The sequence below is a fragment of the Magnolia sinica genome, chromosome 14 (genome assembly GCF_029962835.1).
Source record: "Magnolia sinica isolate HGM2019 chromosome 14, MsV1, whole genome shotgun sequence".
NCBI classification, from domain to species: Eukaryota; Viridiplantae; Streptophyta; class Magnoliopsida; order Magnoliales; family Magnoliaceae; genus Magnolia; species Magnolia sinica.
The window spans coordinates 17,998,924-18,071,012 of NC_080586.1; the positions used below are offsets into that span (position 1 = coordinate 17,998,924).

General features: G+C 40.3%; 2 protein-coding genes across 3 annotated transcripts; both read right to left on the reverse strand.

The window, feature by feature from the left end:
* Positions 1–17,029: 17,029 nt before the first annotated feature.
* On the reverse strand, positions 17,030–39,561 carry LOC131224807 (bifunctional protein FolD 2). 2 transcript variants are annotated; one of them, XM_058220208.1, is made up of 5 exons: positions 39,366–39,561; positions 36,689–36,872; positions 20,598–20,755; positions 19,373–19,585; positions 17,030–17,463 (listed from the first exon to the last, which is right to left on the reverse strand). In XM_058220208.1, exons 1-5 carry the CDS (start codon positions 39,477–39,479, stop codon positions 17,233–17,235), a joined length of 900 nt encoding a protein of 299 aa, XP_058076191.1. In that variant the 5' UTR covers positions 39,480–39,561; the 3' UTR covers positions 17,030–17,232. The 2 variants fall into 2 exon arrangements, with proteins under 2 accessions (XP_058076191.1, XP_058076190.1); XM_058220207.1 differs by lacking the exons at positions 36,689–36,872; positions 39,366–39,561 and adding an exon at positions 28,330–28,525.
* An 18,800-nt stretch (positions 39,562–58,361) lies between these two features.
* Positions 58,362–58,949, reverse strand: LOC131224905 (uncharacterized). The gene has a single exon (XM_058220348.1). The coding sequence runs from the start codon at positions 58,947–58,949 to the stop codon at positions 58,362–58,364; it is 588 nt and encodes a 195-aa protein (XP_058076331.1).
* Positions 58,950–72,089: the final 13,140 nt, after the last annotated feature.

Sequence of the window (72,089 nt, forward strand, 5' to 3'; positions counted from 1 at the left end):
AATTCTTGTTTAAACAAACACCCTGAAATGATAGTGATAGCTCTTTTTCTTTGCATCATACAAGTAATTAGAAAACCAAACACTCTCTAATTGAGCCACACCAACAAAAACCATAAGATAGGTTGGATGTGATACATACTTACTAGTGAGCCCCACAAACATTATAGATTAGCTTACTTAGCAGAACAACTTCTCCATTGCTGACAGGAATCCTCTACACCACCTCCTGTTGTATGCAAGTAGTAAAACACATGATCTCACATGGCCCGCCATACTATATGTGGGGCATGTACATCGTACATTAGGTGCAGCCCTGGATGCTATCTTGGTGATAAAAATAAAATAAAATCAACCCACTTCCAACACAGGTGCCATATAGCATTGAACAAAAGGAGAATAACAACGGAGCTTTTAAGGAAAAAGTACAATTATTGATGGCAGTCTTATGATGGAACCACATCATCGAACGAATTAAATGCCTTGCAAACACCATAGTAAACTCCACACATGTGAACTAGTTGGACATAAGTAGTTATCTGCCAGAGCATTCTTTCATTTTGAAATATTACTTAATATGATAGCTAACCAAATGCTTTTAATGGCTGAAGTGGTTTTGAAAATCAAAATATAAAACAAGGAATCCTGGTACTTTCAAACATGCATCATAATTAGGATACTTGATACTTTAGACCCCACACTAATTGTACTGTGAATAAGAGCTTGTGGTTAGAGAGGGAGCGTATGGGTCTACTAAACATATCTGAATTTGTCACATGAGTTGTGTAGTTCATTGTTTCGATCAAGTTCACCATATATCGGTAAAAGAGTGTGTGGTTAAAGAGGGTGTGTATGGGTCTACTAAACCTTATATGAATTTGTCACACAAGTTGGGTAGTTCATTGTTTCGTGCTAATGGTGACTAGGCTATCCAATAGAGTTCACCAAATGCGTGTAAAAGAGCATGTGGTTAGAGAGGGTGTGAATGGGTCTTTCGAACTTTTTCCGAATTTATCACACAAGTTGAATAGTTGATTGTTTCGTCTCCTAGGTAACCAGGCTATCCAATGGGGTTCATTATGTGTGTGTAAAAGAGTATGTGGTTAGGGAGGGTGTGTATAGGCCTACCAAACCTTATCTGAATTTTTCATGTAAGTTGGGTAGTTGAATGTTTCATGTTAATGGTGACTAGGCTATCTGATAGGGTTCTTCATTAATATGTAAAAGAGTGTGGTTAAAGAGGGTACATATGGGTCTATCAAACCTTGTCTGAAATTGTCACACAAGTTGGGTAGTTCACTGTTTCATGTTGTAGGTGTTGAGAAATATGATACTCTTAAATTACATGTTTATAATTTCTGTAAAAATAAGGAAAGAAACCAAAAATATTAAGGACAGGCTAAAGCACATGCTTATGCTGTCCATAGAGCGTTATTTGCCCCTTCTTAAATTAATTAAGACTGCTGACAGGTTGCAGGCAAATAGCTTCTAGGATACAATGAGCTTGTGTGGTTCTGCGTTCAGTAAGCACGAAGAAACTACTATTTTGTGAACCCATTTTGTTGGGAGATGAAAATTAATTTTAAACAAAATTTTCCAAATCAGAGAGAAAGTAGGAAAATAAATTGCTCACCTAGAGCACTACACTGGTCTATTTCTTGAGAACTTGTTGTCTTAAGTTCATATTGAACCTAGATAGCTTGATCAAAGTATTCCCGGAGCTTTACTGGTTCATATGAGAGAGTGAGTCGAATGGTTTGTGTTAATGAAATGAATCACCCAAGGTCAGTTTATATTAGCTAGGGTGGCTAGACGTTTTAGTCGTAGGTCATACCTCCAAATAATTGTTTCTGCCTATTGCTGAGAAATTAGCCATTATTTGGTAATTTCTAAATATTTTGCATGTGCAAAAACCAGCTACATGCTAGCCGTTTAGACTCATTGGCTAGCCATTTATGATTGTAGGACTAACTACATGTAGCAGTTTCTATATGGTGTAATTTATTATCACTTGAGTAGTTACACCAGGCTTCTTAAATGATTAGTTTTAGCCCCTATATAAGGTAGATAGGTCTCTCTCAGACCTCTTACTCATAACACTCCAGCCACCTAACCCATATCTCATAGCCACTGTTGCACTGTGACTCATGCCGGTTCATGTAAGGTCATGAGGAAGCGACCTATCTGCGACACGATGTGCATGTGTAAAGGACAAAGTGTACCACTGGCACTTCTATATCCACACTGCCTCGCATGCCCACACCTTCACACCGAGCTCGAGCCCAAGACCATGCACGTGTGTATATGTTCCAGTGCTTCGTATTGGAACACGCAAGTCTTGGTACTCCTTGGATTCACCAAGAAAATAGTAAGATACTCAATACCCTACTTATTAAGATAGAATTTTCTTCTCTCCTTTCCGATATGGGACTATTCCTAAAACACAAAAAATTGAGTTTTTGTAATCCTTTTATATATATATATATATATTTATATATGATTTTTATTAAAAATATTTTTAATCAAAACATTTTCCATAACAATCATGTCCTTAATATTTTTGATTTCTTTTCTTATTTTTACAGAAATTATAAATCTGTAATTTGAGAATATCAAATTTCTCAACAGTAGGTAATTAGGTTTTTCAATGGTGCCACGCCCCAAAATTCAGGTATAGAGTGCGCACCTTCATACCCGAGTTTTAATTAATAACTCGTACGTATTGAAAGTATAGTTAACTTTATCAGTTGGACAGTTCAATCAAATATGAGGAATTCATTCATTCTAAGTTTCACTCATGTCCATCATTTGTTAATCATACATATATAACACTTAGCACCAATTAACCATGTACATATACATACATATATATATACATATATACATACATATATATATATATACATACATACATACATATATATGTGTGTGTGTGTACATAAATCTTATAAGCTTGTAAGTACACCCCACTGTCAGTTCACACTTCACTGTTAGCCACCCCCACAAGGGATCGATACCAAGACCTCAGTGTTGAAACGAGGTATCTTTCACTCAGTCTACTACTTTACTGTTAACCATGCACATATAAATCTTCCCAACCATTTGGATAATATCATTCATTAGTTATAACATACTACCAAAATAAAATATGCTTATTTCAGACTTTAAAATGTCAAATCGAATGGAACCAAAGCAAGTTCTTAAAATTCATAAACAATACTAATGTGCATTGTACGTTAACCAAATTATCCTATTAAATGACGCAGGGATGGGCGTGATGAGGTTGATCACCATCTTCCTCAAGAGGATAACTACTCCGTATCCATGAAGCTTCTCTAACTCCTCATAGAGACTTCTCGAATCCATGAGGAAAAAGCAAGAAAATAGAAATAATATTCATGAAAATTCGTAAATTGATTGGTGATTGAAATCCATGAGTGTACAACCCTTTAAATAGGGATACCAAGCCTTGAAAGAAGTTTCAGAATTAAACTACAACTAAACTCCCTAAAATTCGTAACTTACTATGAATAGTAAATTTATTCTTTATAGTAAGTATCCTATATGGCATAACCACATTATTCTCATAATTTTTTAAAACACTTTTCATGTTGGACACAACTCTTAAAGCTCGAAGGATAATGAGTTATAATCAAACTAAAACTTACTATAAATACTAAAGGCGGAAATAAACAAGGAATTCGACCGTCGATCTGATGGAATATCGCAAATTTGGCGTGGGCAATCCGGTATATCTAGGTTGGTTAGCTAAAGTAGCTTGTCCTACCCCAAAATCATATATGGTAAGTTGAGTAACTCATTTCGATTTGCGAGATATGCTTGTTTTAAGGTTCCGACAATCTTGATGACTTCTGCCTCCGATCGGGCCTTCTCTCATCTATCTTGGACATGAAAGTTTTCGCGACCTACTCTACATCATTAAATAAAATCAAATATTTAGAAATGATCCAATGCTGCCAATTCATTTTCGAATAAATACGTTCATGTTTCACATGAGTTGTGTTCAGGTTTGATAACCCCTTTTGATTCCTGCACTACATCATCTGCTAACAATTCATCTATATAGTCTTTTCATCATTGAAAATGTAAGTTGATCAGGCTCAATGAAATAACCTACTATGGTTTATAAACATAGCAATTAAAATATGACCAAACACGGAATGCATAATGCTATAAATGCACATGATATATGAATGCTTCAGATGGGGTGATCGTTCATTTGCTTAGATTGGATAATAATCAACCCACATCCACCATTTGTGTAGAATGCCACCTTTCAGTAGGCATGGGCATGGCCCGCATCTGGTAATAATTCTATCAGTATCAACATTTCTTTCATGTAAAGTATCTAGGATCGACAATGTAATATGCTTGTGCAATGTATGATGTATGATTTCATCATTTCATAGATATTCATAATACTCATCATAGATAGAATATATACATGTGAATTCATTGTACTGATTGTTATAATTCCATAAATGAAAGCATAAGTTAGCATGTGACATATGGTGTAATTAGTTAAAGTTGACAAACAATACGACATCCAATCAACACACAAGTCAAACAATACATCAAATCAAACAACCATTCAGCCAATTCTTATTTCAATTTTTATGAATATGAGACATATTGGGATTACTTACATGAGTCTAGTGATGTAGATTTCACAATATATTTAGATTGATTTGTATTCAGAAATCTTAACAATTAAATCCATAACATTACTATTGATCGAGTTATTACACAGTAGGCCCCACTTTTGATTAAACACCCAAGGTGGCTAATCACTATTAAATAAACCCTAAATAATTAAGTAGTATATAATATATTCATTAAATTTCAATTGTTAAATTTTTGCTTTCAAAAAAATTCTATTTAGATACCTGTCAATCGATGCAGTTTATCGATGAACATTGATCGATGATATCTCAATTCATCGAGCTTCGAATCAAGAAATTTTTTATTTAGGAAGATAGGTCGCTGGACAAAATTTAGCACATTCAATCGACCAACTATACGCAAATAAATGCAATTAAAGTCGAATATTTGAGGGTATTCTTTGATTAGGAGTTTTGGGTCCATTTAATTAATTTGGACTAATTTACACCCATCATTGACCCCTCGGTCAATCACCCGAGAAATCTCATTGATTTGTTAATTTGAACCATTCATGTGCTTGTTTACATATAAATTTCAAAATTGAATGACAAAAAAATTGATCGAATTAATGCGGTCCATAAATTTATTTAAGTAATCAGGGATATTGACATACTTTGATCCCAATGATTGATTAGACCAATCTAATCCGGCCGATCTCATGAATTTAAGTGTTCTAACATAATTCAAGATAATAATAAATCTATCATATTAATTTGATCAGGATAGCCCACTAGATAATTGGATCATTTAGATTCTTGAGGTTTTGATATATTTTACCTCTACAATTTAGATGAACAGTATGAATATAACCACACATATATTGATAACCCATTTTGACCTCCTGCACCAAGTGATACCAACACTTGCGGAGAAATTTGAACTTTATTTAGTAAATGCTTCAAATCTGGCAACATAATGGTTGTATAGCCGATCAAGCTTATTCATTGTATTGTCTAAATAAGTTTTACCTTAATTATCAACATTCATTATAACTCATTCACCTTTAAAACTATAAATTGAAGTACTTATTACTGTATGAGAAAAGAAATTCTGGCTAAATTATGCAGAAAATAGATCCTTCCCATCCAGACATGTACGATGGTCGTGAGGACAATCTAGACCGTCCACCGCACTGCTTTGGTCACTAACATAAAAGAAATTAAGTAAGGATTCGGTGTACTAACCGTAATAAGCTCTCCCACGTTACATCTCTCTCTCTCTCTCTCTCTCTCTCTCTCTCTCTCTCTCTACGTAAGGTTCATTCAATTTCAGTTTTAATAGGAATGAAACTCCTCTAGTGACTTTTTTCCTTAAAAGGAAAATTTCACTGGGAAGTTCAGAGATATGGGGAAAAGTTAAAGAGATAAAGGGAAGAGAGGTTAGGAATAAGGGAGAGATACAAGAAGCAGTTTTTTAAAGAAAATCTATCTCCCAATCCAAATTTTAAATTTTTTATTTAAAAAAATATTTTTTAAAAAAAAAATCTTCAAATGTTACAGATGGGGTTCACCACAGGTGTAAAAAGAGTATATGGTTAGGAGGATGCATGTGGGTCTACCAAACCTTATCCGAATTTGTCACAAATGGGGTTCACCACATGTGTAAAAAGAGTGTGTGGCTAGGAGGATCTATCGAACCTTATTCGAATTTGTCACAGATGGGGTTCACCACATGTGTAAAAAAAAGTGTGTGGCTAGGAGGATGCATGTGGGTCTACCGAACCTTGTCCGAATTTGTCACAGATGGGGTTCACCACATGTATAAAAAGAGTGTGTGGCTAGGAGGATGCATGTGGGTCTACCGAACCTTGTCTGAATTTGTCACAGATGGGGTTCACCACATGTGTAAAAAGAGTGTGTCTAGGAGGATGCATGTGGGTCTACCGAACCTTGTCCGAATTTATCACAGATGGAGTTCACCACATGTGTAAAAAAAAGTGTGTGGCTAGGAGGATGCATGTGGGTCTACTAAACCTTATCCGTATTTATTACAGATGGGGTTCACCACATGTGTAAAAAGGGTGTGTGGCTAGGAGGATTCATGTGGGTCTACCGAACCTTGCCTGAATTTGTCACAAATGGTATTCATCACGTGTAAAAAATAGCGTGTGACTAGGAGGATGCATGTGGGTCTACCGAATCTTGCCTGAATTTGTCACAGATGTGGGGTTCACCACATGTGTAAAAAGAGTGTGTGGCTAGGAGGATGCATGTGGGTCTACCAAATTTGTCACATAAGTTGGGTAGTTCGTTTTTTCGTGTTTTAGTTACCTGACTATCCGATAAGACTCACCATGTGCATATAAAAGAGCGTGTGATTGAGAGGATGCATATATGGGTCTACCAAACCTCTGAATTTGTCACGACAAACCTATAACCTCAGTGTGAAACTCCTATGAGTCTATCACTGAGCCATAAGGGTGTATGTGGTTAGAGAGGGTGCATATGATCTGCCAAACTCTTATCAGGCAAGTTATGTAGTTCATTATTTCGTGCTATAGGTGACCAAGATATCCAATGGGGTTCACCACTTGTTTGTGTAAAAGAGTGTATGATTTCTACTATATCATTCTGTTGCGGTGTGTATGGTGCAGTACATTGGTGTATTAGTCCATGTTCTTCACAGAAGTTAGCAAATTCATTAGAAAAGTATTATCCTCATCTATTGCTGCGGAGAATCTTAATCTTCTTATTTAATTAATTTTCAACTTCCACTTTATATACTTTAAACATATTTAATGCTTCATTTTTGCTCTTTAATAGGTATACATACACGTATCTAGAGCAATCATCAATAAAGGTTATAAAATATATTTTTTCTCTATGAGTAAGAATGTCGTTTAACTCACAAATATCATTGTGCACAAGATTTAATACTTGAGATGATCTCTTGACACATGAAAAAGGTTTCTTTGTCATTTTGGATCGTATGCACACTTCACATTTATCATTTTCATTATCTGTATATGAGATTAAATCATTCTTAGCCATGAATTTTAAGGTACTATATCCTTTATTGGCTAGTCTATCATGCAATCGTCCAACAGATTCAACCATATACGTATAAGTGTTACTTTCATTCAGAAAAAACTTGATCATACCGTTACGAGCATATCCCTTTCCGAGAAAGATCTCATTCTTGGATAGAATCAGTTTTCCTGACTCGTACACAACCCTTATTCCAATTTTTCCTATAAGATCCGCAGAAACAAGGTTTCGCCTCATGTCTGGGACGTGCAATACATTTGTCAGAATCACTTTCTTCTCAAAAATAAACATCAGTTCAACAGTTCCTTTGCCAACAACCTTCGATCGGACTTCATTATCTATTTGGACATCTTGACTAATGGTCAATTCCTCATATATTTTGAAGGCTGATCTATCGTAGCAGACATGTACGGTATCAACAGTATCGTACCACCACCTGGAAACTTTTCCTTGGATCGTGTTCACCTCAGTGATCATTACCATAATATCGCTCTCTACTGCACTAGCTTCCTTTTTATATTTGCGATATCTGCAAACTCAAGCATAATGCCCGGTTTTTTCACAAACATAACAAGAGCCTTTGAACTTTCCATTCTTCTTCTGAGTTTTCTTAAATTTTTCTTTATTGAGTTTTAGGAAATCATCCTTCTTGAGATTCTTGTGATTCTATTCTCTATTACGTACACTTTAGACGAAGAATTCCCATTTTCATCCTTTTTATCTCGGTTTTAGGATTCTTCCTTAATTCTTAGATGTTTCTAGATTATTATAGTGTGTAGTCCTTAGTCTTATGCGGCAACTTCTTTCTATAGTCTTTCCTCATCGGGGGCAACTTTGCAATAATGGCCCCGACTTGGAATGACTCAGGAAGATCAATCTTAATGGCTTTGATTTTGTTTACTATTAGCTGCAATTCTTGGATTTGAGGCAGTAGCGGTTTGTTATCTACCATGTTATAGTCAAAGTACCTAACAATCAGGAATTTGTTGGTACCTTCTTCTTCAACTTTAAATTTGAACTCCAGGGCAGTCTAGATTTCTTTTGCAGATGATGTTTGTGCGTACAGATCATACAGACGGTCGAGAACACAGTCAGAATGTGTCCACAACACGGGAGTTCATCTTCAGCGCGTTTGTTGCAGGCAGCGATCTGTTTAGGTGTTTCTTCATCAGTTGCTTCAAGCAACGGCTGCAGATTCGAATCTAGAATGTAAAAGATCTTTAGGTTGTTAGAAGGAACTTGATCTTGTTTTCCCACCTAATGAAATGGGTTCCATCGAACTGATCAAGACGAACCAAGCACTGATTCATTAGTTTGATGGATGATACGCTTTCGGTTTCCATCTTAAATAATGCTTTAAGATTGTTAAAAAATAATACAAAAATAATATTTTCTGTAAAATATATAAACCAAAAATAATCAGAAATCAGGACGAGCTGAAGCACGTATGAGAACGCTGTCCTTAAAGCATTATTTGCCCCTACCCAAATAGATTGAGTATGCTGAAAGGTTACAGGCAAATTGATTCTATGATATAACAAGCCTGGTGTGTATCTGCATTTAGCAAATATGAGGATCCACCAATGGAACTCTTATACACAAATATCTGGCAGAAATGATTTAAAAATAATAATCTCAAAATCAATTAAGAAGAAAGGTATGTTAGACCACTACACTGGTCTATTCTTCAGCTATTGGATCAGATGAACCGTTCAAGACCACAACATTGGTCTGTTCTTCAGGCAATGGTTCGGATGAACCTTACTGTCTTGCTGGAGTATCTGTTTGTAAGAAAGGTTTTGATTCGTATGAGTATGCTTGGAGTGTATTTGTGATGGATTGTAAACCCATCCAGACCCTGTTTATATAGGCTAGGATTGATGACAGTTTCAGTCCAGGGCCTTAAATCCAAATGACCGTTTTCTAGCTGTTGGGAGAAGCTAGCCATTATTGGCAGTTTCTGACTGTTGTGCATGTGGTGTAATAGTTGCTACATGTTACAATTTCTGACCGTTTAGACTCAAATGGCTAGCCGTTTTTAACTGTTAGGTTAGCCACTTGCAATAGTTTCTACATTGTCAACTATAAATTGCATAAGGAGTTACACCTCACTCAACGGTTACATTTCCAGCCTCTATATAAGTCAAAAGTGCAAAGTGTGCCTCTACAGCCACACTGTCTCACATACCCACGCCCTCGCACCGAGCCTGAGCGCGCGCGGGGGTGTTCCAGTGCTTCTCACTAGAACACGCAAGCTCGATACACCTTGGACTAAGTGAGTAAATATTATAGTACTTCACCTTTCTCATATAACCATAAAATTTCCTTTCATCCTTTCCAATGTAGGACTATTCCTAAAACACCAAAAAAGTGGGTTTTTACAAAAATAACTTTTTATAATATATAATTTTTTATTTTATAAATATATTTAAATTAATATTTCACAACAATATCTGCTTGATTTTTTAGCGTCCAATCCTACAAGATAGGTTGGATGTGAAACATACTCCCCGATGAGCCCCACACCATTAATAGACTCACTCAAATGGAGAAACAACCTCTCCATTGTTAACAGGAATCCTCTACACCACCTGTTAGGTGCAATTAATAAGATATATGATCTTGAAGGGCCCACAATATTATATGTGGGACTCACACATCTATTGTATGCAATTAATAAAACACATGATCTTATAGGGGCCACCATACTATATGTGGGGCACGCACGTCATACATCAGGTGCGGCCCTAGCTGCTAGGCCCATAATAGAAAAATCAGCTCAATTTACAACATGGGTGCCACACAGCATGGAACAAATTAAGGATAATTGTTGTCTCTGAATGCCTTCAATCTATCCAAAGATAGGGGAGTTTGATTGATCAACAACCTACTTAATTGATCGAGTGAACCTCAGATCATATAGATTAGTCTCTGGATAGTTTTGAACAGGTTCTATCGATCGATCGTGAGAATTTGATCGATTGACACATTTCGAAAAATACTTGTAAACTCTCTAAACAGTTTTGAGAATGTTTGATTGATTAAACATGGGTGCTCGTTACTTGATCAATGTCAATCGATCGATGCTTAAATTAATAGCGCACACAATTTTGTGTAATTGCGTCAATTATTTTTTTATTTCGAGTATTATGCTATATATATGGGTGTAATACAAAGTTAAGGTACCGAATAGATTGAGGGGCTTATTTTAGAGAGAGGCTAGGGTTTCCAAAGGATTTTGCACCTGTAAGTAAGATTTATATCTTGTAATTCATTTTTCAGTGAATTTGTTGTCGTTTTGTACGGTGGTTTTTTTCTACAAGGATTTTTTTCATGTAAAATCATATGTTCATCTACGTGTAAATTCGAAGTTTACTTCTAGAGCCCCAATAATAATTAGAGTATTTTAAAGAGAAAAAATACAAATTTTTAATGTATTTTTAAAGAAGAAAAAAAAGCACAACTCTTTATTGCGGTACTTTTAACGTGAGACGACTTAGTTGGAGAATGAGATGTCGTACAAACACTATGGTGGGCTCCACACGCAAACTAGTTGGATACACAAGTAATTATGTGTGAGCGTCCTTAGTTTCTAGGTATTACTTAATTATATGACAGCTGTCCAAATGCATTCTTGAGCAGAAGAAGTGATTTTAAAAATCAAAATAACTTGAAAGCAATTGTAGTATATTGTCAAACATGCACCATAATGAGAGTACCTGATACTTCAAACCCCCACACGTTTTCACCCTCGTACGCAGAGTAAAATGGACAGTTCCAAAGACTTTGTGGTCCACCTTCGAGATACACGTCTGCCCTCATTAATGAAAGCGGTCCTTAGACGGGAAATCGACGGTTTGAAAAGATTGCATGGGGATCCATAGTTCCACACCCACACGCACGTATTTCTCTTCTGATTAGTTAGCTGGCCTGATTTTCTATTCACATTATCTTCATTGAAAAGCCTATGCACCGTGTGTAGCCGTCACACGTTAGCATGACGAGTGGCAATGGACTGGTGGCCCAGCCCGTTAGAGGCTGCGTAGGGTGACGCCTCGGCCCGAGTATTGAGCCTAACTCTAAAAAATAGGCCCAGTGATCAGGTCAGGCTGGGCCAATGTCAATGATGGTCTGGAATATTTGGAACCTCTGAATATGATGGATGTAGGATACCCAAAAATTCCACCATCAAGCGGACAACCTTATTTGACAGAACAGCTCGTCTTCGCACGACACGTATCTACATAAGTTGTATTGCTGGTGTATTGACGTCAGTAAATTCTGTGGGTCCCATGATGAGGTATGTGTTATATCCAAACCGTTCATACATTTGGCGAGCTCGTCTTAAGGCTTGAACCAAAAAATAAGATAGATCTAAAGATCAATTAGACCACACTGCAAAAAGAAGTGGGGGATTGAACATCTACATTGAAACCCTTTTGGGGTCACAGAAGCTTCGGATCAATATGAAATTTGTTTTTCCTCTTCATCCATGTATTTGTGACCTTATTAACAGATTGGATGGAAAATAAATGTTGTGGTGGACCCTGCGAATTTTTTAACGGTGAAAATCATTATCCTCATTACTATTTTTGGTGTGGTCCATTTGAGCTTTGGATATGATTATTTTTTGTCTAATGCTCTAAAATGATCCCGGAAAATGGATGAACGTTGTGGATATAACAAATACATCATTGTGGGGCCATCTCCTTTGAACCGTTGGTACAACTCGGAGTTCGAGGAGCGTCGGCGCTCGTCTTCGCACGACACGTATCTACACGTGGAAATTAGACTGTGGTAGCTACCTCGTAAGTGGCCTAAAAAAGGACGCGTTTCCTTCCAAATGAGCAATGGTTCTTGACATTTGACAGGAAATGCTCCAAATTGGATGGTTGGAGCTGTCCAGTGACTATGGTTTTTCGGCCTATGTTCCACACAAGTGGTGGTCCACTACATCAACAATAATCTATAATTACACGTGTTTGTGTGGATGAACTCATGTGCTTCTCTCCTTTGATTTGATGAAGTAGTTGTTTGAGTCAAGAAAGATATCTTGAAAGTTAAGGTTTTTAGTTAAATTTTGAATAAGCGGTCTAATTCAAAAAAAAAAAAAAAAAAAAAAAAAAGAAAGAGAGAGAGACAGAAAAAGAAAGAAAAGTCCCTGCTTTTGAGGTAGGTTCAAGCTAAGTTAATGCTAGGATCACAGGTCGAGTTCCGTGGAGCTCGTTGGCGGTTACATGAGCGTAGCATCTGGCCTACAGGGTAATTTTATGATTTCACAAAAATTATTATGTAAAGTTATTTGGGGTAATGTAAATTATATCATGAGAGAGCCCTTATAATTTTGAGGGTTTTTTTTATCATTTTTTGCCTTTAAACGTAAATGAGTCGGTGTGAATTTATGAACATACCACTCTAATGTAGTTTGCATTTTTCCTCTATTTTCTTTTTATTTTGATATTGTCATGTGTGGTTAAGAAGGAATCTTCTTCCCTACAGCTAAATGGGTAGTAGGTCAGGCTTCTATAAAAATGTAGCTCATTTAAACAAATGATCAACCGAGGCTCAAGTTGAACCCTACCCATACTAACCCACCATATAACTTATAAATGGGCTGTGCCTTATGGTCTTAACCGGCCCACCCAAGATAAATAAATAGCCAATGAGTATAGATACACACACATTGTTGTCTAATGTTTTAAATTTATTTGTAATTGAGTTTGTCAATGATTGATTCCAATGAGCAGTTGTCAATGCCATTGACAAGAAAAAAAAAAAAAATTATTATTGATTGGTGTACAATTTTGGAAATTTCTACTTGATGACATTAAAAATTCTTCGATTTCATTGACTGGTACTCGATGGTTGTCGATGCCATCAAAGGTCTCATCAAAGGCCCTCCAAGCCTCCTCTGGGCTGGTTGAAGTTAAACACAAAAGGATTATCCAGAAACAACTCGGGTATTAGTGGAGGAGGCAGAGTATGTTGAGACCACTCTGGCAGAATGATTTTTGCTTTCAGTCGGCAATATGGGGTGATCTCCAACACGGTGGCAGAAGCTCAGGCCTTGCTTGAGGGTTTAACCATCTGTTCAAACTTGGGCCTATCTGAGATTATTGTTGAATCAGAATTTGAAATAGTTGTTAATGTGGCTAAAGATCCATCTGCTGCCTGCCCTTGGAGCATCTAGTACACCAAGGACGAAATTCATTCCAAAAGGCAACCCTTTAATCTCACCTTAACTCATATATTTCGTGAAGGTACTGCGGTGGCGGATGCACTAGCTAGGTCGGCTAGTGAAGGCTGCCCCGATAGGATATATACACACCCCTCCGACCTTCCTAGGCTTATCAGAGGGATCTTAGTTCTGGACAAATTAAGACTAGGCTCCATGCAAAGACACTAACCTAGCTGTATATAGGCTGTAATTACCTGACTTTAGGCCACCTGTTGTTCCCTTTTGTGTTTTGCCTTTATAGGTTGACATGATAGGAGTGGTCCATAATCTTTTTGTTCGAACCCTCCCAAATGCCTGTACATGATTTGGATCAACGAAATTCTAGTGGCATTGTCCCGCTTTCCTTTATATATATATATATGGGAAAAGGTACTATGCGCTCGACCTCACGAGTCCGTCCCATGAGGTCGAGCTGTGTGGGCCCCACCGTGATGCGTTTCGAACATCTACCCCATCAGTCAGATGCACCATTCCATCGTGGGCCTAGGTCTCCAAAATCAAGTCAATCTGTGACTTGTGTGGGCAACACCACATACAGAAGTGGAGAGGGGCCGTGCACCATTAAAACATTCATAACCATTTTTTGGGCCCACCGAGATGTGGTTTGCAAATCCAGCCCATCCATTATGTGTGTCCCACTTGGATGAGGGTTCAGACCAAGTTTCAAACGCATGAAAATTTCAGGTGGGCCCCACCAAGTGCTTTTATATGTTTTAACGGTGTCTTCACATGATTTTAGATGGTATGGCCCACCTGAGTTCCGTATATGGCTGATTTTTGGGATATCCCATAATTTAAAGGGGACCCATCAAATGCACGGTGTTGATGGTCGACACGCATCACGGTGGGGCCCACACAGCTCAACCTCATGGGAGCTTAACGTGATGTCGAGTGCATAGTACCTTTTCCTATATATATATATATATATATATATATATAAGGTGTAAGTGGAATTAGTAAAAGAATCAGGGTTCTCTAACCATGCTAAAGAGTTTGAGAGGGTTTTGAAGGACAAAGGTTAGAGCTTTTCCTCTTTAGGGCTTTGATCCTTAATGTTTCATATCTTATAACTTGGTTTTTCATAGTGCATTCACTTTGTACCATTGTTTTTTTTTCCTGCATGGGGTTTTTCAAGTGAATTCAGACTATTCTCTAGTTGAAATTGCTTGTGCGATTATGATTTCCTTGTTTGATTTCTTTCAGTGTGCTTTCACAAGGCCCAACACACATGATGCATGAATGTTCGTTAAGAATCCATTATTGGGTAGAGCTTGGCATACCCGCACCATGTTTGTATTATTCACTAATTGGGCAGGGCCGGGCATAATACTTTTGGTCCTATATTCTATTCTTAAGCTTGAATGTGGTTGTGCCCAACTCAATTACAATTAAATGGGTTGTATTGGGCTTTGATAAACTCTAACTGGATTGGGTTGGGTTTGGGCCAGGATTCCTGGCCCATGCAGTTACCATTTTGTGCTCAGTCTGACCATGACACTACCGAACCCAACCAAGGAAGGGTTTATTAATTGTGGGACATACACATCTGTGGTGATCTAGTAATTAGTCACATTTCATTCAAGCACATTGAAAACAAAAAACACATCTGATCATCCATCAAGAGCTTCCATTACTCAGAGATGGTTGGATTAGGGGTGCTACTTGGACGGGCCAGGCAGGAGTGGGGTGAGGGTCAATCTGACCCTGACCAGACCTCAAGAAGACCGAAACCACTACCCGGCCTTACTCACATTCCAACCCAAACCCAATACTAATTCTTTTATACTCGGCCCAAATTGATACAACTCAGACCCTCATACATGAGATCTATTCCCAACCTGGCCTGATCTTTCAGGGTAAAAAAATGGCCTGACGTGACCCAGATAGCTCAACCCAACCCCATTTCAAATTGGGTTGGTTTTTTCCAACCCAAACCCAACCCAACCTGAACCCGAACCCAAGTCGGACCCCTAGGTCGGATGGAAGATCTAATGGTTGGAGCAAGCAGCCGAATCCAACAGCGCTTCACGCATCAGAACGATCCGATCCAGTTTTTAATGGTCGAGTAGACATAGAACAACCATATATTTATTTTTAATGATTGGATCGAGCATCAGTGGTTTAAAAAAAAATAAAAAATAAAAATAAAATCTTAATAACCATTGATTTTGACATTATCATACCATATCTTTGTATTTAGCGGTTGGATTGAGCATCATATTGATTGGATCCAGTTTGTAAAGGTCAAATTCGACAACCAATGACCATCTCATTGTATTTAACGGTTGGATTGAACATATGAGCGGTTAGATCGAATTCCTGATGGTCTTCTTCGACATCTATGACCATGTCAGAGCTTATTTCAGTGGGGTTCGAGCAGGTGGCCCTAGGAATTCTATTTGATATCAATTTTGGCTGGCCCATTTCCCACCCTACATTATCAACCACCTGATGACTCTGATTACCCCACAAATGTCCACCTTAGATTACTCTTAAGGTCATGACCACCAGTTCAAGTAGGGCCCACAACGACTTAGCCTACCCGCCAAGTTTCATTTTAAAAACTGGTACAGCCCATCTTCCTCCTCACTCTTGGCCCATGGGGCAAGCCCAAGTCTTGATTTTACCGAGCACAATTCATAAACAAGCAGGTTTGGGACCATCAACATTTTCTACTGAGGCCCAACTCAAGCATCGGCACAGGCCCACTCAAACCTCATACAGAACATGAAAGGACCCATCAATAGATAAGCCATGGACTGGCTTTCAGACCCATGGATAAAAGACCCAGAGTGACTCGGATTGACCAGCTCAGCCCAAAATCCAGTCGTGTGACTCCTACAGCCCCGAGTCAGGTCTGAATCGGCCTGACTTGCCCAGGTAGCAACTCGACTCAGGGCTGAATGAGTCAATCCGAGTGGCCGTGTCTTCTAACCATAGTCTGAAAGATAGTCCATGGCTCATCTTCAATAGCTATGTACTTCCAATGGGCGTGATTCCAATGTAACAGTTCACCCAACACCTAGCCAACTGATTGGACGGTCCAGATCCATTCTGATTGCAACAATCAACTGTTGAAAATACTTAAAAAATAAATAAATAAATTTTATATATATTAAAAATAAAATAAAAGAGCCAAGTTGATTGCAGTTACTTATTTTCTCTTTGTACAGTCTATACTTACCAAAATCAGTTACCATTGGGATAGATACCTTCAAACTTCCACTGAAAGAGCGAGAATTATTGAGAAAACAATGCAACATTCTCCTACAAAACCATGACTTGAAATTGTAACACCAGCCTGAAAATTGAATATTAGAGGTTGGCTTACTGCTTGAGCTTCCACTTAGCACCTTCCAAAGTGTTCTTGAGCAGCATTGCGACTGTCATGGGGCCCACACCACCTGGAACTGGGGTCAGATAACCAGCTACCTTGCATGCTTCTTGGAAGTCTACATCACCTACCAGTCTGTAGCCGCATTTCCTACTTGGGTCATCAACTGCATTCGTCCCCACGTCGATAACTGCAGCACCGGGTTTAATCCAGTCTCCCTTAATCTGGAAAAGAACAAAGATATTGATAAAAGGATAAGCTCCATGCAGTAATCATATCAACGAATAAGCTGCGTGGAAGTTCCATGAAGCACAGTCCTGACCATGCATGTGACAAATGTATTAGCTCCATATAGTTCGAAAACCTAAAAACTCGGTCGGTTCGACTCAAAGAGTAGACCAAACTCAACTTGATTTAATAATTTAATTAAAAGCATTATGAATCCAAGTATATAAATAAAATAGTTGGAAATTGGATCCATAATGAAAAATAAATACATTTTCATGAAACATCAAGCTGGCTAGTTAGTAAAGACCAGCTCCTACCCTTAGTAAGGCCGTCAGTTCGATTCACCTTTTCCACTTGTACTTTTTTTTTGGTTAATATAAGTCATGCTGACTCAGCAAGTGCCTCGAGTCCAGTCACCACAATTCACGTTGAGTCGACCAAGTGCTTGAGTCAACTTGACGAGTCATCCCAAGTCTAGATCGAGTCAGACCCAGAAACTAGTTTCTAAGAGACTCGGCTCAAAATCTCATTGAGTTAACTCAGCTGAGTTTCAAGTCAAGTCAGCAAGTTTTAGAACTATGGTTAGCTCATCCAAGTTGTGGTCTGGTGCGACAACACATGGATGGGCCATGGACAAAAGATGCATTGATTGCATGAGGGCTGTTTGGATTGGTGGCATCCAAAATGTAAATTTGGAAAAGAAAACATATATCGTAGGAAATTTGTGGAAAAGAAACACAGATAACCTGTTTGCTTTAGCATTCATAATTTCAATGGAAATGTGGATAGGTCAATGGTCAAAAAGTGAGAGCTCTCTTTGAACAAATGTGAAATATTCCTTTGTTAGGTTTTTTTTTTTTTCTTTCAAGGAAATGGAAATCAACATTTTTGGAGGAAACCGTGCAGATGGAAATCGATTTCCACAGCTGCTTTTATTTTCACAAATGGCGGAAAATGTCACATCTAAGTAAAATGACCACTTTTCATGGTAGAAAAGAGGATTCCAACAATCCAAACAGTCCATGACTGTTTTTTTTTTTTTTATCAGTTTGTAACTGCTACTGTTGTGGATTTTGCCCATAGAATTTGGACCTCTGCGAGTTTTTGCTCAACTTTTGCTGAATATCCATTTGAGTCCATTTGCAGGTGGCTAATAGGACTGTTACCACAATCCAGTTGCTTGACACTGAGGATCTGATCCATTCGCTTAGTGGCACATCAAATTAACAATCCGGATCACTGCCCACAACGGACATGTGTACGGTGGAGATGTTTAGTGCATGCTTCACGAAACTCTAGCATCTCTTCAGTATAGGGAAGGTGTTGAAATAGAAAAGAAGCCCTTGGGCTAAAGTTTGGATGCAGAATGAAATTTTATTTGGTAATACACTAAAGCACTGTTTAGTAGACTCCTGAAACTAAGTTCATCTAATATATAATTACTGCTAGCTAATATATAATTATATATTAGATGAACTCATTCTTAGTAATAGGCTAACGCACTGTTTGGTAGATGCCTAAAAATGAGTAATATGTATTAGAGATCAAGATTTCTAATATATAATTACTGTTAACTAAAATGAGATGAACTATTTTTATGCTGCTACCAAAGAGTGTAATAACATGGAAATAAACAAATTGTGATCAACTTCCATAGGTTTCATTTGGGAGTCTGGGCTACAAATTGCAATTCTGGTACTTACAAGTTGGTCATGAAAAAAGTGTAACCATCGTTTCAGGACTTGGATGAGTCATGTGTGACTCATCTGAGTCAAACAGGTTCTTGCAGCCAAACAAACAGTCTTAATGGCATGTCCAAGTTCCTATCTCATGAACTAAGGAATGGAACTCCTGAAGATGTTGTTTATTGTACTAAGATTCCACATTGCACTAATCCATACTTACCATCATCGGTTGTCCTGCTGCAGCAATAATGATATCCGCCTCACGAATGATGCTCTCAGAATCAGGAGTGCGTGAATGAACTATGGTCACAGTTGCGTCCGCTTTCAGAAGCAGCAGCGAAACTGGCAGTCCAACTATATTGCTGCGACCCACTACAACCGCTCTTTTTCCTTTTACACTTACTCCGCTCCTTGACAGAAGTTCAAGACATCCCTGTAAAGCAAAACCACTTTCAAAACCAAAAAAGGGGCATGCAAAACCATCATTATGCATACATAAAATAAATCCGATGCCCTTCATAGTCTTCACGTAAAAGATGGAGAAATTCTTCATTCTGTCCAAATGTGGAACCTTTGGAATGCAAGGAAAAATCATCGGTGCTATAGTTGTAAACATTCTCTTAAGCTTTACATTTAAGGCTGCATCTGGATCAATGGCTAAAATACTGGTTTTGGTTGTTGACTCAAGGTTTTGGTTGTTGACTCAAAGAGTGCCACGTCTGAGGCACTGAGCCGTCTGGCCAAAACATTACGACCCAGAGGAGTCACACAGACAGTTTCCCCCTTCGTTATACATGCACATCAACCAATATGGACAAGCACCGCCATGCGACTTGATATAGATAACCCGCGGGCTGACTTGATCGAGTCAGAACAAGCCCCAAGGGAGTCCTCACCCTATTTGGGCAGACCAACTCCTTTTTGAATTGAGCCCCGGAATCGTATCGTCCAAGGCCAATACATAATCAAATCAAATGAGTAAACATGGTACCAGATGATATTTTAAACCATGGTTAGATGCACTGTTGACATGAGTTATAAAAATTAACACGGTATAGAGATAATGACCAACTTACAACTCCTTAGCATTTATATAATGAGGAAGTAGCCCTCAGTTGCAGTTATATCCTTTGTTGTCCAACTTGAAACTAGCATAACTTTGATTTAGTGCCAACTCCCTCTATATGAATACCAAGAAGATCATAGCAATTGGATCTTTTCTTTTTCTTTCTTTTTCTTTAGTCCTTATCTTTTTCTTTTTTCTTCTTTTTTAATGGCTGCAATTGGGTCATTTGCACATTCTTCAAGTCATCGTTGCAATTCAAGGATGAATGTAGCAATTGGATCTCTTTGTTTTTTCTTTCGGAACGGTTGCTTTGGGCCATTTCCACACAGAACATTCAACTGCAGTCTAAATATGCCTATGGACTTGAAATTCAATATACCTTTGGTGTGCAAGGCTGAAACAATGGTTCTCTGCCTTTCATCGCAAGCTTGCCGATATTCAGAGGATGAAATCCATCAACATCTTTCTCAATACTGATTTCAGTCAAGACTCTCTCCTCATTTATATGCTTTGGCAAGGGAAGCTGAACCAGTATTCCTATCCATGGAGAATATTGCAGATTCTATTAGAACACCACCATCTGATATCTAGTGTGGTAAAAGAATGAGTGAACAATGATGGGTGCTATAGAATAATTCATGAAATTGTAATGTATGCAAGGCTTAAAATTGGTGTATAGGGTATCGGATCATTCTCCACCAATATGGTCCCATGTCACCCTGCATTGGGCTGATAAAGCCATATCGTTCATGGATGATACCGGTACACATCAGGCGATACATAATGGTTTCAAACGATACTTTAAACCTTGAACGTACGTGTATTCACGTGAAATTAGGAGCAATCTTTTTTTTTTGAAATGTAGGAGCAATCTTCCAGGCAGCAAATAACAAAGAATTAGCAATCCAAAGGAGAAACAGGCCAGAACTGTATAGAAAAAATTAGGGAATTTACATTCCAGTACCTTCTTCAAAAAGCTACCTCATTGATCAATATAATTATCATTCCACTGCCTTCCATTTACATTTCTTTTAATGGCCGGTTGGGTGGGCGTGCAAGCAAATGGGTTGACTACTTGGGTGGGCCCCACCATGATGTTCATGTAAAATCCACCCCAACCACTAGGCATGTCACCAAATGTTAGGCTAAGGGCCCAAAAAATCAACCCATCCATGATTCAGGGGGACCACATGATTGGAAATAGTATAGAGGGCAACGATCGCCCTCCAAACTTTTTGCCTCGTTATGGCCCACCTGAATGACTGATGGACCTGATTTTTAGGCCCCAAGACTAAAATTTTGGTGTGGGATATAATGGTTGGAGTGGATTTCATATAATCATCATGGTGGGCCCTGTGAAAATCAAGGGTGGCATCTCTGTCCCAACTGTTTTCTTTGGTGTGTCCCACCTGAATCACAAGTCAGCCTAGTCAGCCTAATGTTTTGGATATGGGCCTAAACTAGGATTAGGCATACATAATGGTCGGAATGGATTTCGTATACATATCACGGTGAGTCCCCCACCAAAAATCAAGTCCCAACATGCCCCTCCAAGTGTGTAGAAAGATTATTTAGAAAAAAAAAAAAAAGGGTTGTATGGTAGGGAATAATGCTCATGATTTTGACGGGGCTCACCATTATGTTTATGTAAGATCCACTCCGACCATTAGATAATTTAGTCCCATATTAGGCCTAAAGACAAAAAAGTCAGTCTAACTTTTTTGTTGGGCCACACCAAAGGAAACCGTTGGGGGAGAGATGTCCACCCTTGATTTTTACAGGGTCCACCATGATGATTATATGGAATCCACTCAAATCATTAGATTCCATACAATAATGTAGGCCTTTGGCCCAAAGATCATACTCATTTGTATTCAAGTGGGCCACACTAATGGAAACAGTTTGGAGGGTGAGCGTTGCCTTGTACACTATTTCTAATCTTGTGGTCCACCTGAATCACATATGGAGTTGAGTTTCGGGCCCTTGGCCTAACATCAGGTGACGCACCTAATTGCCATGGTAGATTTTACATAAACATCACAGTGGAATGATACTTATATAGATTAATGAGGTACTTTTTTGAAAACCTTTTTGAAAAAGGTAGCGGAATGTAAATTCCATATTAATTAGGTAGTGTTTTGTAAAATTCCCAAAAATTTATCCAGGCAACGCATCTGGAAATTGAATCTCTACCCCAAAATGTGGATGAACCATTTTTCAGACCTACATGCATATACAAATTACTCTCACCATGAAAGAGAAGTGAATAATTGAGGCCCAAAATATTTTAGAGGTTTGCCTTCTGTTTGTAGCAGCATATCCACTCATGCATTGTAAGGAAATACTTACCTTAAAACAGTTACAATTGAGTGAAATGGATTAGGAGCTATAGTAAAGTAGAAAGTGCGGTCACCCAGTAGATTCTCAAATAGCTAATTAGGCCTCAAAAGCTAAGGGTGGGTTTGGTTGCACCACCAAATATCATGAAATTTCATGATACATGATATTTGGTGCAACCAAACACACCCTAAGATACAAATCTAATGCAAATATTGAATTGTGCTCATAACTTTCTCAAATGTGAAGAAAAGAAACAGAGAGAGAGAGAGAGAGAGAGAGAGAGAGAGAGAGAGAGAGAGAGAGAGAGAGAGAGAGGTCCCAAATATCTGATTATGCCTCTTAAAGCATTAGGGTGGGTTTGGTTGCACCACCAAATATAATGAAATTTCATGATACATGATATTCGGTACAACCAAATGCACCCTTAGATACAAATCTAACACATAAATTGATTGTGCTCATATAACTTCCTCAAATGAGAAAAAAAAAAAAAAAAAAAACCCATTGAGAGAAAGAGAGGTCTCAAATATCTAATTAGGCCTCTGAAAGCATTAGGGGGTAGGTTTGGTTGCACCAAATATCATGAAATTTCATGATACATGATATTTGGCACAACCAAACGCACCCTATGATACAAATCTAACACAAATATGGTCAGAACTTTTTGAAACAAGAAAAAACTCTAGGGGGAGGGGGGGTCCAGTATGGTCTCAAATACCATACCTAATTATGCCTCTGAAAGCACTAGGGGTGGGTTTGGTTGCTCCAAATATCATGAAATTTCATGATACATGATATTTGGCACAACCAAACGCACCCTAAGATACAAATCTAACACAAATATTGAATTGTGCTCATAACTTTCTCAAATGAGAAAAAAGAAAAAGAAAAAGAAACTGAGAGAGACAGAGAGAGTGGTCTCAAATATCTAATTAGGCCTCTGAAAGCATTAGGGGTGGGTTTGGTTCCACCAAATATCATGAAATTTCATGATACATAATATTTGGCACAACCAAACGCACCCTAAGATACAAATCTAATACGAATATTGAATTGTGCTCATAACTTTCTCAAATGAGAAGAAAAGAAACTGAGAGAGAGAGAGAGAGCATTAGGAGTGGGTTTGGTTGCACTAAATATCATGAAATTTCATGATACATGATATTCGGTGCAACCAAATGCACCCTAAGATACAACTCTAACACAAATATTGAATTGTGCTCATAACTATCTCAAATGAGAAAAGAAGAAGAAGAATAAACAGAGAGAGAGAGAGAGAGAGAGAGAGAGAGAGAGAGTTAGTTGAGAGATTTGCATGATAATAATAAATAAAATAAAATAAAAAGCACATTAGAGACTGCTATATTCATGACCAAGGAATATAGAATTTTTGACAGAGCATTTGCTCGGCCTAACAAACTGCACATGTTGAGCCCGCCTTTTGGGGATCCAATTCATTCATGTGGTCAAAGCTGTCAACGTGCTGGGATCGGGCTAGATGATGTCTGCCCAAGCCATGCCTGCAAAGTAAAAACCTAGGCCTGAGATCGGCCCATAACAATTATACATGACCTGAGCCCGCGCCCAACCACCCACTTTGAACAATTCATTAAGTGTGCCCCACTGGCAAAGGAAAAATGCCAATGAAGCCCTAAAGGTCCAGGCAGGGCTAGGCCAGGCCAACGGGCTCGTAGACATAGCTTGAGACCAGTCCTACTCATAAACTGGTTAAATTTTAGGCCTGGACCCAGATAAGGGCCTAATATTTCAGTCCAAGCCTGTCATGAAGCTGGCCAGCCCAGCCCGATGATAGCCCTACATAAGGTGGATGGAAGATACCCCAATAATATGTCTCATAGGATGATCCTCACTCTCTCACTGGGGGGGTGGGTGGGGGTGTGTGGGTGTCCATAAAATGGTGACTACTAATTGTATTATCCATTTTCGTTGGATAACTAGGACCATTTGACAGAAGAGATGTCAGGGCATGGCCATCATATGATAGGCGCCACCAGTTCAAGTGCTTATAATATGGAAAGGTGGGTCCATCTTACCCATGCCAGTGCTGGTTTTGAACAAAAAATTAAAATAAAATTGCACTTTAACATAGTGACAAATCTTGTTCTCAGGACTTACTCGGTACAGGAGTTTCTCGTGAGATTTTCAAATTATGAGGTTTCCTCAAGATATTATCAGAAAATCTCATTAAAAATAAGAGAATTAAAATGAATATATTATAAATATATAAGAAGGGTCTTATCCTCTGTCATATCAGAAAATCAAGGAGCATTCACAATCGGCAGGCAGATTCTTGATTCCGCTCTTATTGCCCATGAATGCTTAGACTGTAGATATAGACAAGGTACTGGAGGCATTGTCTGCAAGCTGGATATCGAGAAGTCCCATGATCACATCAACTGGCAGTTTTTGGACTATATGTTGGAAATGATAGGATGCAGAGCCAAATGGAGAGGTTGGATGCAAGCTTGCATTCAGTCTCCTTCCTTTTCTATTCTGGTTAATGGGGCACCTTCTGGTTATTTTAAGGCTTCTCGCGGTATCAGACAGGGCGATCCTTTGTCTTCATACCTCTTCGTTGTCATTGGGCAAGCGTTTAGTAGGATGCTTGACATAGCAGAGGAAAATGGTCTTATTAGCGGGTTTAAGGTTGCAAATGCAGGGGTGAAAGTGAGCCATCTTCAGTACGCAGACGATATGATCCTATTCTGCGATGTGGACTTTACTTCAGTCGGCAATCTTCATAAGGTTGTGATATGTTTTGAAGCAGTTTTAGGGCTAAACATTAATGCATCCAAAAGTGAAATGTTGGATGTTCACGTCTCCTAAGAAAATCTTCGACAGTTGGCTTCTGTTTTTGGGTGCAAACTGGGTCTTTTCCGTCTTATCTTGGGTTACCGATGTGTATTGGCAAGCCGACCAAGCATCTTTGGGACAAAGTTATCGATATCTTTCCTTGGGGACCCGTCTGACTCTCATCAAGTCAGTCTTCTCCACTATACTGATTTATTTCATGTATCTTTTCAAGTGTCCTAAGTCTGTTTTGGACATATTAGAGAAATTGAGGGATTTCTTTTGGAAAGGGACCAGGGATTCCGCCAAGTTTCATTTGCTCAAATGGGAAGAAGTTTGTAAGCCAATGGCAGAGGGAGGGGCTGGTTTGAAGCATCTGGACCTTATGAATATTGCCCTTCTCAGTAAATGGCATTGGAGCTTCGCTACAGAGAGTGGAAAGCTGTGGAGAGAGATTATTGTTTCCAAATATGATGTTCAACTTGGCGGTTGGGGTATTAAATCATCTTCGCTTTATCGTGCACGCATATTTCGAAGGCCATAGCTGCTACTGATCATTACTTCCACTCGGGAATTTCTCTCTTTGGGAAAAGGAAATCATATCCGTTTTTGGTTGGACAATTGGTGTGGTACTACTCCAAGATCTTTTTCTGCGCCTGCCCCGGCTTGTCCCCGATCGTCTGGTCATGGTGAATTGTTGTTATTCTTATCTTGGTGGTTCAATCATTTGGTCTCCCCCTTCTTGGTGGAATCTTTCAGATGAGAAGTTGGATAACCTTCTATGTCTTCTCAATTTGTTGAAGCTTGGCATGCCCTCGCTTCAAGGTGAAGACTTGACTCAAGGTGTTCCGTAACGATAACGGTGATTGTAATGGCCACCACTGTTAGCTTTACGATACGGGGCATAACGGCTGTTACGGCCCCGTAACGGCCGTTACGGTCTCTCTTTTTTTATTTTTTTATTTATTTAAAAAAACCCCGAAAAATATGTATCTGTCCCGTAATGTTAATTAAAAAGTATGAAAAACCTATATATGTCCCGCAATAGAACATTACGGGACTATTATGGCCTTTATAGGGGATATAACGTGCCATTAACAGCAATTACAGGTCATTTTTTTCCATAATGGTTGTTACGGCCATTACGACCCCGTAACGTGTAACGGTTGCCACCGTTACCTTTACGTAACAGCCCACCATGAGACTCGTTGGTTTGGAAAAGTATATGCCTCCGGTTGTTTCTCCGTGCGCTCATTTTATGGGTTGCTCTTTCGGCTTGATTCTTCCCATTCCAGTCAATCACATGCCTTCCCTTATTTCCATTGGCTTACAGTGATCCCCCAACGATTGCGGCATTCACTTCGCTTGTGGGTAGGAAAAGAGTTCTAACGATAAATAACCTTCAAAGGACGTCTCTCGTCCTTCTAAAATCTGTCTCATGTGCATGAGGGAAGTGGAATCCATTGATCATCTCTTTATTCATTGAAATCTCTAATATATACATATATATATATATATATATATATATATATATATATATATATATATATATATAAATAAATATATATATATATAATAAAATTAATAAATAGTTTTAAATCTATAGTTATTAATGACATAGTTAAAATTCTAAGTAATTTTTGTGTTCATGTTAGGTTACTAATGCAATAAAATTAGGAAAACCTAAGAAGTGATAATATGTTGAAAATCTCACAATATTACCGCGATAATCGTATTTGATTTTTTTTTTTTTCACGAAATTTTCATGAGCTTTTCAAAATCTCGGGGATACTTGTCACACTGCTTCCTATCAATTGAACATCATACAATACCTCTTTGTGGCCACCAGGAAAAATATTGCCAGGGAAAATGGAATTGATAGAAGTCAAAAGTTTTTGGGAAACAATACCACAAAAAAGAAAACATTGGATAATACAATGGTGATTGTGACCACTATTTGCAAAAGGTGGCCACTCATCCCTTCTTCTTATTATTTTTTTTATTTTTATTTATTTATTTGAAAATCAGTTTTTGCCCTGTTATGGAGCCATTACAAGCCGTTATGGGCCATTTTTTCTGTACTAGTTACGGCTGTTTCGGCCCCATAACAAGCAACAGTTACCACCATTACCGTTATATAATGGCCGTTATGGCCATTACGTAACCGTTTTGACATACCATGGTGTACATGGAATATATGTACAACAATCCAGACTGTCCAAATCACAGGCCAAATTTTGATGGAGCATAGTCTGTAAATCATAGTAATCAAACAGTTGTGTTTCTCAGCTGGTGTTTCTCAGATTCGGTGGATTTTCTGTTAAAAGCATGGCATGGGGTCAGTCTTGGTAAACAGAGAATGTGGATTTGGAGAATGGCTATCATCGCTATTTGGTGGTGTGTCTGGGAAGAAAGGAACGAAAGATGCTTTCAGGACAGGGCACACTCAGCTGAGAGTGTAGCTAGGAAGGCCAAGCGCATTATCATTGAATGGGCCATTCATGTAGACAGTGTTAAGGGTTGTAATTTTCTTTTCCTCGGAGTTTAGATGGGCTTGCCTTCTCAGCGTCCCCTCTTCTTCTTTTATTGTTTTTTGTCTCCCTTTTAATATAATTATGTGATCTTTCAAAAAAAAATAAAATCAAACAGTTGTTAACATCCTACTGTTGGCTATCAAGTTTGATTATTGAAAATAAAATGGTCAGCATTCAAACTTAACGGACAAAATCAGATAGCAAAGACTGCCTGATCAGAGTGGTTTTCAGGCTATATTTCATCCAGAATGTGCCCGAATTTTGTATCGTCAAGACTGCCAGATATTTATGCCAGATGTATAATGGATGAGTCACCACCATTTGGGGGTGAACTATCTATTCTAGTCTGATAAAATAACCTTAAATACTGTCATTAACTATAGAAATTATGCCACTGGGCATCACAAGAATGAGTAAGGGAATAACCGTGGACATCAGGATTAGCATTTAACTCATGAACCTTTTTAACCACCTCCTCTTCAGATACTTCCTCTGGCAGGTCAATATCGAAGGACCTAATGCCAACTTCAGCACATGCCTTTCTCTTCATACCAACGTAACTCTGAGAATCTTTCCTATTGCCTACAATTACAACAGCCAATCCAGGGACCTGTGCGGATCAATAACAAAAAGAATATTAGGACTTTTGTTCTATTACCAACACGATATATTGTATCATATGACACTAGCAGAACTCTTTCCAAACAGAACTATTAATTGAACTTACCGATTCGACAGGAGGTCCAAAAAATTAAAATTGTCCTTGTGGATAGGCGAATATTGAGGAGCTGAAGACCTTTCACATGTGATTGGACATATAGAAGGCCCCACTTAGGGAAGACACATGTGAAGGAAGATTGGAGAAATAAGACCGAGCGCCCAAACTTTCCCATACTTATGTTATTTGCGCGTTTTTTGACTTAGTTAGGGGTCTTTTAGTAATCTTATATCTTTATTTGCTTATCCTAGGGGTATTTTAGTAATTTTATGTCTTTATTTGCTTATTTAAGTGGGGTAAAGCCCTAAACACGAATTTCAACTATTGATTAATGAAAAGCAAACCCTTTGGTTGCCTCCTTCCTCTCTTCTCTCTAATGGTGCTTCTTCTCTCCCCTTGATCTTCTTCTTCTAATTTCTTCTTGTGCCCCTCTAACTTCCTCAAGGTAATAACTTTCTTCCTTCTATTTTTCAGTTTTGGCTAATTCTTCTTCGATCAAAATCTTGAGAACCGATCTAAACCCTAAATTCCCAAATTCTCAAATCCCTAATCCGAGAAACTTCTTGGTTCTTCGGACTAGTGATCTTCATTGATCGATTGGGTGTGACCATGCAAGATTGGGAGGTCTCATCCCTCGCCGGATCCAACCTAAGTAGTAATTGAATTCCATACTCCATGGTTGTAGTGATGGCCCGCTCCATTGCATGTTTCCTTTTTTATTTTCTCAGTTATGATGATTACTGTTAGAATTTTAGATCATTTATTCCTTTTATTTCCGCTGTTTAATTATCTCCATGAGCATGCATCATAATTAGGGCTGTCCTGCGTCAAATTTGGTATCAAAGCCTAGGCTTGCATGGTTTTTGTCTAGATTGAGTTATCAAATTAGGGTTTTGATTTTTAGGTTTAACTTAGGAAAGTTTCCAATTTTAGAAAGTTCCTAATCTGAAAATTTTCCAGATTTGAGTTGTTTCCTGTTTCAACTTAATTGTGTCAGTTCATAGTAGTTTTGCATTCATCGCATTCATCTTGAAAGTCATAACACCTAGTAGTCTAGTTAGGTAGAGTTTGGTTCAAGTCTTCATTGTATGCCCACGAGAAGAGGTAGAGGTTTCGGACTTCAACCTACCATGAATAACGAGCAGTTATCTGAGCAACTTGCTCAATTGATACAAAAGATAACCACTCTAGAAGCGGGTCAAAGGCGTGAGTTTGCCCGCCTTGAGAACCAAATTACCACTACCATGACTAAGGTGGAGCAACTAGAGGCGTCCCAAAAGGAAAACCCCGCTGTAGGGGAAGATGCGCACTCCCAAGTGGAAGGAATCATTGAAGAATGTGCTGCCACACGTGGTGGTAGTGAGGATAGAGATCGTGGTAACGATCGTGGTGTGGTGCGAGAGGCACGAGCCACATGTGGTCATCAAGACCGTTATGATCCAGATGAGCGTGCGATGAAGAGTGTGAGAGTTGAGGCCCCGAGTTTTGATGGATGCTTGGATCCTAAGGCGTTCCTTGACTGGGTTGCTGACATGGACCACTACTTTGAGTGGTATGGCATGTCGGAAAACCGTCAAATGCGGTTTGTTAAGATGAAGCTTGTGGGTCAAGCTAAGCTCTTCTGGACCAACACAGAGCGTAGAATAGAGAGAGTTGGTAGAGCCCCTATCACACATTGGTATGAGATGAAAGAGAAGTTGAAGGAGAAGTACCTTCCTCTCTCATACCGTCAGAAGCTCCTTGACCAATGGCAATCCTTACGCCAAGGGTCAATGCCTGCCGCTAACTACATCGCTAAATTTGAAGAGTATGTGATGCGATGTGATATCCGAGAAGACCCTCTAGTAACGCTCTCGCGTTTTAAGACGGGCCTTTGTGCGGATCTTCAGCGCGAGCTTATTACTCGGCCCTTAACGGACTTAGATGAAGCATATCAAGTCGTGCAGGAGTTAGAGCAATATCTGAAGGCTCCTGTCGTTCGTCGTTTTGAGTCCCGAGACTCCAGTGCTAGATCTAGTTCCCAAGGAATTAGACCTAATATTGGTAATCAACCTAGGGCACAGGCGACCATTCCGCCTAGGCCTAGGGAGGACAAGGGCAAAGGGATTCTTGGTGCCGGTCCTAGTAACATGAGCCAAGTGAGGTGCTATGAGTGTGGCAACCTTGGCCACATGTCTAATCAGTGTCCTACGAAGAGCCGTGGGAGAGCCTTAGTTATAGGCGAGTCCCACGAGGGTGGAGATGACCAGGGTGATTATGAAGTTGAAGAGTATCACCCTGAAGGAGGACTTACTGATGAAGAAGTGGATGGAGAAGCAACGCTTGCAGTAGTCAGGCGTGTGTTAGCTCAGTCTAGAAGTAGTGCTGACTGGCGTCGAAGCACTATCTTCTACACTATTGCCAACTGTGGTGAAAAGAATTGTAAGGTGATAGTGGACAGTGGAAGTTGTCAGAATGTGATTTCCACTAGCACCTTAGATCGCATAAAACTAAAATCCACACCTCATCCAGACCCGTATAAAGTTTCTTGGGTTGACAAGACATCCCTACCTGTCATCCAGCAATGTCTAGTCCCCATCGAGTTTGGGTCATACAAAGAGTCCCTGTGGTGTGATGTTTTACCTATGGATGTGGGACATGTTATCCTAGGTAGACCGTGGCTATTCGATAATGATGTCACGATCTTTGGCCGTTCGAATGCGTATACTTTTATGTATAATGGTAAAAAGATCAAACTTAATCCCATGCCACCTGAGAATACACTAGGGAAGAAGAAGGATGAGAAGGCAAGTGAGCCTAGAGAAATGGAGAAATCCAAACCTAAGTCTTTACATATAATCAGCGCAAGAGAGTTTGAAAAAGAGGCTAAGGAGAATTCTATGGTGTATGCCCTTGTGGCTAGAGAAATTACACCTGAGGTTCCATCAGAGTTGCCCTGTGAGGTGACCTCGGTCCTGAAGGAATACAGTGATGTATTTCCTGAAGACTTACCGAATGAATTGCCACCTATGAGGGACATACAGCATGCCATTGATCTTGTCCCAGGGTCTACTTTACCGAACCTTCCTCACTACAGGATGAACCCTGCAGCGCATGCAGAGTTGAAGAAGCAAATTGATGAGCTTCTGCAAAAGGGTTTCATCCAAGAGAGTATGAGCCCGTGTGCCATGCCTGCATTGTTGACGCCAAAGAAAGACGGCATGTGGCGCATGTGTGTGGACAGCCGTGCCATAAATAAAATTACTGTTAAGTATAGGTTCCCTATACCTAGACTTGATGATATGCTTGACATGATGGCCAGGTCTACTATATTCTCTAAGATAGACCTCAAGAGTGGATATCACCAAATTCGTATACGCCCAGGAGATGAGTGGAAGACGGCGTTTAAGACGAAAGATGGGCTATATGAGTGATTGGTCATGCCATTCGGCTTGACTAACGCACCCAGTACTTTCATGCGGGTGATGACACAAACTTTGAGGCCGTTCATGGAAAAATTCCTAGTGGTGTACTTTGACGATATTCTTATTTATAGTACCACTAAGGAATCACACCTTGAACATTTAAAGAAGGTCTGTAGTGTCCTTAGGAAGGAAGAGTTGTACGCTAATCTTAAGAAATGTGCATTCATGTCTAACCAAGTTGTGTTCTTAGGATTTATAGTGTCATCTAAAGGGATGCGGGCAGACCCTGAAAAAGTCAGGGCCATAGTTGAGTGGCCAGAACCAAGGAACATTCATGAGGTGCGAAGTTTTCACGGCCTAGCAACTTTTTATCGTCGGTTCATTAGGGGTTTTAGCACGATCATGGCTCCCATTACCGAGTGCATGAAAAAGGGAGAGTTCGTGTGGTCTAAAGCCGCCGTCAAGGCTTTTAAAGAAATTAAGGGCAAGATGGTGGAAGCTCTTGTCATGCGTCTACCTGACTTTTCTAAAGTCTTTGTAGTAGCGTGCGATGCGTCTGGTGTCGGTATAGGTGGAGTGTTGAGTCAAGAAGGACACCCAGTGGCCTATTTCAGTGAGAAACTGAATGAGGCAAAACAAAAATACTCCACTTACGACAAAGAATTTTATGCGGTAGTGCAATCACCGAGACAGTGGTGACACTACATCCAACCATAAGAATTCGTTTTGTTTTCTGACCATGAGGCTTTGAGATATTTGCATTCTCAGAAGAAACTCAACCCAAGACATGCCAAGTGGGTAGCGTTTCTTCAAGAATATTCGTTTGTTTTGAAACACAAGGCCGGGGTTGAAAACAAACCAGCGGATGCCCTTAGTAGGAGAGTGGCGTTGCTCAACTCCTTGAGTGTAGAGGTAGTCGGATTTGAGCAACTGAAAGATAAATACCCCATATGTCTTGATTTTGGGGGTACTTACGCGTCGCTCTCTAGTGACCAGCATATTATGGGTGAATATGTTCTTAAAGATGGCTTTCTTTTCAAGGGAGACAGACTTTGTATTCCCCGTATGTCCCTTCGTGAATTCCTCATCTGGGAGCTTCATTCAGGAGGGATAGCTAGCCATTTTGGTCGTGATAAGACCATTGCCCTCGTGGAAGATCGTTTCTATTGGCCAAGCCTCAAGCGAAACGTAGCCAAAGTTTTAGAGCAGTGTCGAACATGTCAGCTGGCAAAGCAAAGAAAGCAAAATACCGGGCTGTACACGCCATTGCCAGTGCCACATGCTCCGTGGCAGGACATTAGTATGGACTTCGTGCTCGGGCTTCCCAAGACTATAAAAAAGCACGATTCCGTTTTTGTCGTTGTGGACCGTTTTTCTAAAATGGCGCATTTCCTCCCATGTTCGAAGACGTCAGATGCGTCTCATGTTGCTCGTCTTTTTTTTGATGGTGTGGTGCGTCTCCATGGGTTACCTAAAACCATAGTGTCTGATCGTGATGTTCAATTTACTAGCTATTTTTGGAAGACACTGTGGCACATTATGGGAACTCGTTTGCAATTTTCTACTGCTTACCACCCACAAACAGATGGTCAAACTGAAGTGGTAAACCGTAGCCTTGGAAATCTTCTACGTTGTCTAGTGGGTGAACATGTTAAGACTTGGGACCTAATTTTACCAACTGCTGAACTTGCTTATAATGGGTTAGTTAATAGATCTACAGGGTTGAGTCCTTTTGAAATTATAAGTGGTTATAAACCTAGAATGCCCATAGATCTCTTACCTATGTCTGTTACCCAAAGGTCTTCTGAGTCAGCCGATGCATTCGCACGCCATATTCATGATTTGCATACACATATTAGACAGCGGTTAAATAAGAGCAATAATGATTATAAAGTTTCAGCTGATTCTCATCGTAAAGTGCAAGAATTTCAAGAAGGAGACTATGTAATGGTGCGAATAAGGCCAGAGCGATTCTCTCAAGGATCTGCAAAGAAATTACAAGCGCGTAGTGCTAGACCATTCAAGATATTACAAAAGGTTGGGTCCAACGCGTATCGGGTTGACCTTCCACCTGAAATGAGCATTAATCCAACTTTTAATGTGGAAGATCTAGTCCGTGCCCATACTCCCATTGTTGATACATCGTCCCTTTCATGGCCTTTTTCTGAGTTTGCTACCCAACCCCTTCCACCACCTCCTCCACCCATTACCCACAAAGAAGCAATTGAGGAAATCTTGGATGACGAGATAGTATCCACGAGAGATGGGGGTTTCCAAAGGTATCTTGTCAGGTGGAAAAACAAACCATCGTCTGAATCTACGTGGCTGTCGGGCGACGCATTGCAAGGTATTGATCCAGATCTACTCGAGCGCTACAAAAGTTTCAACTCATCGGAGTCGAGTTTTTCTCACCCGAGGGGAATTGATGCGGACACAGGTGCATTCAAGGTGTACCAACGAAGAAAGCGCCAACCACAAGTGCCATCCTTGTGGATAGGCGAATATTGAGGAGCTGAAGACCTTTCACATGTGATTGGACATATAGAAAACCCCACTTAGGGAAGACACATGTGAAGGAAGATTGGAGAAATAAGACCGAGCGCCCAAACTTTCTCATACTTATGTTATTTGCGCGTTTTTTGACTTAGGGGTCTTTTAGTAATCTTATATCTTTATTTGCTTATCCTAGGGGTATTTTAGTAATTTTATGTCTTTATTTGCTTATTTAAGTGGGGTAAAGCCCTAAACACGAATTTCAACTATTGATTAATGAAAAGCAAACCCTTTGGTTGCCTCCTTCCTCTCTTCTCTCTAATGGTGCTTCTTCTCTCCCCTTGATCTTCTTCTTCTAATTTCTTCTTGTGCCCCTCTAACTTCCTCAAGGTAATAACTTTCTTCCTTCTATTTTTCAGTTTTGGCTAATTCTTCTTCGATCAAAATCTTGAGAACCGATCTAAACCCTAAATCCCCAAATTCTCAAATCCCTAATCCGAGAAACTTCTTGGTTCTTCGGACTAGTGATCTTCATTGATCGATTGGGTGTGACCATGTAAGATCGGGAGGTCTCATCCCTCGCCGAATCCAACCTAAGTAGTAATTGAATTCCATACTCCATGGTTGTAGTGATGGCCCGCTCCATTGCATGTTTCCTTTTTTATTTTCTCAGTTATGATGATTACTGTTAGAATTTTAGATCATTTATTCCTTTTATTTCCGCTGTTTAATTATCTCTATGAGCATGCATCATAATTAGGGCTGTCCTGCGTCATATATATTATAAAATTAATAAATAGTTTTAAATCTATAGTTATTAATGACATAGTTAAAATTCTAAGTAATTTTTGTGTTCATGTTAGGTTACTAATGCAATAAAATTAGGAAAACCTGAGAATTGATAATATGTTGAAAATCTCACAATATTACCGCGATAATCGTATTTGATTTTTTTTTTTTCACGAAATTTTCATGAGCTTTTCAAAATCTCGGGGATACTTGTCACACTGCTTCCTATCAATTGAACATCATACAATACCTCTTTGTGGCCACCAGGAAAAATATTGCCAGGGAAAATGGAATTGATAGAAGTCAAAAGTTTTTGGGAAACAATACCACAAAAAAGAAAACATTGGATAATACAATGGCGATTGTGACCACTATTTGCAAAAGGTGGCCACTCATCCCTTCTTCTTATTATTTTTTTTATTTTTATTTATTTATTTGAAAATCAGTTTTTGCCCTGTTATGGAGCCATTACAAGCCGTTATGGGCCATTTTTTCTGTACTAGTTACGGCTGTTTCGGCCCCATAACAAGCAACAGTTACCACCATTACCGTTATATAATGGCCGTTATGGCCATTACGTAACCGTTTTGACATACCATGGTGTACATGGAATATATGTACAACAATCCAGACTGTCCAAATCACAGGCCAATTTTGATGGAGCATAGTCTGTAAATCATAGTAATCAAACAGTTGTGTTTCTCAGCTGGTGTTTCTCAGATTCGGTGGATTTTCTGTTAAAAGCATGGCATGGGGTCAGTCTTGGTAAACAGAGAATGTGGATTTGGAGAATGGCTATCATCGCTATTTGGTGGTGTGTCTGGGAAGAAAGGAACGAAAGATGCTTTCAGGACAGGGCACACTCAGCTGAGAGTGTAGCTAGGAAGGCCAAGCGCATTATCATTGAATGGGCCATTCATGTAGACAGTGTTAAGGGTTGTAATTTTCTTTTCCTCGGAGTTTAGATGGGCTTGCCTTCTCAGCGTCCCCTCTTCTTCTTTTATTGTTTTTTGTCTCCCTTTTAATATAATTATGTGATCTTTCCAAAAAAAAAAAAAAAAATCAAACAGTTGTTAACATCCTACTGTTGGCTATCAAGTTTGATTATTGAAAATAAAATGGTCAGCATTCAAACTTAACGGACAAAATCAGATAGTAAAGACTGCCTGATCAGAGTGGTTTTCAGGCTATATTTCATCCAGAATGTGCCCGAATTTTGTATCGTCAAGACTGCCAGATATTTATGCCAGATGTATTATGGATGAGTCGCCACCATTTGGTGGTGAACTATCTATTCTAGTGTGATAAAATAACCTTAAATACTGTCATTAACTATAGAAATTATGCCACTGGGCATCACAAGAATGAGTAAGGGAATAACCGTGGACATCAGGATTAGCATTTAACTCATGAACCTTTTTAACCACCTCCTCTTCAGATACTTCCTCTGGCAGGTCAATATCGAAGGACCTAATGCCAACTTCAGCACATGCCTTTCTCTTCATACCAACGTAACTCTGAGAATCTTTCCTATTGCCTACAATTACAACAGCCAATCCAGGGACCTGTGCGGATCAATAACAAAAAGAATATTAGGACTTTTGTTCTATTACCAACACGATATATTGTATCATATGACACTAGCAGAACTCTTTCCAAACAGAACTATTAATTGAACTTACCAATTCGACAGGAGGTCCAAAAAATTAAAATTTTAAATTAAAAAAATTTAAAAAAAAAAAAAAAAATTTACCAAAAGGCTGCAGGAGGTTATCAGACAAATTTCTGCATCTCTGACTATTTAAAATTCTCCATTGACAAAAGAATTGGAGATGTCTCTGCCCTTGTTTGACTTATTCTCGTTTTCACCAATATGTAGGTTATTTATTTATTTTTCTTTTATTCACATTCGAGGGATTTGAAGGATATGTGTAGTCTATTAATTGTCCCACAGTATTTTAGTAAACCCAGTAATTTCGTAGAAAAGTATGATTGTAATTTACTGCAAAATAGACTGCTTCAACAATAATACTCTAGGCCCTGTTTGTTCAATGCCTAAAAATGAGTTCATCTCATTTTAGTAAACAGTAATTTTGTAATAGAGATCTTGATCTCTATTACATAATGGGTTCAGGTTAACAGCACTTACGTATTAGAGATCCTGTCAACTAAATTGAGATGAACTCATTTTCAGGCGTCTACCAAACAGGGCCAAAGTAATTTCTTACAAACATACTAATTTAATTTTCCAACCTGTATGTGGCTTAGAATCACCAAATCTATTCACACACATCCCGTCTCGGCTTTGATGGAGCATGAGAAAACATAAGGGCGGGTTTGGTCCGTGGAATTGAATCGTATTGAATTGTATTAAATGGGATTAACATCATTATTTCAAATAATTGCATGTCTGGAAATACCAGGGTATTGTAGCCATCCAATCCCATGTTTGGGATAAAAAATTTGCTACGAGAAAACACCGGATCAAGTAAAATCATGTTTGGTAGACCATGGAATTGTAATCAACGGACCAAATTCACAATGGATGTCGTTCACTTGTACACATATATAACCAGAATGTTACATGTAAACAATGTATACGGATGGATGGCATGGATAAACGCATACATCAATGTGGGGCCCAAATGTGTAGTGGATTTCAAAATCCATGGAATCCTACATGGGACCAAATGCAATTCCATGGGACTAAATGCAATTCCATCCCACCTAATCCCAGCCTTTCCCATCATCTCCAAATGTTGGATGGAATTGCACGGGACCAAATGCAATTCTATCCCACATAATCCCATCCAATACCCTGTGGCAAACGCCCCCTAAGGCTCCATTTGGGACAGGGCGCAAAATGGCATTGGAGCACGTATTTAAACAGCATCCACTTCAATTTGAGAATGAGAAGTACGCTCAGAAAGCAGAAACCCCATTCTCCATTCAGTGAAAAGGAAGAAATCTGTCAAACTGGTTCGAAAGTAAGCTCAATGCGAAAAAGAAAGGAATAGAACACAAGATGGTAACTTCCAAAGGAAGCCTGCAGCATTACCCTTTTGCTGCATTTCTCTGAACAAGCCTAACATAGTCTCCAGGTGGCAATTCCTATGCAAATATCAAAATGAATAGATTCCCACATCGCCTCTAGGCGGTTTTCTTGCAAATTTAAGAACCCAGGAGAAATGGGTTTTCTGCATAAAAGCAATCAATTCCTCACAGACAGGAATCAAGCTTTTTCTTCATATTCTTCACCTTAACCTACTTCAAGTGTTTCTGGTGGAAATCCTATAGAAAACCCATCAAGATAAGCATCGACTCTGGCATAACCTAATAACAACAGTCAGTCATTCACAAATTCAAGAACCAGATGAAATGAGTCTTCTGTGCAAAGGATTACTGCCAGGGAAACAAATTGCCCTTTTCTACATGCTCTTCACGCTATCCCATCCTAATGTGCTTCTGCTCCAATACCCACTTCCAAAATCGGCACAATTACACTCTCCACCACTATCATTCCCAAATGGAGAACCGACAAAAAAACAAAAAAAAACAAAAAAACAAAAACAAATCAAGAACTCAGAGGCCAAGGGCTTCCGCAAACTGCTCTCAGAAACCACACTTCTTCTTCTTCTTTTCCTCACTTGCTATTACATGCTTCTGCTCCAATACCCACATCCAAAATTCCCCTAATTACAGTTCATGCGATGGAATTTCCCAGATCAAGATTCCAAAAAAAGAGAAAATAAAACCACATTCACCCTCGATTCCTACTGTTCTCCAAATGAAATTCCATACTCAAAATTATGAGACACAACACACCATGCGTATCGAAAATTTCCATCTTAACCATAGAAATCATTGAACTGATCCCACCGAACAAACCCAACTCTTTGATCGAGCTCTAGATCCAAACGAACACTAAAACGTAATCAAACCCATAACCCAAAATCCATGTCTATTATAGAGAAGCATAGAATAAGAACATTAAAATCAAATGGCAGCATGAGAGTAAACGAATCAATTGAATAGAAGGAGAGAGAGGATTCGATTACTTTGTTGTATTTCTGGGAAAGAAGGAGGACTTCGGAAGCGATTTCGTTGCGGATGGTTTGAGCGATTACTTTTCCGTCGATGATCGTAGCGTGCTTTTGCTCTTCCGACGCCATTGAAGAGACTAGAGAGTTACAGCTAGAGAGTATATACACTGTATTTCGGTGTATATAGAGCGGAGGCAGTGGATCGAGGAACTGAAGCTTCGGCCGAGAGAAAAAGAGTGAAAAAAAATGCGACCATCCATATTCAATACGCACGCACACAGATCCGCCGCACGTGTAATTTTTAGTTCAACCCAAACCATTCAAATTGCTTTATACTGATTGGATGTAACATATGTTGGTATCAGTTCAATCAAACAAAATAGGCCTGTATTTGGATTTCATGTATGATTATGATGGAAACGGATTGGCTACTCCCCCTGCCACCAGGCAATGGCTGATGGTTGTGGGACCCACCATGATGTATGTGTTTCATCCATTCTGTCCATATATTTTTCTAGATCATTTTATTGTATGAGACAAAAAATTAGACATCCAAATCTCAAGTGGACCACATTATAGGAAACAGTGTTGAATGAGCGTCGACCATTAAAAAGCTTTTGGGGGGCCATAAAAGTTTTGGATCAATCTAATATTTGATTTTTCCCTTCATCTGGCCTGTATGACCTAATCAATATAGTAGATGTCAAATAAACAGTATACTAGGCCTTAGGAGGATTTTAACCGTGGATATCCAATTACTATTGTTTTCCTGTGGTGTGATCCACCTGAGATTTATATCCCCCCATTTTTGGTATAAAATACTAAAATGATATGTAAAAATGGATGAAGGGAATGGATGAAACACATACATCATGGTAGGCCCACAGAGCACCTACACCAGCCACGGGCCGGTGGCGGAGGGAGTAGCCAATCCGTTTCCGATTAGATGTGCGGCGTGCCTGAGTTGTGCTAGCATTGATGTCTGATTGAACTCGGTAGCCCTGCGTTGAGTCAGATTGATTTGCAACAGGATGCACGATCCGGCTCTCAGCTCATCGACTGCGATCAACGATTAGGGGGGTTTGTGAAATATCATGGGTGTTGGTCGTTGGATATGGATTTTTTTTTTTTTCCGCCAATAATTATAAATAATTTCTCATAAGAATAAAAATAATTCAGATCTTCTTCTGGCAATTGATCCCATTTAGGAAACAACTACATTTAGATTTTGTGATTATTTCCATGCACATCTAAGACCATTAGCTCTCGGATTTTCTCGTAGATGGTCTCATGGATGGTGTTGCATAAAAAAATAGATCCATCAGGGGAACCTCTACTACAAACCATGAACCTCAAATTGATCTTGGTCATGAATCTGAATGACCCAATCAAACCACCTCCTGGATTTATCTTGAACTCTCGCTCCCTTCTGATCGTGTTGGTGGAGGAGTTAATGTATTGGATCCACTAATCATGATCCTATATTAATGGATCTTTCATCGATCTCTCCCATTCTCTTAATTCCTATTATTGTACGAATTGAAACTCGGTCCACCTGATGTTCGCTTTCTCCTGATTTAGATATAAACCACAACTGGATTTGCTTAGATATTGGTCCAATCTTCGGATATTCGAGATCTTTATAGTCTTCGCTGATGGGGATTTTCTCCTCATTGTTGGGTTCAATGAAATCGAACCAGTTTCGATATCATCGATAATTGTTGGGATTTTTCACCGCTGGTCGCTGGATAGTTTTGGTCCTGTTTCGATATCATCTAAGGACCTTAGATGATATCGAAGGCTGTCATCGAGAGACCTTCGATGACATCGATAATTGTTGAAATTTTTCACCCCTGGTCGCTGGACAGTTTTGGTCCTGTTTCGATATCATCGAAGGACCTTAGATGATATCGAAGGCTGTCATCGAGAGACCTTTGATATCATCGAAGAGTTACGCAGATGCAATTGCAGAAATGCAGATTCTGCGCAAATTGTTTCCTAATTTAATTCTACTTCTTTCTATTCTTATATAAAGGGGTGTATGTAGGATTGAGGTGTATTCCAGGGTTCTCTAAGGTTTCCTAAAGGTTTTCTAGGTGGGCTTGGGGCTATCAAAGGTGTGAGAGAGAGAGAGAGAGAGCGGAAGCTTGTGGAAGGGAGATTCTGCTCGTGGAGGTGATATACTTCGCAGTCCACATCTTAGCACTTTTACATCCTCGTGATCGGTGAGATCCCTCTATTTTTTCATTATTCTCTTATTGTTCATCCACTCCTGCGTGAGTGAAGAATGTTTGATTCAAGCGGTGTGTGCTTATGATCGGTTGTAACATTCTGCTTTATAGTAAATTGTTAATCTGGACAAGGTCTCGTGGCTTTTACCTCTTTGAGGGTTTTTCATGTAAAATTCCCTAGTGTCATGTGGTTTATGCTTTAATTTATTTCATTGCTTTATTATCCCATAATTCTGTTTTGTTCTGGGAGGCTAAATCCTAAGGTTTTGTACAAGGCTCCCAACAAAGTGGTATCAGACCTAAGTTCATTGAACGGGAAGATCGGTTTTGAATTATGGAAGTTGGCTTATCAAGGATGATCAGCCTCAATGGTTCTAATTGGACCATATGGAAGGCTAAGATGGAGGACTTGCTTTATTGCAAGGACTTATATTTCCCAATTTTAGGCATATCAGCAAAATCCAAGGATATATCTGATGATGATTGGAAGAAAATGGACCGAAAGGTGGTGGGGTTTATTAGACAATGGTTGGACGATTTTGTATTTCACCATGTGTCTACAGAGACCTCAGCCACTAGCTTATGGCTGAAATTAGAAGGGTTGTATGAGAGGAAGACAGCCGATAATAAGATTTTTCTAATAAGGCGACTTGTGAATCTTAAGTTCAAGGATGATGGTTCTGTGGCCGAGCACATGAATGAGGTCAACAATATAGTGAACCAGCTCTCTATTATGAAGATGGTCCTGGATGATGAATTGCAGGCTTTGCTATTGCTTAATTTGTTGCCTGACAGTTGGAGACCTTGGTGATGTCTTTAAATAACTTCGCGCTAGACGGAAAGGTATCCATGGAACAAGTAACCAGTTGTCTCTTCAATGAGGAGACAAGGAGGAAGTCTCAGGGTCTACTTAGCAAGAGGCCCTTGTGACACAAGAACGAGGAAGAAGAAAGAACAGGAAGGGCGGAAAAGCCCGAGATAAATCAAGAGGCAAGTCGAGTAATAGAAAGGATGTTGATTACTGGAATTGTAGCAAGAAGGGCCACTACAAGAATAAATGTCATGGTAAGAAGAACGACAAGAAAGGAAAGGAAAAGAGAAGGAAGATGAATCAAATTCTACTGCGGTCTCTTCAGATGACGATGTTGTAGTTATTTTTTTAACAGATTATGATATATATCTCACGATTACAAGTCAGGATACCGACTGGGTGATAGACTTGAGAGCCTCTTTTCATACAACTCTACGTAAGGACTTCTTCACAAGCTACAAGTCAGGTGACTTTGGGACCGTGAAGATGAAAAATTTTGGCGTATCGAAGATCGTAGGGGTCGGTGATATTTGTGTGAAGACCGATGTGGGCTGGACATTGGTTCTCAGGGATGTGAGGCATATTTCAGACCTTCGCCTCAACTTGATGTCGACGGGAAGGTTGGATGATGATGGCTATGAAAGTTGTTTTGCTGGTGGGCGCTGGAAGCTCATCAAGGGTTCGTTGATCACAGCCAGAGGAAAGAAGTGTTGCACCCTTTATAAGGCAAGTGTCAGTGTGTGCAAGGGTAGGTTGAACGTAGCGGAAGATTTAGCTATTGACATGTGGCACAGGCGTCTAGGCCACATGAGTGAAAAAGGGCTTCAGGTACTAGCAAAGAATCAGCTCCTTACAGACATGACAGGTACACCTCTCAAAACCTGTCTTGATTGTTTATCAGGGAAACAACATAGAGTTTCATTTATTAAATCTGCTTCTCATGTTAATAAAGTGCATGCATTAGATTTGGTTTATTCTGATATTTGTGGTCCTATGAGGACAAAAACCTTGAGTGAGGCATTGTATTTTGTCACTTGTATAAATGATACATCTAAGAGGGTTTGGGTTTATGCTTTAAAATTCAAGGACGAGGTCTTTGGTGTGTTTAAATTGTCTCATGCTATGGTCGAGAGAGAGATAGGTAGATCATTGAAGTGCATCCGCACTGACAATGGTGGTGAATGCATTGGTGACTTTCATGAGTATTGTAAGTCCCTGGGTATACAGCATGAACAGACGGTTTTCAAAACCCCCCAGCATAATGGTGTAGCTGAGCGAATGAATCACACCATTGTAGAGAGAATCAGATGCATGTTATCCCATGCAAAATTGCCCAAGACGTTCTGGGAAGAAGTAATGCATAGGGCAGTGTATTTGATAAACAGGTCTCCATCAGCCCCGTTGAATGGAGAAGTACTCGAGAAGGTGTGGACTGGACAAGATCCATCGTACAGTCATCTCAGGGTGTTTGGATGCAAGGCATCCGTTCATGTACCAAAGGATGAGAGGTCCAAACTCGATATGAAGATCAGACAGTGTGTGTTCTTGGGGTACGGTGATGAAAAGTTCGGTTACAGATTGTGGGATCCGATCGAGAAAAAACTCGTTAGGAGCAGAGATGTCGCTTTCTTTGAAGATCAGTGTATAGAAGACATTAGTAAGCCAGAGAAGAACCAGCCTAGTTTAGGTGAGCTAGAGGACATGGATCTGATTATTCCTCCCGTGGTGCCTGATGACGGGGGAGTAGAACAAGGTGCAGAGGACGAGGGAGTTCCTTAGAAGATGGACCAGGGGAGCGCCCCCACTTGATCCACCTGTTGAGCCACAGGTGAGGAGGTCATCTAGGGACAGACAGCCGTACAAGAGGTACTCACCGCATGAGTACATTATGTTCACTGATGGGGGAGAGCCAGAAGACTATTCTGAGGCCCTAGCCGATGAGCATAAGGGGGAGTGGTTGAAAGCTATGCAAGAAGAGATGGAATCCTTACATAAGAACCACACCTATGATATAGTGAAATTGCCTAAGGGCAAGAAAGCTTTGAGCAATAAGTGGGTGTTTAGAAAGAAGATTGAGCAGAAGAATTCACATACGAGATTCAAGGCCAGACTTGTGGTGAAAGGGTGTGGTCAGAGGAAAGGTATAGACTTCGAGGAGATATTCTCACCAGTGGTGAAGATGACATCCATACGGGTGTTACTTGGGTTGGCGGCTAGCATGGATCTGGAGATAGAGTAGTTAGATGTTAAAACTGCCTTTCTCCATGGTGACCTGGAAGAAGAGATCTACATACACTAATCAGAAGGGTTTGAAGCCAAGGGCAAAGAGCATATGGTGTGTAGGCTGAGGAAGAGCTTGTATGGGCTAAAACAAGCTCTATGACAATGGTACAAGAAGTTCGACTCGTTTATGTTGAAGCATGGGTATGACATAACGGAGTCGGACCACTGTGTGTTTACGCGCAAGTTCTCAGATGGTGATTTTCTAGTTCTGCTGTTATACGTTGATGACATGCTTATCATGGGAAAAGACATCAAGAAGATCAACAAGCTGAAACAGGAGTTAGACAAGTCGTTTGCGATGAAAGACTTGGGCCTGGTTAAACAGATCCTAAGAATGGAGATCACCCATGACAAAAGTAGTAGGAAGATTTGGCTATCATAAGAGCGGTATATTGAGAAAGTCCTAAAGCGGTTCAATATGAATGCAGCGAAGTCGATCAGTACTCCACTGGATGGTCACTTCAAATTGAGCGACAGGTAGTGTCCCAAGACAAAGGCAGAGGTGAATGAGATACAGAAAATACCCTACACGTCAGCTGTAGGAAGTTTGATGTATGTTATGGTGTGTACACGCCCAGACATAGCATATGCGGTTGGTGTTGTCAGCCGTTATCTTGTCAATCCTGGCAAAGAGCATTAGGCAGCAGTGAAATGGATACTGTGATATTTAAAGAGGCTCATCTAGGTTGAGCTTATGCTATGGTGACAAAAAACCTATGTTAGAGGGCTACACAGATGCACATATGGCAGGCAACATAGACTCTAAAAAATCTACATTGGGGTTCATGTTCACGTTTACAGAGGGAGCGATTTCTTGGCAAAGTAAGCTATAAAAGGTCGTAGTATTGTCGACGACAGAGGCCGAGTACATTGCAGTCATAGAGGCATGTAAAAAGATACTTTGGATGAAGAGGTTCCTATAGGAACTTAACCTGAAGCAGGAGCAGCACGTGGTCTATTACGATAGTAAAAGTCCTATACACTTGAGAAAAAATCCAAGTTAGCACTCCAAGTCGAAGCACATAGAGATTCGGTATCACTAGATCAGGGATACTTTGGAACAGAAGGTGTTATGGCTTGAGAAGGTCCACACGAACGATAATGGGTCATACATGATGACCAAGGCTTTGCTCATGGGCAAGTTTGAGGTTTGTAGAAATCAGGCTGGTTTGAAGAAGGTGAATTCCTCCTGAGTCGAAAAGGGAGAGATTTGATGAAAATTTTCTCCTCATTGCTAGGTTCAATGAAATCGAACCAGTTTCGATATCATCGATAATTGTTAGAATTTTTCACCGCTGGTCGCTGGACAGTTTTGGTCCTATTTCGATGTCATCGAAGGACCTTAGATGATATCGAAGGCTGTCATCAAGAGACCTTTGATGACATCAATAATTGTTGAAATTTTTTACCCCTAATCGCTGGACAATTTTGGTCCTATTTCGATATCATCGAAGGACATTAGATGATATCGAAGGCTATCATCGAGAGACCTTCAGTATCATCGAAGAGTTAAACAAATGCAATTGCAGAAACGTAGATTCTGCGAAAATTATTTCCTAATTTGATTCTACCTCTTTCTATTCTTATATAAAGGGGTGTATGCGGGATTGAGGTGTATTCCAGGGTTCTTTAAGGTTTCTTAAAGGTTTTCTAAGAGAGCTTAGGGTTATCAAAGGTGAGAGAGAGAGAGAGAAAGAAAGAGAGGAAGATTGTGGAAGGGAGATTCTGCTTGTAGAGGTGATCTACTTCGCAGTCCACATCTCAGCACTTTTACGTCCTTGTGATCGGTGAGATCCCTCTGTTTTTTCATTATTCTCTTATTGTTCATCCACTCCTGCATGAGTGAAGAAGGTTTGATCCAAGCAATGTATGCTTGTGATCGGTTATAACGTTTTGCTTTATAGTGGATTATTGATTTGGACGAGGTCCCATGGTTTTTACCTCTTTGAGGGTTTTCCACGTAAAATTTCCTGGTGTCGTGTGGTTTATGCTTTGATTTATTTCATTGCTTTATTATCCCATAATTTTAGTTTGTTCTGGGAGGTTAGATCCTAAGGTTTTGTGCAAGGCCCCCCAACATTCTCCAACTCTTAAAATGTCTTTGGAAAAATCTCTCATTTTAGAAGGACTATGAGATACAGTCTTACCGAGTGTATCATAACTAACTCTGTGATAGGATTCTATCTCTCAGTGGGTCTCCATACACGTGTCAGGCACATTGCCTCATTAATTGACTCGTTAATCATGGCCACGTGACATGCGTCATTTCACTTCCTTAAAGGCATATGCAAGGGTCTATTCTAGTGCATTAATAATTAAATATGTATCACAAAAGGAATATCAAACGAATATATCTTCGGGTGTAAGTATGATTTCCGTGAATACCTAGCCCATAGTATCGACACATAACAACTTTCCATTATTCTATGTCAGGGTGTCGAATATGGGTGTAGATAATGCCCTTACCCTCACATTCCTTCATATCAAGAGATGCGATGGGACGTTTAACGTTCGAGTTTTTACTGTCATTTCAACGTGTGATGCGTGGTAGCACGGGGTTCACATTCGATTGTCACGCGAGTTAATGCGAGCGTCAAAAATCTCCTGACAGTATTGCCAAGTTTTATTACGAATGTGAAAACCAATAGTTCATTTTGCTTTTATACGGTTATGTTTCCATCCCAATCATTCCTCTACTTTCTCCTCTTTGACTAACTTTATTCTTTCTTCTCCAATCATCTCGTTTCCTCTTCTTTTAAAGATCCTTAGCTTGAATCCGAGTCAGCTACCATGGACGTTCTAACCCCTAACTTAATCAACTCGATCATTAAGCATCTGGCTGACTACACCCTTCCAAAGATCTTAACTCATTTCGAAGTCGATCTACCTGATCAATACCTTATCGATCTAACCTTCCTCCCAATCCAGGCTAAGGATTTCTCTTCCCTTCTATCTTTCTTTCCTTTACACCTTCAAGAGAATCTTCTTCTATGCACCCCCTCTCTAAATTAGTTTCGATGAAATCCAGTTGGTTCCTGCCACCGATTTTAGCCTTGTCCTCCTCTAGATTGGATCATTTTGATGAACTGTGTCAAGTCCACATACGAGAAACACTAGAGAAATATCAAGATCTTCAGTTGCATTCAACTTTCTCAAATTGAGACTGTCATGCATACTTCCTTGTTGGTGGTGACTGTCTGTTTCTAGATTTGCTCCACAAATAGCTTTCATTTCCCTTGAGGATTCATGAGTCGTACCATTCTTGATGCATGTGCACTCACAGGTCTTCCTACCTTAGGTGAGTATGTCGAGCCATCAAGCTCGTGGCCCTCCCCTTCTTTAAATAACCAGAGGGGTAATGTAGTATACACCACTTATATTCGGAAAGAAATGAGTTAGGGCCCAATGTCACATTAGGAACATTATGCCTTCTTGCTAATGTGACTATGTCGCTATGTATTTTGTGTCCCAACTGGCAAGATGACTAAAGAGTATAGCAAGTTGGTTCAATCATTGGCTTCTGGCAACAATTTAGCCCTCACTCCTTTTGTTCTCTCTCACCTCTGTCACACTCCATAGCTTGGTGACAAAGAAACTAGATTAATGTGGGGGTCCCTTATGGCTCCTTCAATTATGGCTTAGTGAGTATTTTCCCCCCACTCTGCCTTGTATCTTCTAAAGAAATCCCTTATCGGTCTTCCACTTATGGTTTTTGCGACTTGACCTACAACTAGATCAAAGAATGCTCCTTCTAGGATCATTTATGATTCTTTTTGGTCAACTTAAAGAAACTTCCGAATGAGTACTTATTTCTTTTCTTTAAAATGACTCACGGCTCGGACTAGTTTAGGTGTATACGACATGGCCCTTTCAACTTTGCACCAGAGAAATGATGTGTCAATTGTGGGTCAACTTCCTGATTTCCATGGATCTCCCAAACAACAAGGCCTTTCTAGTCCATAACCTCAATGCCAAGATTGATGTTGAGTATTACCCAGTCACCTTGTGTGCATGCCAATTTGGTTTGGTCCGAGGGATTCCTCTTCCCCCTACTACTCCTCGAGGAATGTGCAGCCAATTATGAGGAAAATCCTCCATCATTGGGATAAACTTCGTCCCATTCAAGATGAGTTCAAGGGAACTGTCAGCAGCCAATTATGGTTCCCAAGTTTTACACCTAATAGAAGTAATATTGGGATTCTCAGTATCTGCTTATCTAGGTAACTAATTTGGTGCACCTTTTTCCTCCCGAGCCTCAAATTCCTTGACCCATGGAAACGGTCACTTTAGCCAGTCGTGGGGATTTTGTTGGTGTTATGGGCCCTATAATCGGGATAAAGATTGTTTCTCGAGGAGTTGTTGTAGTCCGACCATCTATAATAATAACGACATACACATCATTTGATGGCTCTGCTGCTGTTCCCCAAACTTCGTGCAACCCAAGTACTTCAAGCATTTGTTTGATTGGTGGTCAAACAGGAGACCATCCACATGGGGGTATTGATAAAAAGAAATGGTTGATGGTTGAATCCCCTACGAAAAAATGGATCCAACATAATTTGTTGCACATTGACTAGGGTTACAATTCGAGAAAGGATGATAATTGAAGCTCCTGTTGTCGCCCAAACATTACCCCATTTGCCCGACCGGTCATGAGCCCAATCACTTCCACTCCCTCAAGAGGTAATTTTCATTCTTAGGCTTTTCTTTCGTTTTCATGTTCAAAACATTCTACTCTTTAAATTGTCCCTCATCTTTCCTTCACAATGTCAGTCATGGAAGACAAAGAGGAAGAAGAGGTAGAACTCAAGCCCCTCACCAAGCGACGAGAAATTTGGTCAAGTATTGTTTCATCTATACAGCAAGTATTGCTATTATCGAAGAGACAAAGGAGGATGTGGATCCTGTAGCAGGCCAAGTAAGATGGAAAAACACAGACGCTAAACCATATCGTTGATCGACGTCTCTAGGGTTGGGAGTTAATAGGGGGTTCAACAACTTCTGGAACTCTCGAGTCAACTCCTAACTCTTGCAGTTGAGCAACCATAAGTCTAACTAGGGACAGGGCCCATGCTTCTACTGATGAGACTTTTTCGACTCATCGTGGAGGGTAAGGATAGAGAACCCATGTTGAGTCGTGCATGTTAAAGAGACCGTTTCAACGCTTATTGAAGAGGTTTTCCCAATCGCAACATTTGTTACAAAAGTAGTGTCATCCCCTCCCACTATGGACCATGAAGCATCGGAAGCTTCATTCAAGGCGTCTGGCTTCAAAGATGTTGTGTTTGCATATTGGGGTGATTTCCCTTCCACGAGTCGTGTTGCCGAAGAACCCTCATCTTCGGGATAAATTTTGAGAGATGATGCCCATGCCAAAATTACTGATTCTAAAGTCCCTTATTCATAAGAAGATATGCAATCGAGGGTTGATCGCATAATAGGGTCTTGAGAGGTCTCCAAAGTACACACCTTCAAACATTTTGTGAAACTCAAAGCCCATACCTTCTAAGGCCAACCTGAAGAACTTGACCTCTGGTAAAATGACTGAGCAGTGGATTCTGACACCCTTGAATCAGGTGATAAATTGATTGACAGACTCTTTAGGCAGTTGTCTTATCCTGGAGAGGTCGGCCATAGATACTTCTATCTTAATGAGATGGAACTACACATGAAAGTTTTATTCCATCTCGTTCCAAGTTTGGATTGAATTGTCTAGTAGGTTTATATACAGTAATTGTCAAGGAATTTCTAAACAATCTGAGCCTTAAGAAATCATTATGGGATGCTTCACCACCTTACATGGTGAAACATTCGATATATTTTCGTAGAAGTCTCTCTATCCCTTGAGAAAAGAGTGAATTCAGGAAACCTAAATCCTCTGGAGAACTCATAATTTCAGTCGACCCACTCAAGATAAGGCTTTTTGTAGATTATCTGAGTAATTCATCAGTTGTTTGGCTAAACTCCGCACTTCTAGATGAGCCATATAATATCATGCCAACCGAACGGCCATTGTGGGCCTGGAAGATCTTCTCAGGCGGTCAGGTTTGGGCCCTGCGCCGCATAAGGAATAACTGTTGAGAAAGGCACAACCAGAGGTTGCTCCCATGCGCCTCTACCCTATAGTAATTGTTGTAGATAAGAGGCGCGACTGTAGGTTTCCCCCAAGGTTTGAGTCATGCGCCGTATAAGGAATGTCCGTTGAGAAAGGCACATCCGGAGGTTACCCCTCGAGAGTCTCTACCCTATAATAACCATTGTAAATAAGAGGTGTGGTTGGAGATTCCCCCCCTCCCCCTTCCGAGCATCTCTGTCCTATGGTATTCATGGTAGACTAGAGGCGCGGCCAGTGGTTGCCCCTCAGGTGCCTTTATTCTGCAGTGCCCTTGATGGATGATCATGACTACTTGGGATTGACCTCTTAGTACTCAGCCTTTTGGAATCCATTATGGCCAACTAGACCTACTGGAGGTTGCCTCCCAAGTGGTTCAGCCATGTGGCCATATGGTAATGGCTGAGCGGCTAGTTGCCTTCCCGAGTTGCTTGCACCAATTAGGTATTGATTCATGAATAGGTAATAACTTAGTCGCTCAAGGTATTCTGGCTAGTTATATGATCGATCTTCTCAAGGTCGTTCATTGTCACTGGTGGAGGCGGTGAGGGTCAACTTTGTGATTCGATCTAGCTGGCTTTGGTCGAGAGCTCAGCAAGTCGTTCTGCCTCCCGTCCAACAGAGTAGGGGTAGAGTGCATATCAATTCCATCAAGTCTCAAAAGAATACTCTCAGTTTTTCTCTCGAATATCTTTAATTGTGACTTAAATACCCTAGTGACATGCTGCATATATCCGTCAAATTGTTCGAAGAATGCAGCAAAGTCGTTGGAGTACGGCTGTGAAGACGATCCTGCTTTAACGTCGACAATGGGCTCATGATGCTGGCCCAAGTATTGTTGTTCTTACGTAGTATCAAAAACAGAAATAACACTTTTTTATTTAGGAGGCATCCTATTTTTTTGAGAAATACAAGCTTAGCGGATCTCACCAAGCATGAAAAAAATATTGCTGATAATTCAATAAAACAAGACCACGTGTAATCGAGGGCTTGTGTTTGGATTTTGTATGTGATTATGATGTGCGGATGTGCCAGAGTCATACTTGACTTAATGTTTGATTGAACACTAGTGCCCCTGCATTGAGTTAGATTGATTTGAGACAGGACGTAGGATCCAATCATCCTCTCATCCACTGGTTGTGACTAGCGATCAGGAGATTTGTGAAAGGGTAGGGTTACTCCTTCGTGATGGATTCTTTTTGCCTTATGGCTTTATGGCTTTTCTTTCACTAGTAATTACAGATAATTTCTCAAAAGAATAAAGATGGAGAAAATAAATAAAAAGAATACTAAACAATGTTGATTTTATTAATAATTGAATATGTGGCTCATTACAATTAACAGAATTTCAAAATAACTTAGAGAAATAAACAAATGAGAGATAAATACCTAATCTATTTGTAAGAACAAATGATCAAGGTAAACGTTAGTAGGATATGACTAGAGATGTGTTGTCTGAGTAAGAACTCAGTTGATTGGGATCCAGTCACTTTAGGTTGTGGACATTTAATCTAATCCTATGGTACTGTAGTGGTGGCGTTGGACAATAGCGAGCTATGTTAAGATTAGGCTATGTTATTCTATGATATAATAAGCATAAAGATAAATGTAAAGAAGATAGATTTGTGTTTGGTATAGGCATCGAGCCCTTCTTGGGGTGCTCCTTTTATAGGTTGTCAATGCCACAAAACCTCGCTGTGTTTCCTTAGTAATCTTAGATTCTTCACGTTTATGACATGCATTCCTAATAGAAAGGATTCTAGATAGATCTAAAACTATTGGCTTTACGGATCTTCTTCTTTTAGTTGATCCCCCTTAGGAAACAATTGCATCTAGATTTAATATTATTTTCATGTGCATTTAGGACCATTGGCTCTCAGATCTTCGCATAAACTGTCTTCTGGATGATGTTGCATCTAAAAATATATCCATCATGGGAACCTCTACCACTAACCCTGGATCTCAAATCTATTCTGGTCGTGCATTTGAATGACCTAATCAAACCACCTCTTAGATTTATCTTGAACTCTTACTCCCTTCTGATCACATTGTTGGAGGGGTTGATGGACTGGATCCTTTAGATCGTGATGTCATATTAGTGTTTTTATCGAGCATTTCTATTTTCTTAATTTCGATTATTATACGGATTGGGTCCTGATCTACATGATGTTCGTTTTCTCAAGATCTAAGTTCAAACCACTACCGGATTTGTTTATGTATTTGTCTATTCTTCGAATATTCAAGATCTTTGTAGTCTTCACCAACTCTATAAACGTATCTCGGAAAATCTCCCATTTTGGAAGGACCGTGAGAGACGGTCTTACCAAGTGTATAATAACTAGATCTGTGATAGGATTCTATTTCTCGGTGGATCTTTATAGACATGTTAGACATGCTACCTTCTTAATTGGCTCGTTAATCATGGCAACGTGGCATGCGTCAGTTTGCTCCCTTAAAGGCATGTGTATGGATCTGTGCCACCACATTAATAATGGAATGTGTATCTCCGAATAAAGATCAAATGAAAATATCTTTCGGTGTGAGTATGATTTTTGTGAGTAACAAGCATGTAGTACCCACACGTGTCAACTTTCTATTGGTTTATGTCTAAGCACCGAAAATGGATAAACACAATGTATTAGTGGACGTTGACTTTTAAATATGAATGTTTAATTATTATTTTTTTTCATTTTCATCGTCCATTTGATAAAATAATTTAGGATGATTTTGGGTTTATCTTCAGTTTGAATACGCATTTACCAAATGAGGGTTTTGATTTAGTTACATGGATGGCATGTGTCTTATTCATCTTCACACTTACCCATCATCTATCTGTAATATAAAAAAAAAGGACTCCTTGGATTGTGTTAGGCCCGGGCCTGGGTTGACACTTCAAACCCGACACTGTTGCCGGATGTTTGCGGTTTTCAGCTTGGCCCAAGCTAGGGTAGGCCTGGGCCTTAATGACGCTTCAGACCTAAGTCGTGCTATGTTTTTCAGCTTGCGTCGGCAGTTGTCTCTTCACTAGCACTATAACGATAGGGTGCAGTTTTGGTAGATACTCGAATCCACCGAGGTGGGTGAATCCCTCACTGTGGAGCCCACCTTGATGTATGTGCCATACATCCACGCAGTCCATCTATTTTTACAACTCACTTTAGGGCATAATCCCAAAAATGAAGCAGATTTAAGTCTCAGGTGGACCCCACCATAGGAAATTGTGGTGATTGAGCATTACAAACTTTTTGTGGGCCATAAAAGTCTTGGATCAAGCTGATATTTTTGTGGTCCCTTCATCCAGGTCTTTGTGACCCTATCAATAGGTTGTATGGAAAATAAACATTATGGTTACCCTAAGAAGTTTTTAATGGCTGGGATTCAATCATTGTTATTTCGTATGTTGTGGTCCACCTAAGATTTAGATCTTCTTCATTTTTGGAATCTTGCCCTAAAACAAGCTTTCAAAATGAATTAACGGCATGGATGTAAGGAAAATACATCAAAGTGGGCCCCACAATGAGGGATCCCACACACCTTGATGGATCTGAGGATCCTTTGAAGCTACACCCATAATGAGGCTTATTTGTTAACACGGAAAAAAATCACTCAATGCGGAACTCAGAAAGCACTCCGCATTAAATATTGTTTGTTAATCCTGAACTCACAAAATGCTATGGAATTTTCTCTAATTTTTTTCACCCTAGAGGTTTGGCTTAATGGAGAATAAGGGCCTATTATGGAGCGTGGATTCGGAACCCCCTGGATTTGAAACCCCTTGGATTTGCAATTCTCACAGTGTGTTTGGCACCCTAGAGTGTGAATCAACTTTAATCCAAAAGTACCTATGCATGGTATATTTACAGGGGTTTGAATTTAATTACTAAATCAACTTTAATATCTCTAATTAGTGAGATATGTAATTTTTGACACAATGGTTGTGATAAGCCCGCTGAAATATATGCTTTGCCTGAAAATGATGAAATTCCAAGTCTTGGATGGGCCGCAAGCACAAGATCATGTCTGAGTGACTAACCAATGATTTTTAATCATTGATTAACATGGACAATATTTTGACAGTGTTGGACAATGTTTCGACGGTGTTGATTTACATGGACAATGTTTGGACGAAGATTTTCTCTCCCAAATAGATTGCTTAATACACAACCCACTTTTAATGCATGGCCAATTACAAAATTTATATGATAGACACCATCCATCAACTTTTTCAATCATTCTAGAGCATTAGCCCAAAAAATGAGGCACATTCAAAGCTCAATTGGACCACCAAAAAAAAAAAAAAAAACCCAGTGAGAATTGAACTATTACAGTTGAAAACACTGTAAGTTATATTTTTCATATAACCTCTTGGTAAGGTCACACAAACCTAAATGAAGGGAAAACAAATATATCAGCTTGATTAGAGTCTTTTGTGGCTCAAGAAGTTTTCAATGGTAGGTGCCCAATTCTATAGTGGGGCTCATTTGAATTTTATATCTACCTTTCTTTTTGGTCTTTTGCCCTTAAAGTGGCATGAAAAAAAATTGATGGACCGTGTGGATAAAACATACATCACAGGAGGTCCCACGGAGCCCCTAACAGGACAATGCTTGGTGGGGGTCATTATGATGTATGTGTTTTATCCACCCTGTTCCTCTATTTTTTTCAGGTCATTTTATAGAATGATCCTAAAAATAAGACAAATCCAAGTCTTAAGTGTACCACACCACAAGAAAATTGTGGTGATCAAATGCCCACCATTAAAAGTTTACTAGGGCCCATTGTAATGTTTATTTAACAGTTCAGGAGTTCCAACACCCGGTCAAGGGTTCGAGTATCCTTAGGTGGTGAAATTCCACTAGTGCTAGTGTGTGGGGGTGTGTGTGCGTGTGAAAAAAAAAAGTTACACATATTTGGATGAAATAAAAACACAAATATTAACTTGATCAGAGCACTCTGTGGCCCAAAAAGTTTAGAATTGTAGGCACCCAATTCCCACAGTTCACTTGAGCCTTAGATCTACCTCTTTTGTGATCTGATGCCCTAAAATAATATGTAATATGGATAGATGGTGTGTGTGTGTGTGTGTGTGTGTGTGTGTATCTGTGTGTGAGAAAGATTTGTTACGAAGCAGGCTGGCTACCCAGGAGAGAGAATTTCAGCAATTTGTAAGTTGTCAAATCCGGTAGGGATTGGGTACTACCCGGACGGATGGTGGATGCCACTAGCCAATGGCTAATGGTTAGTGCTATGTGGCCCCACCATGATATACTTATGTCATCCACACTGTCCTTCCATTTTTTTTTCAATAGAATGATTACAAAAATCAGGTAGATCCTTGTTGAGGTCAAATTCTAGACCACCCTCCATTCAATGCAGTGAACCTTCGACGGACCTTGGACCTGCACTAAAAGGTGAGCAAAGGAGGCCCTGGCTAAGCCGGGGGACCCTTCGATGCCTAAGTCAGGCTAGGGAATCTGGGTCTAAGTAGAGTGTAGAGAGAGGGTATGAGATATTGCGTACTGTTTCTTTCCCATAAAATGCTATTTATACCTTATCGCCTAAGGTGGGCACATCCACGTAACTCTGCGCATCATAGGGCATGATGAGCATATCCGCCTAACTAGGCGCATCTTGGGGCATTTGCCTCATCTCGTGGGTGATTCGGCTACCCAGTAGTTATATGGTCATGTAGAAGTAGGTGGTCAAGTAACTGTCGCTAATCGTGTGATAGTGGGACACCTCATGGCCTTCCTCATCAGTGAGTTCCGGTCCGAGTCCTAAACCAAACACGTCGGCGCCAGATCATTCCGAGCCGACAGCTTTAGCCACGGATCATTCCAGGGTTCCGTTCTGACCTCCGGGCGGACCGACTCAGCCTCAGATCATACCATATGGGGCCTCGGATCATAAAAGTCATCGAATCGGATGTCCATCCTTTGTACATACTCGAGACTTCAAGCTTAGTTCCATGCCTTGAGTCGGCTCTGGACTACCTTAGACCTTGGAGCTGAGCCGCCTCTGATCTTCCTATTACAGAAGCCCCCTACTCTCCGAGTTCAGACATGGATTCAGAGAGTAAGTACATGCAGAAGATCGGTAGCTTCCTCCGTTGCACCCCCCATGCGTGCAGTAGTAATTATGATTTCCATATTTGAAAGGATACGTCCTTGGGGCTTTCTGTCCGCGGGTTAGCCTCGAGCGGACGCGTGGTGACAGTTAGGATCTCGAATCATCAGGGACATTATGAAGGATCGCCACGTAAGGCACGAAGGGAGGCTAGGCGACGCTTCCACTGCTCGGAACTTGTCGCCCAATGCTAGTGGCATGTGACTTGGAAGTGTTCATACCAGTGACCTCTAGCCACATGTCCTCTGAAGTTGGCTCTCGACGGTTCGGCTGTGGTCATCATATCTCGCCATTAATGCGAGAATCATTTGTGGGTTATAAAAACCCCAGTGCTCGGAGGCGCTCACATTTTCGCTTTCTGAATTTTTGTTGTTGTGGGCTACCTGAGGAGGAGATTTCTGGTGAAGGTGACCTACGGGAGAGGCGATTCCGATTGATTAGCAGTTTCCGGCATAAGTGATTTTTAGTGACCGTCCGGTGAGTCCTCCCTCACATTTCCAGTTTACCCTTATTTCCTTTGCTTCTGTGGGATGTCGAACGACTCAGAGATGGTCCGAGGCAATTATGCCTTTGAGGATGACTCCGGGTCAGAGAGCTCGGACGATAGACGAGAGGCCTCAGAAGGCCCCATTGATGTCGTACCTCTCTACCCTTTGCCTAGGAGAGGTAAAGAAGCTGGGGCTAGGATGCATCGCAAGGGCGGGAAAAAGGCCTCTCGAGCCTCCCAAGATCCGATGAAGGGGGCTGTGAAAATGCCTGCGAGTGGGCGAATCATAGAGACCATCTCGGGAGGCTCCGTACTGGTCGAGTCCTAGATGGACTCGATCCGATCAGAGTTTGAGATTCCGGACTCCATACGGATACGGGCGCCAGAACCCCTTGACAGTGTTGGAGCCCCTGCAGAAGGGAAAATAACGATCTTCCTCTGCGCCCTACAATGTGGGCTCCGACTTTCGATGCATCCCTTCATCTGAGCCCCGACGGCATATTTGGGACTGGCCCCAGGACAGTTTTCTCCCAATGCTTGGAGGGTTTTAATATCTTCATACATCATTTGGCACTACGTCCACATGACTGTACGGGCTGACTCGGAGCTCTTTGTCCGGCCTCTCGGTCATGTGGACGTATTGCTCCGGATCAGACTTTCGAGAATGGGCTTTACGGGCCCTGTTCGAGTCTCCTCCACCGGATGAGCCACCAAAGATGGTACGGATCTCAACCGACTCTTCTGTGGCATTGCTAGGCTGCTCTTATTCTTCTCTCCGAGCTATTCTCTCTTCCTTGGTATATCGGCGCAGATGACCCTTACGGATGAGGGTCTTGATCTTATCTTTGAGATCCACGCAGTCAGTCGTGTTGTGGCCATGATCATGATGGAAACGACAATACTTACACTTGTCTCGATGATCTGGGTCGGCCTTCATGCAAACGGGCCAATTCAAGAGCTTCTAGCCTCTGATGTCCAGCAGTATTTGTTTTGTAGATGTGTTGAAGGGAGTGTAAGAACGAAACTTGCCCTCAGGTTTTCTACTCAGGCGATGATCACGAGGAGCGCGGTCGTCTGATTTTTTACTAGATGACTGGGGTTCTTCGTTCCTCAGCCTCTTCCCCTTGGTAGTCAGCTCTGCTACTTGAACATTTTTGTGAGAGTTAGAGAATTCCTCGGCGTTAGTGTATTTCTGAGCTCTGGTGACGAGCTCAGCTAACATCTTCGACGGATTCTTTCCAATGGAGAAGGTAAACTTCCCCACTTTCAAACCGCTGAACACGGCAAAGAGCGCCATTTTGTTGTCATAGTCCTCCACTTGCAATGCTTCCTCATTGAAACGGGCCATGAAGTCTTTCAACGATTCTTTAGGCCCTTGCTTGATGGTGAACAGATGAGTATTCAGCTTTAGACTCTTCTTACCACTTATGAATTGGGTAAGGAATAATCTGCTGAGTTCTGCGAAAGAACCAACGGAATTGGGTTTGAGTTGCCGGTACCAACTCCGAGCGGATCCACTGAGGGTGATTGAAAATCCCCTACACATCATCACGTCTGTTGCTGTCTGGATTTGCATCCACAAATGATAGGCCTCTACATGCTCAGACGGGTTGCCAGATCCGGAGTACTAGATGACAGAAGTATCCGGAATCTCTGCGGCATCACCTTGCTCATGATTGTAGAGGTGAAGGGAGGTTCGGTCTCTTCCATCATCGCTTAAACGGCGGCGGGAATAGATGAATGCTATTGATTCTACTGTAGTATCAGAACCCAATTATTAAGTTCTGCAAACCGCGCTTCCCACAGATCTTTGTTTTTAGCCACTATCTCTTGTGGAGCCTCTACCTCAGGAGTCCTTCTTCCTCTTTTCCTCTCTAGCTCATGATGGAGATCTGTCGGCACTAGAGCCGAGGTGACCGAATCATTCGTTGGAGCCCAGGTTGTTGTGTTCCGAGCCGAAGCTTGGTTTTGGGTCGGGGGGAGGATTCTGAACTGAAGTTGGAACTCGAGCTGATTGATGTTGTGACCCTTTGGGTCTCATACTCCGCGACGCGGACTGGACTTCCACCACCGATCCGACCGTTTCCTGAACGGGATACAGTTGTTGCTCCTGTCGCTGTTTCATCTTATTAATTTCGTTGCATAAGGCTTGTATCTCGCTTTGCATAGCTCGATGCTTGTTAGCTCAATTGCGAGAGCGCTGAGAAGGTCCTGGAGCTGACTCGGCGTGAAGTAATGAGGAAGACCGAGTCTGATCATTCTGCTCCGGTTCCACAGCTGTAGATTTCTTCTTTCCTCTTGCCATTGTACTTGAGAATAGGAAACTGACTTTTCGTATCAACTTCCCACAGACGGCGCCAAAAAATGTTGAGGTCAAATTTGGATCACCCTCCACTCAATGCGGTGAACCTTCGATGGACCTTGGACCCGCACAAAAAGGTGATCAAAGGAGACCCTGGCTAAGCCGGGGGACCTCTGATGCCTAAGTCAGGCTAGGGAATCTGGGTCTAAGTAGAGTGTAGTAAGAGGGTGCAAGATATTGCATACCTGTTTCCTTCCCATAAAATGCTGTTTATATCTTATCGCCTAAGGTGGGCACGTCTGCGTAACTTTGCGCATCTTAGGGCATGATGGACATATCCGCCTAACTAGGAGCATCTTGGGGCATTTGCCTCATCTCGTGGGTGATTCGGCTACCCAGTAGTTGTATGGTCATGTAGACGTAGGTGGTTGAGTAATCGTCATTAATTGTGTGATAGTGGGACACCTCATGGCCTTCCTCATCAGTGAGTTCCGGTCCGAGTCCCAAACCGAACACCTCGGCGCCAGATCGTTCTGAGCCGACAGCTTCAGCCATGGATCATTCCAGGGTTCCGTTCTGACCTTCGGGCGGACCGACTCAACCTCAGATCATACCATCTGGGGCCTCGGATCATAACAATCGTCGAATCGGATGTCCATCCTTTGCACATACTCGAGACTTCAAGCTTAGTTCCATGCCTCGAGTCAGCTTTGGATTACCTTAGACCTCGGAGCTGAGGCGTCTCTGATCTTCCTATAACAATCCTAATTTCAAGTGGACCACATCACATGAAAAACTGTTGAGAATATGTCCACCATTAAAAACTTCTTAGGGCCACACAAGTTTTAAAACAAGCTTATATTTACTTTTTCCTGTCATTGTGGTCTTTATGACCTAATGAACAGGTCCGATGTCAAATAAACATTACAGTGAGCTCTAAAATGTTTTTAATGGTGGATATTCAATCACTATTGTTTCCCTGCGGTGTGGTCCACCTGAGATTTAGATCGTCTCATTTTTAGGACCAAGCCCTTAAATGATTGAAAAAATGGATGGATGGCGTGGATAAAACACATACATCATGACGGGCCCATACAACATTGACCACTAAGCACTTGGCTAGTGGGAGGGTCACTAGCCAAACCATGTCCACCCTCACCATGACCTAGTTAGAGACTAATTGGCCCACCATGATATGTGCATTTTATTAAAGTTGTCCATCCATTCCGAAAGATCATTTTAAGGCATGAGCCCAAATTGGGTGCAGATTGAATGCTCACGTGGACCACACCACAGAGATAGTGGGGATTAAATGTTGCTTAAAACCTCTCAGGGCAAAAAAAGTTTTGGATAAAGTTGATATTTATGTTTTCCCTTCGTCATGGTCTATGTGACCTTATGAACCGGTTAAATGTCAAATAGCCTATGAAAATGTTCTCGAATCAGAGTATGCGAGAAGAAATTGTTGCCAAACTTATACATGCAAATCAATAATTTTTTTATTATTAATGCTTTGTTATTATAGACAATTAAATTTTAATTTTCTATTAGGTACTTCATTTTATTTGAATTAAAGAGATATTAGCTTAATGATTTTATTTTAATTTAATTTTAAAAAAATCCTTCAAGTATAAAATATTTTCAAATAAGAGATAGGAGCAAATGTATCAAATTAGTAGGTTTTGGATATTTCCGACGTTTTTAATAAACAGGTTATTTTATATTTTGTATTAACTTTCAGATTTCATTATTTCACAAATACAGTTATCAAACTGGTTTTCAGACTTCAAATTCAGATTTAACAAATAATGTCCTGGTATACAATAGTAGGACATATCCCATCAATTGCATGCTCATTTACTGTCTGTTGGTGAAGGGCTTCGCCCAAGTCCAGGTAAGCCCAAGCTTAAGTGACATTTCAGACCTGAGGCCTGAGCTTTTTCAGCTTGCATCAGTAGCTGTCTCTTTCCTGATACGTATGACTGAAAGGGATCCAGTATATAATATTGGCCAGGATTATAGGTCGTCGACCGAGCGCTACCAAGTCCAGCTGACAGGCCATGCTAGATTCAAGCCCTCCTAAGCTGGGTTGGGCTCGTCTGGTTGGGGTGTGCTACTCGGCCTATCATCATCGGATGGAGCGCGCGGCTGCGACCGGACGCCTACAAGGGAGTACGCGGCTTCGGTGGATCCGTGGGTCTACCGAGGTGGGTGGGATTCTTGACTGTGGGGCCACCTTGATGTATCTACCTTAAATCTACGCCGTCCAACCGTTTCAACAGCTCATTTTAGGGCATTATCCCAAAAAATGAAGCAGATTTAAATTTTAGGTGGATCATACCATAGGAAACAGTGGTGATTGAATCCCCACCATCAAAAACTTCTTGAGGGCCACCGAAATATTTATTTTCCATCCAACCTTTTGATAAGGTTACAAAGACCTGGATGAACGGTCCACACAAATATCGGCTTGATCGAAAACTTTTATGTCCCACAAAAAGTTTTTAATGGTCAGTCACCATTGTTTCTTGTGGTATGGCCCAACTGAAATTTGGATCTGCCTCAATTTTGAAATCATGCTCTAAAATAAGCTGTCAAAAATTGGTTGGACGGCATGGATGTAAGGAACATACATCACGGTGTCCCCACAGTCAGGGATGGATCCACAGAAGCCGTGCCCGTACATCGGAGTCCCTGTAACGTTAAGCTCTGAGGGGGCCCACCGCGATGTCAATGTACTATCCAGTCCGTCCATCAGTTTATCCATCTCATGTGAGATGAGCTCAAAAATTATGGTAGATTCAAAACCCAAGCAGGCTGCTCCACAAGAAATAATGAGGATTGAAAGCCCACGGTTGAAAACTTCATAGAGTTGTAGAAGTTTTGGATGAAGCTGAAATTTCTATTTCCCCTTCATCTCAGTGGGAAGAGAAATTTACGACTGTGGACCCCACCTTTTATCCATTGGATATTCTTGAAACAAGACAAACTTAGAATACGCAGTTGGACCTCCTCGTACGGACGACAAATTCCGGGACGAAAATACCCCTCCCTTTGACGGAAACGGATTGGGTACGCCTCCTGCCACCCGCCCATGGCAGATAATCAGTGGTATGTGGGCCTCACCATGATGTTTGCTTTTCATCCATGCCGTCCATATATTTTTTTAGATCATTTTATGGTATGAGACCAAAAATGAGGTATATCTAAGTCTCAAGTGTACCACATTACAGGAAACAGTGTTGAATGAGCGTCAACCATTGGAAACTCAGGTGGAGCCCACTGTGATGTTTGCGACAAATCCTCCCCATCTAAGTTCATTCATAGGGTCACAAAGACCTGGATGAAGAGGAAAAACAAATTTCAGAATGATCAAAAACTTTTGTAACCCCTGAAAGGGTTTCAATGGTAGACGTTCAATTCCCCACTGCCTTTTACAGTGTGGTCCACTTGATAGCTAGATCTATCTTATTTTTTGTCACAAGCCTTAATATGAGCTCGCCAAATAGATGAACGGTTTGGATATAACACAAACCTCATGATTGGACCCACACATGCAACACAATTAAAAAAAAAAAACCAACGGATAACTTTTTCCTCCTTACATTTTTCTCTAATACATAATTATATAAATATGTATATATAAGTATATAAAAATATGTTTTTATCTTTTAATTTATTTCTTCGTCCATGTATTCAACAAGCATATCTCCTAAATTGAAATGATTTTTTTTTTACACACGCACACACACCCCCACACACTCACACTAGTGGAATTTTACCACCTATGGATACTCAAACGCTTGACCGGGTGTTGAAACTCCTAAGAGTCTACCACTCGAGGGAGAGTAAGGATTCAAACTAGAATGATATGCTTAACTTACTATATATGATTTTGGGGTCGGAGAAGTTAATTTAGCGGGGCAAGCATGAAATTCAGCAGGGCAAACATGAAATTCAACGGGGCAAACATGAAAATGAGAGGGCAAGCATGAAAATTAGCGGGGCAAATATGAAAATGAGAGGGCCAAACATGAAAATGAGCGAGGCAAGCATGAAAAAGAGCAGGGCAAACATGAAGAAGAACAGGGTAAACTAGAAAATCAGCGGGGGAAACATGAAAAGCAGCGGGACAAACTAGAAAATCAGCGGGGGAAACATGAAAAGTAGCGGGGCAAACTAGAAAATCAGTTGGAGAAACATGAAAAGCAGCGGGGCAAACTGAAATATGAGCAGGGCAAACTAGAAAATTAGTGGGGGAAACATGAAAATCAGCGGGGCAAACATGAAAAGCAGCGGAAAAAACATGGAAAGCAGCGGGGCAAACTAGAAAATCAGTGGGGCAAACTAGAAAAACAACGGGGCAAACTGAAATATGAGCGGGGCAAACTAGAAAATCAGCGGGACAAACTAGAAAATCAGCGAGGCAAACATGAAAATCAGCGGGGCAAACTAGAAAATCAGCGGGGCAAACTATGAAATCAGCGAGGCAAACTAGAAAATCAGCGGGGCAAACTAGAAAATCAGCGAGGCAAACATGAAAATCAGCGGGGCAAACTAGAAAATCAGCGGGGTAAACTAGAAAATCAGCAGGGCAAACTAGAAAATCAGCGGGATAAACTACAAAATCAGCGAGGCAAACTAGGAAATCAGCGGGGCAAACATGAAATTAAGCAGGGCAAACATGAAATTCAACGGGGCAAACTAGACAATCAGCGGGGCGAACTTAACAGATATTTTCATTGCTTAAGCCGATAAATTTAAACTTATTTAATGTTTAAATGGACCACACCAAATGAAATTTTTAATTGAACTTCTATTGTTGATCATTTCTTAGGGGTTATAGAAGTTTTGGATCAAGCTTATAATTGTTTTTTCTATTAATCCATGTCTGTATGATCTTATGAATAGGTTTGATAACAAATAAACATCACTATTGGGCCCATTATGGTTTCAACGGTGGAAATCATTATGCCCATTGTTTCCCGTGGTGTGATCCCTTGGAAATGATGTGGACAAATGAGACCCGACATCACTAGTGTACCTTCTACACAAACAATCCACACTCAATTATAATTTATAAGTAACTAATATATTGATCGAGTTCGGGTTAGGTCGGATAACCTGAGACCTCAACCCAAGCCCAACCTAAGTTTTATCGGGTTGGTGTTTGTATAGCCCAAGCTTGAGATCAGACCCGATATATCCTACCCAAGCCCAACCCAATGTCGGGTCGGTCGAGTTGAACTCGCCCAACTATAATTTATAAGTAACTAATATATTGATCGAGTTCGGGTTAGGTCGGATAACCTGAGTCCTCAACCCAAGCCCAACTTAAGTTTTATCGGGTTTCTCACAAACATCACAGTTGGCCCCACCTGAGTTTCTAATGGTTGACGGTCATTCAACACTGTTTTCTGTAATGTGGTATAGTTGAGATTTGGATATACCTCATTTTTGTTATCATACCATAAAATGATCGGAAAAATATATGGACGGCATGGATGAAAATCATACATCATGATGGGGCTCACGACCGACGATCCGCCATCGGCGGTGGCAAGAGGAGTACCCAATCCGTTTCGTGAAAAGGAGGGGTATTTCCGTGAAAAACAGCAGGGCAAACTAGAAAAACGACGGGGCAAACTGAAATATGAGTGGGGCAAACTAGAAAAACAGCAGGACAAACTGAAGTATGAGTGGGGCAAACTAGAAAAACAGAGGGGCAAACTAGAAAAGGAGCGGGAAAACATGAAAAAGCAATGGGAAATATGAAAAAGCAAAGGGCAAACTAGAAAAATAACGGGGGAAACATGAAAAACAGCGGGGCAAACTAGAAAAACAACGGGGAAAATATGAAAAAAAGCGGGGAAAACTAGAAAAACAATGGGGCAAACTAGAAAAACAACGGGGGAAACATGAAAAACAGCGGGGCAAATTAGAAAAACAGCGGGGAAAACATGAAAAACAGCGGGGAAAACATGAAAAACAACGGGGGAAACATAAAAAACAGCGGGAAAAATAAGAAAAACAGCGGGGGAAACATGAAAAACAGTGGAAAAAATATGAAAAATATGAAAAATAAGAAAAACAATGGGGGAAATATGAAAAACAGTGGGGGAAACTAGAAAAACAGTGGGTAAACATGAAAAACAACGAGGGAAACATGAAAAACTCTATGGGCCCATCATGATAGATGTGTTTTATCCATGCTAGGTGGCTGTCCATTTTACCAGCTCATTTTAGAGTATGAGCACGAAAGTGATGCAGGTCTAAACAAGTGCAGCTCAACATTTTTGAGGGCCTTAGGCAAGTCATAAAAATAAGGCTTAGAATTTAATTTTTTGAGAACTTAATTAGCAATAAAGTAGGTAGTTGTGGTCCTAGGTTTTAGGAGAAGAATTTATTGAGAATGATGTTATTATTTTGAAAAGAGACGATAGAGTTGGACTATTATTATTAATAGTGCTAGTTTCTAGGATTTATTTTTACTAGGAGTTGGAAACATGAGCTCTGCTGTTTTTCATGTTCCCCCCATTATTTTTCATATTTTCCCCACTGTTTTTCATGTTTTTCCCGCTGTGTTTAATGTTTGCCCCGCTATTTTTCATGTTTGCCCCACTGTTTTTCATGTTTCCCCCGTTACTTTTCTAGTTTGCCCCACTGTTTTTCTAGTTTGCCCCGCTCATACTTCAGTTTGCCCTGCTGTTTTTCTAGCTTGCCCCACTCATATTTCATGCTTACCTTGCTCATTTTCATATTTGCCCCGCTCTTTTTCATGCTTGCCCCGCTCTTAAGATCGATACCAAGACCTCAAGCGTTGAAACGAGGTATTTCTACTCAGTCTGCCAGTTGAGCTATGGATCTAGGTGATAGCTAGATCTGTCTTATTTTTCGTCTCAAGCCTTAATACGAGCTCGTCAAATAGATGGACGGTTTGGATGTAACACGTACCTTATAATAGGACCCACAAAATGTCGTAGGAATTATAACGAAAAAAGAAAAAGAAAAAGAAGCTAGTGAATTAGGGTCAGTGGGACCCTATAGCTAATGGTGAAAATAAGTGTTTTGACCTGATAGAGGGAGGTGGTTTCACACATACTGCATAGTGGGCTATATAGAGCATGAGTGTAGGCCTATTTTAGTTTGCCCCGCTGTTTTTCTAGTTTGCCCCACTCATATTTCAGTTTACCCTGCTGTTTTTCTTGTTTGCTCCGCTCATATTTTAGTTTGTCCCGCTGTTTTTCTACTTTGTCCCGCTGTTTTTCTACTTTGCCCTGCTCATATTTCAGTTTGCCCTGCTGTTTTCTTATTTGCCCCGCTGTTTTTCTACTTTGCCCCGCTAGATTTTCAAACATCGACCCGAGGAAATCTTAGAAAATAACTAGGTTGGTTGGATAAATTAGCTTCTTCTACCCCAAAATCATATGTGGTACGTTAAGTAAATCATTCTAGTTTGGATCCTTACTCTTGCTCGAGTGGTAGACTCTTACGAGTTTCAACACCCGGTCAAGCGTTTGAGTATCCATAGGTGGTGAAATTCCACTAGTGTGAGTGTGTGGGGGTGTGTGTGCGTGTGTAAAAAAAAAATCATTCTAATTTAGGAGATATGCTTGTTAAATACATAGATAAAGAAATGAATTAAAAGATAGAAAAATATTTTTATATACTTATATATACATATTTACATAATTATGTATTAGAGAAAAATGTAAAGGAGAAAAAGTTCTCCCCCCAAAAAATAAAAATAAAAATTTGCCAGACTTCTACGGCACTGCCGCCGGTTCGGCAGCACTGCCGTGGCTGCCAATATGTTTGTTTTTTTTTGTGCTTATTTGGGTCCCATCATGAGGTCTGTGTTATATCCAAACTATCCATCTATTTGGTGAGCTCATATTAAGGATTGAGACGAAAAATAAGATAGATTTAACTATCCAGTGGACCACACTCTAAAAGGCAGTGGGGAATTGAACGTTTACCATTGAAACCCTTTTAGGGGTTACCATTTTTATGTTTCCCCCGTACGGACGAAAAATTCCAGGATGAAAATACCCCTCCTTTTCACAGAAATAGATTCGCTACTCCGCCTGCCACCCGCCAATGGCAGATCTTCAGTGGTCTGTGGGCCCCACCATGATGTATGCTTTTCATCCATGACGTCCATATATTTTTACGGATCGTTTTATGGTATGAGACAAAAAATGAGTATATCCAAATCTTAGTGTACCACATTACTAGAAATAGTGTTGAATGAGCGTCAAACATTAGAAATCCTCCCCCGTCTAAGTTGGGGCCCACTGTGATGTTTGTGAGAAATCCTCCCCGTCTAAGTTCATTCATAAGGTCACAAAGACTTGAATGAAGAAGAAAAATAAATTTCATAATTATCCGAAACTTTTGTAACCCCTAAAAGGGTTTCAATGGTAAACGTTCAATTCCCCACTACCTTTTAGAGTGTGGTCCACTGGATAGTTAGATCTATCTTGTTTTTCGTCTCAATCCTTAATATGAGCTCACCAAATAGATGGATAGTTTGGATATAACACAGACCTCATGATGGGACCCATATAAGCACAAAAAAAAAACAAACATATAGGCAGCCGGCTGTCTGGCAGAATTATTATTATTATTATTATTTTTTACAGAGAGAACTTTTTCTCCTTTACATTTTTCTCTAATACATAATTATGTAAATATGTATATATAAGTATATAAAAATATTTTTCTATCTTTTAATTCATTTCTTTATCTATGTATTTAACAAGCATATCTCCTAAATTAGAATGATTTTTTTTTTTTACACACGTACACACACACCCACACACTCACACTAGTGGAATTTCACCACCTATGGATACTCAAACGCTTGACCGGCTGTTGAAACTCGTAAGAGTCTACCACTCGAGCAAGAGTAAGGATCCAAACTAGAATGATTTACTTAACGTACCACATATGATTTTGGGGTAGGAGAAGCTAATTTATCCAACCAACCTAGTTATTTTCTAAGATTTCCTCGGGTCGATGGTTGAAAATCTAGCGGGGCAAAGTAGAAAAACAGCGGGGCAAACTGAAATATGAGCTGGGCAAAGTAGAAAAACAGCGGGGCAAATTAAAATATGAGCGGGGCAAACAAGAAAAACAACCGGGTAAACTGAAATATGAGTGGGGCAAACTAGAAAAACAGCGGGGCAAATTAAAATAGGCCTACACTCATGCTCTATATAGCCCACTATGCAGTATGTGTGAAACCACCTCCCTCTATTAGGTCAAAACACTTATTTTCACCATTAGCTATAGGGTCCCACTGACCCTAATTCACTAGCTTCTTTTTCTTTTTCTTTTTTCGTTATAATTCCTACGGCATTTTGTGGGTCCCATTATAAGATACGTGTTATATCCAAACCGTCCATCTATTTGACGAGCTCGTATTAAGGCTTGAGACCAAAAATAAGACAAATCTAGCTATCACCTAGATCCATAGCTCAACTGGCAGACTAAGTAGAAATACCTCGTTTCAACGCTTGAGGTCTTGGTATCGATCCTAAGAGCGGGGCAAGCATGAAAAAGAGCGGGGCAAACATGAAAATGAGCAAGGTAAGCATGAAATATGAGTGGGGCAAGCTAGAAAAACAGCAGGGCAAACTGAAGTATGAGCGGGGCAAACTAGAAAAGTAACGGGGGAAACATGAAAAACAGCGGGGGAAACATGAAAAACAGCGGGGCAAACTAGAAAAACAGCGGGGGAAACATGAAAAACAGCGGGAAAAACATGAAAAACAGTGGGGGAAACATGAAAAACAACGGGGGAAACATGAAAAACAGCGGAGCTCATGTTTCCAACTCCTAATAAAAACAAATCCTAGAAACTAGCACTATCAATAATAATAGTCCAACTCTATCGTCTCTTTTCAAAATAATAACATCATTCTCAATAAATTCTTTTCCTAAAACCTAGGACCACAACTACCTACTTTATTGCTAATTAAGTTCTCAAAAAATTAAATTCTAAGCCTTATTTTTATGACTTGCCTAAGGCCCCCAAAAATGTTGAGCTGCACTTGTTTAGACCTGCATCACTTTCGTGCTCATACTCTAAAATGAGCTGGTAAAATGGACAGCCACCTAGCATGGATAAAACACATCTATCATGATGGGCCCATAGAGTTTTTCATGTTTCCCCCGCTGTTTTTCATGTTTCCCTTACTGTTTTTCTAGTTTCCCTCGCTGTTTTTCATATTTCCCCCGTTGTTTTTCTTATTTTTCATGTTTTTCATATTTTTTCCACTGTTTTTCATGTTTCCCCCGCTGTTTTTCTTGTTTTCCCCGCTGTTTTTTATGTTTCCTTCATTGTTTTTCTAGTTTGGCCCGCTGTTTTTCATGTTTCCCCCGCTGTTTTTCATGTTTGCCTCGTTATTTTTCTAGTTTCCCCCGCTGTTTTTCATGTTTCCCCCGCTGTTTTTCATGTTTGCCCCGCTGTTTTTCATATTTCTCCCGCTGTTTTTCATGTTTCCCCCGTTGTTTTTCTAGTTTGCCCCGCTGTTTTTCATGTTTCCCCCGTTGTTTTTCTAGTTTGCCCCGCTGTTTTTCATGTTTCCCTCGCTACTTTTCTAGTTTGCCCCACTGTTTTTCTAGTTTGCCCCACTCATACTTCAGTTTGCCCTGCTGTTTTTCTAGCTTGCCCCACTCATATTTCAGTTTGCCCCGCCGTTTTTCTAGTTTGCCCCGCTGTTTTTCACGGAAATACCCCTCCTTTTCACAGAAACGGATTGGGTACTCCTCTTGCCACCCGCCAATGGCGGATCGTCGCTGGTCTGTGAGCCCCATCATGATGTATGATTTTCATCCATGCCGTCCATATATTTTTCCAGATCATTTTATGGTATGATACCAAAAATGAGGTATATCCAAATCTCAACTATACCACATTACAGGAAACAGTGTTGAATGAGCGTCAACCAATAGAAACTCAGGTGGGGCCAACTGTGATGTTTGTGAGAAATCCTCCTCATCTGAGTTCATTCATAAGGTCGCAAAGACCTGACGAAGAGGAAAAACAAATTTCATAATGATACAAAACTTCTGTAACCCCTAAAAGGGTTTCAATGGTAGATGTTCAATTCCCCACTGCATTGGGTTGGGCTTGGGTAGGATATATCGGGTCTGATCTCAAGCTTGGGCTATACAAACACCAACCCGATAAAACTTAGGTTGGGCTTGGGTTGAGGTCTCAGGTTATCCGACCTAACCCGAACTCGATCAATATATTAGTTACTTATAAATTATAATTGAGTGTGGATTGTTTGTGTAGAAGGTACACTAGTGATGTCGGGTCTCATTTGTCCACATCATTTCCAAGGGATCACACCACGGGAAACAATGGGCATAATGATTTCCACCGTTGAAACCATAATGGGCCCAATAGTGATGTTTGTTTGTTATCAAACCTATTCATAAGATCATACAGACATGGATTAATAGAAAAAACAATTATAAGCTTGATCCAAAACTTCTATAGCCCCTAAGAAATGATCAACAATAGAAGTTCAATTAAAAATTTCATTTGGTGTGGTTCATTTAAACATTGAATAAGTTTAGATTTATCGGCTTAAGCAATGAAAATATCTGTTAAGTTCGCCCCGCTGATTGTCTAGTTTGCCCCGTTGAATTTCATGTTTGCCCTGCTTAATTTCATGTGTGCCCAGATGATTTCCTAGTTTGCCTCGCTGATTTTTGTTTGCCTCCCTGATTTTCTAGTTTGCCTCTGATTTTCTAGTTTACCTCGTTGATTTCATAGTTTGCCCATTGATTTTCTAGTTTGCCCATTGATTTTCTAGTTTGCCTCGTTGATTTCAGTTTGCGCCATTGATTTTCTAGTTTGCTCATTGATTTTCATGTTTGCCTCGTTGATTTTCTAGTTTGCTCCATTGATTTTCTAGTTTGCCACGTTGATTAGTTTGCCGCCATGATTTTCTAGTTTGCCCTGATGTTTTTTTTCGCCATTGATTTTCTAATTTCCCTCATTGATTTTCTAGTTTGCCCTGATTTTATAGTTTCCTCCGCTCAATTTCATGTTTGCCCCTACGAATTTCTAGTTTGCCCCCTCAGTTTTCATGGTAGGGTGAAAGTTGAGCGGGTTCAACTCGACCGATCTGTGACCGACCCGACATTAGGTTAGGCTCGGGCAAGATATATCAGGTCCGATCTCAAGCTTGGGCTATACAAACACCAACCCGATAAAACTTAGGTTGGGTTTGGGTTGAGGTCTCAGGTTGCCTGACCCAACCCGAACCCAATCAATATATTAGTTATAAATTATAATTGAGTGTGGATTGTATGTGTAGAAGGTACACTAGTGATGACGGGTCTCATTTGTCCACGTCATTTCCA

Bases quoted from the DNA above. Each gene is read 5' to 3' on its own strand.
- LOC131224807 (XM_058220208.1), bottom strand. From the start codon at position 39,479: ATGGCGTCGGAAGAGCAAAAGCACGCTACGATCATCGACGGAAAAGTA. The intron at 36,873-39,365 runs GTAATCGAATCC...TGATCCGCACAG, and splicing joins TTTCCCAGAAATACAACAAA to GTCCCTGGATTGGCTGTTGT. The intron at 17,464-19,372 runs GTAAGTATGGAT...GTTCTTTTCCAG, and splicing joins CAGCAGGACAACCGATGATG to ATTAAGGGAGACTGGATTAA.
- LOC131224905 (XM_058220348.1), bottom strand. From the start codon at position 58,949: ATGATGTGTAGGGGATTTTCAATCACCCTCAGTGGATCCGCTCGGAGT.